Here is a 71,203-nt window from a genome sequence, read left to right as displayed (position 1 = left end):
GCTGAGACATGGTGGTTTGGTGCAGAGACCATGCATATCATGGGAATATTTCAGCATTTCTGCTCTGGTTTTCAGTGTATTACACCAAAACACCCACCTGATGAGATCATTTCAAGAGCAAAAGCAGCAATTTGCAGAATTCAGCTTCTTTGGGGAACTGAGCAATTGCTGAGCTGACAGCAAGTCCTGCTGGGTCCCTGTCACCTGCAGAGTGCCCGCATCCTCCCCAGGGTAGCGGGCATTGTAACAAAGGTTCTACGTCAGCTGGGTGTGGCAGCCGAGCGCCCGCTAGGGGAGGGGGAGCCTGTCAGCCCCGGGCCTGTCACTGCCTGCTGTCCCCCCTGTCACCAGCGAGGCCTCTGAAAAGTTTCCAAAACATGCCCAGACTTGGGTCCAAAGTGGCCAAAAGTCTCCAAGAGACAAGTCGGGAAGAAGGATATGGAAGAGAGGGAGAAAGCCAAGGGAGCAGGCCAAAGGGAGGCAAGAGAAAATAGTAGTGCCGGGCTGCAGGAATGAAATGGAGGAATTGAAAGACGAAAGCCAGGAAGCAGGAGAGTTTGAGAAAAGGAGAGAGGAAAGAAGAGACATGCAGCCAGACGAGGGCTTAGTGAGAGAGGCTGGGACAGAGAACAGGATGAGAAGGAAATAAGGCAAGGCAAGGCAAGGCAAGGCTAGGCCAAACGAGGTTTCCTTGATTTATATTTTCTACCACATTCATCTTGAGATGAGGAGGAAAGCCATCAGACCTTATGGATTAGGCCCAAACAAAAGCCCCGGCTACTTGAGACACTTAGACTAAGCCTAAACCAGAAAGATCTCTCCATAAAGATGGTTTTTATACTGTACTTCCACAATCAGCTGGCAGTACAAAAGAACAAGCGGCAGACATACTTAGGCTGAGTCATGGTGGTTTGGTGCAGAGACCATGCATATCATGGGAATAGTTCAGCATTTCTGCTCTGGTTTTCAGTGTATTACACCAAAAACCCACCTGATGACATCATTTCAAGAGCAAAGCAGCAATTTGCAAAATTCAACTTCTTTGGGGAACTGAGCAATTACTGAGCTGACAGCAAGTCCTGCTGGGTCCCTGTCACCTGCAGAGTGCCCGCATCCTCACCACGGTAGCGGTCATTGTGACAAAGGTTCTACGTCAGCTGGGTGTGGCAGCCGAGCGCCCGCTAGGGGAGGGGGAGCCTGTCAGCCCCGGGCCTGTCACTGCCTGCTGTCCCCCCTGTCACCAGCGAGGCCTCTGAAAAGTTTCCAAAACATCCCCAGACTTGGGTCCAAAGTGGCCAAAAGTCTCCAAGAGACAAGTCGGGAAGAAGGATATGGAAGAGAGGGAGAAAGCCAAGGGAGCAGGCCCAAGGGAGGCAAGAGAAAAAAGTTGTGCTGGGCTGCAGGACTGAAATGGAGGAATTGAAAGACGAAAGCCAGGAAGCAGGAGAGTTTGAGAAAAGGAGAGAGGAAAGAAGAGACATGCAGCCAGACGAGGGCTTAGTGAGAGAGGCTGGGACAGAGAACAGGATGAGAAGGAAATAAGGCAAGGCAAGGCTAGGCCAAAGGACGTTTCTTTGATTTATATTTTCTACCACATTCATCTTGAGATGAGAGGAAAGCCATCAGACCATATGGATTAGGCCCAAACAAAAGCCCCGGCTACTTGAGACACTTAGACTAAGCCTAAACCAGAAAGATCTCTCCATAAAGATGTTTTTTATACTGTACTTCCACAATCAGCTGGCAGTACAAAAGAACAAGCGGCAGACATACTTAGGCTGAGACATGGTGGTTTGGTGCAGAGACCATGCATATCATGGGAATATTTCAGCATTTCTGCTCTGGTTTTCAGTGTATTACACCAAAACACCCACCTGATGGCATCATTTCAAGAGCAAAAGCAGCAATTTGCAGAATTCAGCTTCTTTGGGGAACTGAGCAATTGCTGAGCTGACAGCAAGTCCTGCTGGGTCCCTGTCACCTGCAGAGTGCCCGCATCCTCCCCACGGTAGCGGGCATTGTGACAAAGGTTCTACGTCAGCTGGGTGTGGCAGCCGAGCGCCCGCTAGGGGAGGGGAAGCCTGTCAGCCCCGGGCCTGTCACTGCCTGCTGTCCCCCCTGTCACCAGCGAGGCCTCTGAAAAGTTTCCAAAACATGCCCAGACTTGGGTCCAAAGTGGCCAAAAGTCTCCAAGAGACAAGTCGGGAAGAAGGATATGGAAGAGAGGGAGAAAGCCAAGGGAGCAGGCCAAAGGGAGGCAAGAGGAAAAAGTAGTGCCGGGCTGCAGGACTGAAATGGAGGAATTGAAAGACGAAAGCCAGGAAGCAGGAGAGTTTGAGAAAAGGAGAGAGGAAAGAAGAGACATGCAGCCAGACGAGGGCTTAGTGAGAGAGGCTGGGACAGAGAACAGGATGAGAAGGAAATAAGGCAAGGCAAGGCAAGGCAAGGCTAGGCCAAAGGACGTTTCTTTGATTTATATTTTCTACCACATTCATCTTGAGATGAGAGGAAAGCCATCAGACCATATGGATTAGGCCCAAACAAAAGCCCCGGCTACTTGAGACACTTAGACTAAGCCTAAACCAGAAAGATCTCTCCATAACGATGGTTTTTATACTGTACTTCCACAATCAGCTGGCAGTACAAAAGAACAAGCGGCAGACATACTTAGGCTGAGACATGGTGGTTTGGTGCAGAGACCATGCATATCATGGGAATATTTCAGCATTTCTGCTCTGGTTTTCAGTGTATTACACCAAAACACCCACCTGATGACATCATTTCAAGAGCAAAAGCAGCAATTTGCAGAATTCAGCTTCTTTGGGGAACTGAGCAATTGCTGAGCTGACAGCAAGTCCTGCTGGGTCCCTGTCACCTGCAGAGTGCCCGCATCCTCACCACGGTAGCGGGCATTGTGACAAAGGTTCTACGTCAGCTGGGTGTGGCAGCCGAGCGCCCGCTAGGGGAGGGGGAGCCTGTCAGCCCCGGGCCTGTCACTGCCTGCTGTCCCCCGTGTCACCAGCGAGGCCTCTGAAAAGTTTCCAAAACATGCCCAGACTTGGGTCCAACGTGGCCAAAAGTCTCCAAGAGACAAGTCGGGAAGAAGGATATGGAAGAGAGGGAGAAAGCCAAGGGAGCAGGCCAAAGGGAGGCAAGAGAAAATAGTAGTGCCGGGCTGCAGGACTGAAATGGAGGAATTGAAAGATGAAAGCCAGGAAGCAAGAGAGTTTGAGAAAAGGAGAGAGGAAAGAAGAGACATGCAGCCAGACGAGGGCTTAGTGAGAGAGGCTGGGACAGAGAACAGGATGAGAAGGAAATAAGGCAAGGCAAGGCTAGGCCAAAGGACGTTTCTTTGATTTATATTTTCTACCACATTCATCTTGAGATGAGAGGAAAGCCATCAGACCATATGGATTAGGCCCAAACAAAAGCCCCGGCTACTTGAGACACTTAGACTAAGCCTAAACCAGAAAGATCTCTCCATAAAGATGGTTTTTATACTGTACTTCCACAATCTTCTGTCAGTACAAAAGAACAAGCGGCAGACATACTTAGGCTGAGACATGGTGGTTTGGTGCAGAGACCATGCATATCATGGGAATATTTCAGCATTTCTGCTCTGGTTTTCAGTGTATTACACCAAAACACCCACCTGATGACATCATTTCAAGAGCAAAAGCAGCAATTTGCAGAATTCAGCTTCTTTGGGGAACTGAGCAATTGCTGAGCTGACAGCAAGTCCTGCTGGGTCCCTGTCACCTGCAGAGTGCCCGCATCCTCCCCAGGGTAGCGGGCATTGTGACAAAGGTTCTACGTCAGCTGGGTGTGGCAGCCGAGCGCCCGCTAGGGGAGGGGAAGCCTGTCAGCCCCGGGCCTGTCACTGCCTGCTGTCCCCCCTGTCACCAGCGAGGCCTCTGAAAAGTTTCCAAAACATCCCCAGACTTGGGTCCAAAGTGGCCAAAAGTCTCCAAGAGACAAGTCGGGAAGAAGGATATGGAAGAGAGGGAGAAAGCCAAGGGAGCAGGCCCAAGGGAGGCAAGAGAAAAAAGTTGTGCTGGGCTGCAGGACTGAAATGGAGGAATTGAAAGACGAAAGCCAGGAAGCAGGAGAGTTTGAGAAAAGGAGAGAGGAAAGAAGAGACATGCAGCCAGACGAGGGCTTAGTGAGAGAGGCTGGGACAGAGAACAGGATGAGAAGGAAATAAGGCAAGGCAAGGCTAGGCCAAAGGACGTTTCTTTGATTTATATTTTCTACCACATTCATCTTGAGATGAGAGGAAAGCCATCAGACCATATGGATTAGGCCCAAACAAAAGCCCCGGCTACTTGAGACACTTAGACTAAGCCTAAACCAGAAAGATCTCTCCATAAAGATGTTTTTTATACTGTACTTCCACAATCAGCTGGCAGTACAAAAGAACAAGCGGCAGACATACTTAGGCTGAGACATGGTGGTTTGGTGCAGAGACCATGCATATCATGGGAATATTTCAGCATTTCTGCTCTGGTTTTCAGTGTATTACACCAAAACACCCACCTGATGACATCATTTCAAGAGCAAAAGCAGCAATTTGCAGAATTCAGCTTCTTTGGGGAACTGAGCAATTGCTGAGCTGACAGCAAGTCCTGCTGGGTCCCTGTCACCTGCAGAGTGCCCGCATCCTCCCCACGGTAGCGGGCATTGTGACAAAGGTTCTACGTCAGCTGGGTGTGGCAGCCGAGCGCCCGCTAGGGGAGGGGAAGCCTGTCAGCCCCGGGCCTGTCACTGCCTGCTGTCCCCCCTGTCACCAGCGAGGCCTCTGAAAAGTTTCCAAAACATGCCCAGACTTGGGTCCAAAGTGGCCAAAAGTCTCCAAGAGACAAGTCGGGAAGAAGGATATGGAAGAGAGGGAGAAAGCCAAGGGAGCAGGCCAAAGGGAGGCAAGAGGAAAAAGTAGTGCCGGGCTGCAGGACTGAAATGGAGGAATTGAAAGACGAAAGCCAGGAAGCAGGAGAGTTTGAGAAAAGGAGAGAGGAAAGAAGAGACATGCAGCCAGACGAGGGCTTAGTGAGAGAGGCTGGGACAGAGAACAGGATGAGAAGGAAATAAGGCAAGGCAAGGCAAGGCAAGGCTAGGCCAAAGGACGTTTCTTTGATTTATATTTTCTACCACATTCATCTTGAGATGAGAGGAAAGCCATCAGACCATATGGATTAGGCCCAAACAAAAGCCCCGGCTACTTGAGACACTTAGACTAAGCCTAAACCAGAAAGATCTCTCCATAAAGATGTTTTTTATACTGTACTTCCACAATCAGCTGGCAGTACAAAAGAACAAGCGGCAGACATACTTAGGCTGAGACATGGTGGTTTGGTGCAGAGACCATGCATATCATGGGAATATTTCAGCATTTCTGCTCTGGTTTTCAGTGTATTACACCAAAACACCCACCTGATGACATCATTTCAAGAGCAAAAGCAGCAATTTGCAGAATTCAGCTTCTTTGGGGAACTGAGCAATTGCTGAGCTGACAGCAAGTCCTGCTGGGTCCCTGTCACCTGCAGAGTGCCCGCATCCTCACCACGGTAGCGGGCATTGTGACAAAGGTTCTACGTCAGCTGGGTGTGGCAGCCGAGCGCCCGCTAGGGGAGGGGGAGCCTGTCAGCCCCGGGCCTGTCACTGCCTGCTGTCCCCCGTGTCACCAGCGAGGCCTCTGAAAAGTTTCCAAAACATGCCCAGACTTGGGTCCAACGTGGCCAAAAGTCTCCAAGAGACAAGTCGGGAAGAAGGATATGGAAGAGAGGGAGAAAGCCAAGGGAGCAGGCCAAAGGGAGGCAAGAGAAAATAGTAGTGCCGGGCTGCAGGACTGAAATGGAGGAATTGAAAGATGAAAGCCAGGAAGCAAGAGAGTTTGAGAAAAGGAGAGAGGAAAGAAGAGACATGCAGCCAGACGAGGGCTTAGTGAGAGAGGCTGGGACAGAGAACAGGATGAGAAGGAAATAAGGCAAGGCAAGGCTAGGCCAAAGGACGTTTCTTTGATTTATATTTTCTACCACATTCATCTTGAGATGAGAGGAAAGCCATCAGACCATATGGATTAGGCCCAAACAAAAGCCCCGGCTACTTGAGACACTTAGACTAAGCCTAAACCAGAAAGATCTCTCCATAAAGATGGTTTTTATACTGTACTTCCACAATCAGCTGGCAGTACAAAAGAACAAGCGGCAGACATACTTAGGCTGAGACATGGTGGTTTGGTGCAGAGACCATGCATATCATGGGAATATTTCAGCATTTCTGCTCTGGTTTTCAGTGTATTACACCAAAACACCCACCTGATGACATCATTTCAAGAGCAAAAGCAGCAATTTGCAGAATTCAGCTTCTTTGGGGAACTGAGCAATTGCTGAGCTGACAGCAAGTCCTGCTGGGTCCCTGTCACCTGCAGAGTGCCCGCATCCTCCCCAGGGTAGCGGGCATTGTGACAAAGGTTCTACGTCAGCTGGGTGTGGCAGCCGAGCGCCCGCTAGGGGAGGGGAAGCCTGTCAGCCCCGGGCCTGTCACTGCCTGCTGTCCCCCCTGTCACCAGCGAGGCCTCTGAAAAGTTTCCAAAACATGCCCAGACTTGGGTCCAAAGTGGCCAAAAGTCTCCAAGAGACAAGTCGGGAAGAAGGATATGGAAGAGAGGGAGAAAGCCAAGGGAGCAGGCCAAAGGGAGGCAAGAGGAAAAAGTAGTGCCGGGCTGCAGGACTGAAATGGAGGAATTGAAAGACGAAAGCCAGGAAGCAGGAGAGTTTGAGAAAAGGAGAGAGGAAAGAAGAGACATGCAGCCAGACGAGGGCTTAGTGAGAGAGGCTGGGACAGAGAACAGGATGAGAAGGAAATAAGGCAAGGCAAGGCAAGGCAAGGCTAGGCCAAACGAGGTTTCCTTGATTTATATTTTCTACCACATTCATCTTGAGATGAGGAGGAAAGCCATCAGACCTTATGGATTAGGCCCAAACAAAAGCCCCGGCTACTTGAGACACTTAGACTAAGCCTAAACCAGAAAGATCTCTCCATAAAGATGGTTTTTATACTGTACTTCCACAATCAGCTGGCAGTACAAAAGAACAAGCGGCAGACATACTTAGGCTGAGACATGGTGGTTTGGTGCAGAGACCATGCATATCATGGGAATATTTCAGCATTTCTGCTCTGGTTTTCAGTGTATTACACCAAAACACCCACCTGATGACATCATTTCAAGAGCAAAAGCAGCAATTTGCAGAATTCAGCTTCTTTGGGGAACTGAGCAATTGCTGAGCTGACAGCAAGTCCTGCTGGGTCCCTGTCACCTGCAGAGTGCCCGCATCCTCACCACGGTAGCGGGCATTGTGACAAAGGTTCTACGTCAGCTGGGTGTGGCAGCCGAGCGCCCGCTAAAGGAGGGGGAGCCTGTCAGCCCCGGGCCTGTCACTGCCTGCTGTCCCCCCTGTCACAAGCGAGGCCTCTGAAAAGTTTCAAAACATCCCCAGACTTGGCTCCAAAGTGGTCAAAAGTCTCCAAGAGACAAGTCGGGAAGAAGGATATGGAAGAGAGGGAGAAAGCCAAGGGAGCAGGCCAAAGGGAGGCAAGAGGAAAAAGTAGTGCCGGGCTGCAGGAATGAAATGGAGGAATTGAAAGACGAAAGCCAGGAAGCAGGAGAGTTTGAGAAAAGGAGAGAGGAAAGAAGAGACATGCAGCCAGACGAGGGCTTAGTGAGAGAGGCTGGGACAGAGAACAGGATGAGAAGGAAATAAGGCAAGGCAAGGCAAGGCAAGGCTAGGCCAAACGAGGTTTCCTTGATTTATATTTTCTACCACATTCATCTTGAGATGAGGAGGAAAGCCATCAGACCTTATGGATTAGGCCCAAACAAAAGCCCCGGCTACTTGAGACACTTAGACTAAGCCTAAACCAGAAAGATCTCTCCATAAAGATGGTTTTTATACTGTACTTCCACAATCAGCTGGCAGTACAAAAGAACAAGCGGCAGACATACTTAGGCTGAGTCATGGTGGTTTGGTGCAGAGACCATGCATATCATGGGAATATTTCAGCATTTCTGCTCTGGTTTTCAGTGTATTACACCAAAACACCCACCTGATGACATCATTTCAAGAGCAAAGCAGCAATTTGCAAAATTCAACTTCTTTGGGGAACTGAGCAATTGCTGAGCTGACAGCAAGTCCTGCTGGGTCCCTGTCACCTGCAGAGTGCCCGCATCCTCACCACGGTAGCGGTCATTGTGACAAAGGTTCTACGTCAGCTGGGTGTGGCAGCCGAGCGCCCGCTAGGGGAGGGGGAGCCTGTCAGCCCCGGGCCTGTCACTGCCTGCTGTCCCCCCTGTCACCAGCGAGGCCTCTGAAAAGTTTCCAAAACATCCCCAGACTTGGGTCCAAAGTGGCCAAAAGTCTCCAAGAGACAAGTCGGGAAGAAGGATATGGAAGAGAGGGAGAAAGCCAAGGGAGCAGGCCCAAGGGAAGCAAGAGAAAAAAGTAGTGCTGGGCTGCAGGACTGAAATGGAGGAATTGAAAGACGAAAGCCAGGAAGCAGGAGAGTTTGAGAAAAGGAGAGAGGAAAGAAGAGACATGCAGCCAGACGAGGGCTTAGTGAGAGAGGCTGGGACAGAGAACAGGATGAGAAGGAAATAAGGCAAGGCAAGGCTAGGCCAAAGGACGTTTCTTTGATTTATATTTTCTACCACATTCATCTTGAGATGAGAGGAAAGCCATCAGACCATATGGATTAGGCCCAAACAAAAGCCCCGGCTACTTGAGACACTTAGACTAAGCCTAAACCAGAAAGATCTCTCCATAAAGATGTTTTTTATACTGTACTTCCACAATCAGCTGGCAGTACAAAAGAACAAGCGGCAGACATACTTAGGCTGAGACATGGTGGTTTGGTGCAGAGACCATGCATATCATGGGAATATTTCAGCATTTCTGCTCTGGTTTTCAGTGTATTACACCAAAACACCCACCTGATGACATCATTTCAAGAGCAAAAGCAGCAATTTGCAGAATTCAGCTTCTTTGGGGAACTGAGCAATTGCTGAGCTGACAGCAAGTCCTGCTGGGTCCCTGTCACCTGCAGAGTGCCCGCATCCTCACCACGGTAGCGGGCATTGTGACAAAGGTTCTACGTCAGCTGGGTGTGGCAGCCGAGCGCCCGCTAGGGGAGGGGGAGCCTGTCAGCCTTGGGCCTGTCACTGCCTGCTGTCCCCCCTGTCACCAGCGAGGCCTCTGAAAAGTTTCAAAACATCCCCAGACTTGGCTCCAAAGTGGTCAAAAGTCTCCAAGAGACAAGTCGGGAAGAAGGATATGGAAGAGAGGGAGAAAGCCAAGGGAGCAGGCCAAAGGGAGGCAAGAGGAAAAAGTAGTGCCGGGCTGCAGGACTGAAATGGAGGAATTGAAAGACGAAAGCCAGGAAGCAGGAGAGTTTGAGAAAAGGAGAGAGGAAAGAAGAGACATGCAGCCAGACGAGGGCTTAGTGAGAGAGGCTGGGACAGAGAACAGGATGAGAAGGAAATAAGGCAAGGCAAGGCAAGGCAAGGCTAGGCCAAAGGAGGTTTCCTTGATTTATATTTTCTACCACATTCATCTTGAGATGAGGAGGAAAGCCATCAGACCATATGGATTAGGCCCAAACAAAAGCCCCGGCTACTTGAGACACTTAGACTAAGCCTAAACCAGAAAGATCTCTCCATAAAGATGGTTTTTATACTGTACTTCCACAATCAGCTGGCAGTACAAAAGAACAAGCGGCAGACATACTGAGGCTGAGACATGGTGGTTTGGTGCAGAGACCATGCATATCATGGGAATATTTCAGCATTTCTGCTCTGGTTTTCAGTGTATTACACCAAAACACCCACCTGATGACATCATTTCAAGAGCAAAAGCAGCAATTTGCAGAATTCAGCTTCTTTGGGGAACTGAGCAATTGCTGAGCTGACAGCAAGTCCTGCTGGGTCCCTGTCACCTGCAGAGTGCCCGCATCCTCACCACAGTAGCGGGCATTGTGACAAAGGTTCTACGTCAGCTGGGTGTGGCAGCCGAGCGCCCGCTAGGGGAGGGGGAGCCTGTCAGCCCCGGGCCTGTCACTGCCTGCTGTCCCCCCTGTCACCAGCGAGGCCTCTGAAAAGTTTCCAAAACATCCCCAGACTTGGGTCCAAAGTGGCCAAAAGTCTCCAAGAGACAAGTCGGGAAGAAGGATATGGAAGAGAGGGAGAAAGCCAAGGGAGCAGGCCAAAGGGAGGCAAGAGAAAAAAGTAGTGCCGGGCTGCAGGACTGAAATGGAGGAATTGAAAGACGAAAGCCAGGAAGCAGGAGAGTTTGAGAAAAGGAGAGAGGAAAGAAGAGACATGCAGCCAGACGAGGGCTTAGTGAGAGAGGCTGGGACAGAGAACAGGATGAGAAGGAAATAAGGCAAGGCAAGGCAAGGCAAGGCTAGGCCAAAGGACGTTTCTTTGATTTATATTTTCTACCACATTCATCTTGAGATGATAGGCAAGCCATCAGACCATATGGATTAGGCCCAAACAAAAGCCCCGGCTACTTGAGACACTTAGACTAAGCCTAAACCAGAAAGATCTCTCCATAAAGATGTTTTTTATACTGTACTTCCACAATCAGCTGGCAGTACAAAAGAACAAGCGGCAGACATACTTAGGCTGAGACATGGTGGTTTGGTGCAGAGACCATGCATATCATGGGAATATTTCAGCATTTCTGCTCTGGTTTTCAGTGTATTACACCAAAACACCCACCTGATGACATCATTTCAAGAGCAAAAGCAGCAATTTGCAGAATTCAGCTTCTTTGGGGAACTGAGCAATTGCTGAGCTGACAGCAAGTCCTGCTGGGTCCCTGTCACCTGCAGAGTGCCCGCATCCTCCCCACGGTAGCTGGCATTGTGACAAAGGTTCTACGTCAGCTGGGTGTGGCAGCCGAGCGCCCGCTAGGGGAGGGGAAGCCTGTCAGCCCCGGGCCTGTCACTGCCTGCTGTCCCCCCTGTCACCAGCGAGGCCTCTGAAAAGTTTCCAAAACATGCCCAGACTTGGGTCCAAAGTGGCCAAAAGTCTCCAAGAGACAAGTCGGGAAGAAGGATATGGAAGAGAGGGAGAAAGCCAAGGGAGCAGGCCAAAGGGAGGCAAGAGGAAAAAGTAGTGCCGGGCTGCAGGACTGAAATGGAGGAATTGAAAGACGAAAGCCAGGAAGCAGGAGAGTTTGAGAAAAGGAGAGAGGAAAGAAGAGACATGCAGCCAGACGAGGGCTTAGTGAGAGAGGCTGGGACAGAGAACAGGATGAGAAGGAAATAAGGCAAGGCAAGGCAAGGCAAGGCTAGGCCAAAGGACGTTTCTTTGATTTATATTTTCTACCACATTCATCTTGAGATGAGAGGAAAGCCATCAGACCATATGGATTAGGCCCAAACAAAAGCCCCGGCTACTTGAGACACTTAGACTAAGCCTAAACCAGAAAGATCTCTCCATAAAGATGGTTTTTATACTGTACTTCCACAATCAGCTGGCAGTACAAAAGAACAAGCGGCAGACATACTTAGGCTGAGACATGGTGGTTTGGTGCAGAGACCATGCATATCATGGGAATATTTCAGCATTTCTGCTCTGGTTTTCAGTGTATTACACCAAAACACCCACCTGATGAGATCATTTCAAGAGCAAAAGCAGCAATTTGCAGAATTCAGCTTCTTTGGGGAACTGAGCAATTGCTGAGCTGACAGCAAGTCCTGCTGGGTCCCTGTCACCTGCAGAGTGCCCGCATCCTCACCACGGTAGCGGGCATTGTGACAAAGGTTCTACGTCAGCTGGGTGTGGCAGCCGAGCGCCCGCTAGGGGAGGGGGAGCCTGTCAGCCCCGGGCCTGTCACTGCCTGCTGTCCCCCGTGTCACCAGCGAGGCCTCTGAAAAGTTTCCAAAACATTTCCAGACTTGGGTCCAAAGTGGCCAAAAGTCTCCAAGAGACAAGTCGGGAAGAAGGATATGGAAGAGAGGGAGAAAGCCAAGGGAGCAGGCCAAAGGGAGGCAAGAGAAAAAAGTAGTGCCGGGCTGCAGGACTGAAATGGAGGAATTGAAAGACGAAAGCCAGGAAGCAGGAGAGTTTGAGAAAAGGAGAGAGGAAAGAAGAGACATGCAGCCAGACGAGGGCTTAGTGAGAGAGGCTGGGACAGAGAACAGGATGAGAAGGAAATAAGGCAAGGCAAGGCTAGGCCAAAGGACGTTTCTTTGATTTATATTTTCTACCACATTCATCTTGAGATGATAGGCAAGCCATCAGACCATATGGATTAGGCCCAAACAAAAGCCCCGGCTACTTGAGACACTTAGACTAAGCCTAAACCAGAAAGATCTCTCCATAAAGATGGTTTTTATACTGTACTTCCACAATCAGCTGGCAGTACAAAAGAACAAGCGGCAGACATACTGAGGCTGAGACATGGTGGTTTGGTGCAGAGACCATGCATATCATGGGAATATTTCAGCATTTCTGCTCTGGTTTTCAGTGTATTACACCAAAACACCCACCTGATGACATCATTTCAAGAGCAAAAGCAGCAATTTGCAGAATTCAGCTTCTTTGGGGAACTGAGCAATTGCTGAGCTGACAGCAAGTCCTGCTGGGTCCCTGTCACCTGCAGAGTGCCCGCATCCTCCCCACGGTAGCTGGCATTGTGACAAAGGTTCTACGTCAGCTGGGTGTGGCAGCCGAGCGCCCGCTAGGGGAGGGGAAGCCTGTCAGCCCCGGGCCTGTCACTGCCTGCTGTCCCCCCTGTCACCAGCGAGGCCTCTGAAAAGTTTCCAAAACATGCCCAGACTTGGGTCCAAAGTGGCCAAAAGTCTCCAAGAGACAAGTCGGGAAGAAGGATATGGAAGAGAGGGAGAAAGCCAAGGGAGCAGGCCAAAGGGAGGCAAGAGGAAAAAGTAGTGCCGGGCTGCAGGACTGAAATGGAGGAATTGAAAGACGAAAGCCAGGAAGCAGGAGAGTTTGAGAAAAGGAGAGAGGAAAGAAGAGACATGCAGCCAGACGAGGGCTTAGTGAGAGAGGCTGGGACAGAGAACAGGATGAGAAGGAAATAAGGCAAGGCAAGGCTAGGCCAAAGGACGTTTCTTTGATTTATATTTTCTACCACATTCATCTTGAGATGATAGGCAAGCCATCAGACCATATGGATTAGGCCCAAACAAAAGCCCCGGCTACTTGAGACACTTAGACTAAGCCTAAACCAGAAAGATCTCTCCATAAAGATGGTTTTTATACTGTACTTCCACAATCAGCTGGCAGTACAAAAGAACAAGCGGCAGACATACTTAGGCTGAGACATGGTGGTTTGGTGCAGAGACCATGCATATCATGGGAATATTTCAGCATTTCTGCTCTGGTTTTCAGTGTATTACACCAAAACACCCACCTGATGACATCATTTCAAGAGCAAAAGCAGCAATTTGCAGAATTCAGCTTCTTTGGGGAACTGAGCAATTGCTGAGCTGACAGCAAGTCCTGCTAGGTCCCTGTCACCTGCAGAGTGCCCGCATCCTCACCACGGTAGCGGGCATTGTGACAAAGGTTCTACGTCAGCTGGGTGTGGCAGCCGAGCGCCCGCTAGGGGAGGGGGAGCCTGTCAGCCCCGGGCCTGTCACTGCCTGCTGTCCCCCCTGTCACCAGCGAGGCCTCTGAAAAGTTTCCAAAACATGCCCAGACTTGGGTCCAAAGTGGCCAAAAGTCTCCAAGAGACAAGTCGGGAAGAAGGATATGGAAGAGAGGGAGAAAGCCAAGGGAGCAGGCCAAAGGGAGGCAAGAGAAAAAAGTAGTGCCGGGCTGCAGGACTGAAATGGAGGAATTGAAAGAGGAAAGCCAGGAAGCAGGAGAGTTTGAGAAAAGGAGAGAGGAAAGAAGAGACATGCAGCCAGACGAGGGCTTAGTGAGAGAGGGTGGGACAGAGAACAGGATGAGAAGGAAATAAGGCAAGGCAAGGCTAGGCCAAAGGACGTTTCTTTGATTTATATTTTCTACCACATTCATCTTGAGATGAGAGGAAAGCCATCAGACCATATGGATTAGGCCCAAACAAAAGCCCCGGCTACTTGAGACACTTAGACTAAGCCTTAACCAGAAAGATCTCTCCATAAAGATGGTTTTTATACTGTACTTCCACAATCAGCTGGCAGTACAAAAGAACAAGCGGCAGACATACTTAGGCTGAGACATGGTGGTTTGGTGCAGAGACCATGCATATCATGGGAATATTTCAGCATTTCTGCTCTGGTTTTCAGTGTATTACACCAAAACACCCACCTGATGACATCATTTCAAGAGCAAAAGCAGCAATTTGCAGAATTCAGCTTCTTTGGGGAACTGAGCAATTGCTGAGCTGACAGCAAGTCCTGCTGGGTCCCTGTCACCTGCAGAGTGCCTGCATCCTCCCCACGGTAGCGGGCATTGTGACAAAGGTTCTACGTCAGCTGTGAGTGGCAGCCGAGCGCCCGCTAGGGGAGGGGAAGCCTGTCAGCCCCGGGCCTGTCACTGCCTGCTGTCCCCCCTGTCACCAGCGAGGCCTCTGAAAAGTTTCCAAAACATGCCCAGACTTGGGTCCAAAGTGGCCAAAAGTCTTCAAGAGACAAGTCGGGAAGAAGGATATGGAAGAGAGGGAGAAAGCCAAGGGAGCAGGCCAAAGGGAGGCAAGAGGAAAAAGTAGTGCCGGGCTGCAGGATTGAAATGGAGGAATTGAAAGACGAAAGCCAGGAAGCAGGAGAGTTTGAGAAAAGGAGAGAGGAAAGAAGAGACATGCAGCCAGACGAGGGCTTAGTGAGAGAGGCTGGGACAGAGAACAGGATGAGAAGGAAATAAGGCAAGGCAAGGCAAGGCAAGGCTAGGCCAAAGGACGTTTCTTTGATTTATATTTTCTACCACATTCATCTTGAGATGAGAGGAAAGCCATCAGACCATATGGATTAGGCCCAAACAAAAGCCCCGGCTACTTGAGACACTTAGACTAAGCCTAAACCAGAAAGATCTCTCCATAAAGATGTTTTTTATACTGTACTTCCACAATCAGCTGGCAGTACAAAAGAACAAGCGGCAGACAAACTTAGGCTGAGACATGGTGGTTTGGTGCAGAGACCATGCATATCATGGGAATATTTCAGCATTTCTGCTCTGGTTTTCAGTGTATTACACCAAAACACCCACCTGATGACATCATTTCAAGAGCAAAAGCAGCAATTTGCAGAATTCAGCTTCTTTGGGGAACTGAGCAATTGCTGAGCTGACAGCAAGTCCTGCTGGGTCCCTGTCACCTGCAGAGTGCCCGCATCCTCCCCACGGTAGCGGGCATTGTGACAAAGGTTCTACGTCAGCTGGTTGTGGCAGCCGAGCGCCCGCTAGGGGAGGGGGAGCCTGTCAGCCCCGGGCCTGTCACTGCCTGCTGTCCCCCCTGTCACCAGCGAGGCCTCTGAAAAGTTTCCAAAACATGCCCAGACTTGGGTCCAAAGTGGCCAAAAGTCTCCAAGAGACAAGTCGGGAAGAAGGATATGGAAGAGAGGGAGAAAGCCAAGGGAGCAGGCCCAAGGGAGGCAAGAGAAAAAAGTAGTGCCGGGCTGCAGGACTGAAATGGAGGAATTGAAAGACGAAAGCCAGGAAGCAGGAGAGTTTGAGAAAAGGAGAGAGGAAAGAAGAGACATGCAGCCAGACGAGGGCTTAGTGAGAGAGGCTGGAACAGAGAACAGGATGAGAAGGAAATAAGGCAAGGCAAGGCAAGGATAGGCCAAAGGACGTTTCTTTGATTTATATTTTCTACCACATTCATCTTGAGATGATAGGCAAGCCATCAGACCATATGGATTAGGCCCAAACAAAAGCCCCGGCTACTTGAGACACTTAGACTAAGCCTAAACCAGAAAGATCTCTCCATAAAGATGGTTTTTATACTGTACTTCCACAATCAGCTGGCAGTACAAAAGAACAAGCGGCAGACATACTTAAGCTGAGACATGGTGGTTTGGTGCAGAGACCATGCATATCATGGGAATATTTCAGCATTTCTGCTCTGGTTTTCAGTGTATTACACCAAAACACCCACCTGATGACATCATTTCAAGAGTAAAAGCAGCAATTTGCAGAATTCAGCTTCTTTGGGGAACTGAGCAATTGCTGAGCTGACAGCAAGTCCTGCTGGGTCCCTGTCACCTGCAGAGTGCCCGCATCCTCACCACGGTAGCGGGCATTGTGACAAAGGTTCTACGTCAGCTGGGTGTGGCAGCCGAGCGCCCGCTAGGGGAGGGGGAGCCTGTCAGCCCCGGGCCTGTCACTGCCTGCTGTCCCCCCTGTCACCAGCGAGGCCTCTGAAAAGTTTCCAAAACATCCCCAGACTTGGGTCCAAAGTGGCCAAAAGTCTCCAAGAGACAAGTCGGGAAGAAGGATATGGAAGAGAGGGAGAAAGCCAAGGGAGCAGGCCAAAGGGAGGCAAGAGAAAAAAGTAGTGCCGGGCTGCAGGACTGAAATGGAGGAATTGAAAGACGAAAGCCAGGAAGCAGGAGAGTTTGAGAAAAGGAGAGAGGAAAGAAGAGACATGCAGCCAGACGAGGGCTTAGTGAGAGAGGCTGGGACAGAGAACAGGATGAGAAGGAAATAAGGCAAGGCAAGGCAAGGCAAGGCTAGGCCAAAGGACGTTTCTTTGATTTATATTTTCTACCACATTCATCTTGAGATGAGAGGAAAGCCATCAGACCATATGGATTAGGCCCAAACAAAAGCCCCGGCTACTTGAGACACTTAGACTAAGCCTAAACCAGAAAGATCTCTCCATAAAGATGTTTTTTATACTGTACTTCCACAATCAGCTGGCAGTACAAAAGAACAAGCGGCAGACAAACTTAGGCTGAGACATGGTGGTTTGGTGCAGAGACCATGCATATCATGGGAATATTTCAGCATTTCTGCTCTGGTTTTCAGTGTATTACACCAAAACACCCACCTGATGACATCATTTCAAGAGCAAAAGCAGCAATTTGCAGAATTCAGCTTCTTTGGGGAACTGAGCAATTGCTGAGCTGACAGCAAGTCCTGCTGGGTCCCTGTCACCTGCAGAGTGCCCGCATCCTCCCCACGGTAGCGGGCATTGTGACAAAGGTTCTACGTCAGCTGGTTGTGGCAGCCGAGCGCCCGCTAGGGGAGGGGGAGCCTGTCAGCCCCGGGCCTGTCACTGCCTGCTGTCCCCCCTGTCACCAGCGAGGCCTCTGAAAAGTTTCCAAAACATGCCCAGACTTGGGTGCAAAGTGGCCAAAAGTCTCCAAGAGACAAGTCGGGAAGAAGGATATGGAAGAGAGGGAGAAAGCCAAGGGAGCAGGCCCAAGGGAGGCAAGAGAAAAAAGTAGTGCCGGGCTGCAGGACTGAAATGGAGGAATTGAAAGACGAAAGCCAGGAAGCAGGAGAGTTTGAGAAAAGGAGAGAGGAAAGAAGAGACATGCAGCCAGACGAGGGCTTAGTGAGAGAGGCTGGGACAGAGAACAGGATGAGAAGGAAATAAGGCAAGGCAAGGCAAGGCTAGGCCAAAGGACGTTTCTTTGATTTATATTTTCTACCACATTCATCTTGAGATGAGAGGAAAGCCATCAGACCATATGGATTAGGCCCAAACAAAAGCCCCGGCTACTTGAGACACTTAGACTAAGCCTAAACCAGAAAGATCTCTCCATAAAGATGGTTTTTATACTGTACTTCCACAATCAGCTGGCAGTACAAAAGAACAAGCGGCAGACATACTTAGGCTGAGACATGGTGGTTTGGTGCAGAGACCATGCATATCATGGGAATATTTCAGCATTTCTGCTCTGGTTTTCAGTGTATTACACCAAAACACCCACCTGATGAGATCATTTCAAGAGCAAAAGCAGCAATTTGCAGAATTCAGCTTCTTTGGGGAACTGAGCAATTGCTGAGCTGACAGCAAGTCCTGCTGGGTCCCTGTCACCTGCAGAGTGCCCGCATCCTCACCACGGTAGCGGGCATTGTGACAAAGGTTCTACGTCAGCTGGGTGTGGCAGCCGAGCGCCCGCTAGGGGAGGGGGAGCCTGTCAGCCCCGGGCCTGTCACTGCCTGCTGTCCCCCCTGTCACCAGCGAGGCCTCTGAAAAGTTTCCAAAACATCCCCAGACTTGGGTCCAAAGTGGCCAAAAGTCTCCAAGAGACAAGTCGGGAAGAAGGATATGGAAGAGAGGGAGAAAGCCAAGGGAGCAGGCCCAAGGGAGGCAAGAGAAAAAAGTAGTGCCGGGCTGCAGGACTGAAATGGAGGAATTGAAAGACGAAAGCCAGGAAGCAGGAGAGTTTGAGAAAAGGAGAGAGGAAAGAAGAGACATGTAGCCAGACGAGGGCTTAGTGAGAGAGGCTGGGACAGAGAACAGGATGAGAAGGAAATAAGGCAAGGCAAGGCTAGGCCAAAGGACGTTTCTTTGATTTATATTTTCTACCACATTCATCTTGAGATGAGAGGAAAGCCATCAGACCATATGGATTAGGCCCAAACAAAAGCCCCGGCTACTTGAGACACTTAGACTAAGCCTAAACCAGAAAGATCTCTCCATAAAGATGGTTTTTATACTGTACTTCCACAATCAGCTGGCAGTACAAAAGAACAAGCGGCAGACATACTTAGGCTGAGACATGGTGGTTTGGTGCAGAGTCCATGCATATCATGGGAATATTTCAGCATTTCTGCTCTGGTTTTCAGTGTATTACACCAAAACACCCACCTGATGACATCATTTCAAGAGCAAAAGCAGCAATTTGCAGAATTCAGCTTCTTTGGGGAACTGAGCAATTGCTGAGCTGACAGCAAGTCCTGCTGGGTCCCTGTCACCTGCAGAGTGCCCGCATCCTCACCACGGTAGCGGGCATTGTGACAAAGGTTCTACGTCAGCTGGGTGTGGCAGCCGAGCGCCCGCTAGGGGAGGGGGAGCCTGTCAGCCCCGGGCCTGTCACTGCCTGCTGTCCCCCCTGTCACCAGCGAGGCCTCTGAAAAGTTTCCAAAACATGCCCAGACTTGGGTCCAAAGTGGCCAAAAGTCTCCAAGAGACAAGTCGGGAAGAAGGATATGGAAGAGAGGGAGAAAGCCAAGGGAGCAGGCCCAAGGGAGGCAAGAGAAAAAAGTAGTGCCGGGCTGCAGGACTGAAATGGAGGAATTGAAAGACGAAAGCCAGGAAGCAGGAGAGTTTGAGAAAAGGAGAGAGGAAAGAAGAGACATGCAGCCAGACGAGGGCTTAGTGAGAGAGGCTGGGACAGAGAACAGGATGAGAAGGAAATAAGGCAAGGCAAGGCTAGGCCAAAGGACGTTTCTTTGATTTATATTTTCTACCACATTCATCTTGAGATGAGAGGAAAGCCATCAGACCATATGGATTAGGCCCAAACAAAAGCCCCGGCTACTTGAGACACTTAGACTAAGCCTAAACCAGAAAGATCTCTCCATAAAGATGGTTTTTATACTGTACTTCCACAATCAGCTGGCAGTACAAAAGAGCAAGCGGCAGACATACTTAGGCTGAGACATGGTGGTTTGGTGCAGAGACCATGCATATCATGGGAATATTTCAGCATTTCTGCTCTGGTTTTCAGTGTATTACACCAAAACACCCACCTGATGACATCATTTCAAGAGCAAAAGCAGCAATTTGCAGAATTCAGCTTCTTTGGAGAACTGAGCAATTGCTGAGCTGACAGCAAGTCCTGCTGGGTCCCTGTCACCTGCAGAGTGCCCGCATCCTCACCACGGTAGCGGGCATTGTGACAAAGGTTCTACGTCAGCTGGGTGTGGCAGCCGAGCGCCCGCTAGGGGAGGGGGAGCCTGTCAGCCCCGGGCCTGTCACTGCCTGCTGTCCCCCCTGTCACCAGCGAGGCCTCTGAAAAGTTTCCAAAACATGCCCAGACTTGGGTCCAAAGTGGCCAAAAGTCTCCAAGAGACAAGTCGGGAAGAAGGATATGGAAGAGAGGGAGAAAGCCAAGGGAGCAGGCCAAAGGGAGGCAAGAAGAAAAAGTAGTTCCGGGCTGCAGGACTGAAATGGAGGAATTGAAAGACGAAAGCCAGGAAGCAGGAGAGTTTGAGAAAAGGAGAGAGGAAAGAAGAGACATGCAGCCAGACGAGGGGTTAGTGAGAGAGGCTGGGACAGAGAACAGGATGAGAAGGAAATAAGGCAAGGCAAGGCTAGGCCAAAGGACGTTTCTTTGATTTATATTTTCTACCACATTCATCTTGAGATGAGAGGAAAGCCATCAGACCATATGGATTAGGCCCAAACAAAAGCCCCGGCTACTTGAGACACTTAGACTAAGCCTAAACCAGAAAGATCTCTCCATAAAGATGGTTTTTATACTGTACTTCCACAATCAGCTGGCAGTACAAAAGAACAAGCAGCAGACATACTTAGGCTGAGACATGGTGGTCTGGTGCAGAGTCCATGCATATCATGGGAATATTTCAGCATTTCTGCTCTGGTTTTCAGTGTATTACACCAAAACACCCACCTGATGAGATCATTTCAAGAGCAAAAGCAGCAATTTGCAGAATTCAGCTTCTTTGGGGAACTGAGCAATTGCTGAGCTGACAGCAAGTCCTGCTGGGACCCTGTCACCTGCAGAGTGCCCGCATCCTCACCACGGTAGCGGGCATTGTGACAAAGGTTCTACGTCAGCTGGGTGTGGCAGCCGAGCGCCCGCTAGGGGAGGGGGAGCCTGTCAGCCCCGGGCCTGTCACTGCCTGCTGTCCCCCCTGTCACCAGCGAGGCCTCTGAAAAGTTTCCAAAACATCCCCAGACTTGGGTCCAAAGTGGCCAAAAGTCTCCAAGAGACAAGTCGGGAAGAAGCATATGGAAGAGAGGGAGAAAGCCAAGGGAGCAGGCCAAAGGGAGGCAAGAGAAAAAAGTAGTGCCGGGCTGCAGGACTGAAATGGAAGAATTGAAAGACGAAAGCCAGGAAGCAAGAGAGTTTGAGAAAAGGAGAGAGGAAAGAAGAGACATGCAGCCAGACGAGGGCTTAGTGAGAGAGGCTGGGACAGAGAACAGGATGAGAAGGAAATAAGGCAAGGCAAGGCTAGGCCAAAGGACGTTTCTTTGATTTATATTTTCTACCACATTCATCTTGAGATGAGAGGAAAGCCATCAGACCATATGGATTAGGCCCAAACAAAAGCCCCGGCTACTTGAGACACTTAGACTAAGCCTAAACCAGAAAGATCTCTCCATAAAGATGGTTTTTATACTGTACTTCCACAATCAGCTGGCAGTACAAAAGAACAAGCGGCAGACATACTTAGGCTGAGACATGGTGGTTTGGTGCAGAGACCATGCATATCATGGGAATATTTCAGCATTTCTGCTCTGGTTTTCAGTGTATTACACCAAAACACCCACCTGATGACATCATTTCAAGAGTAAAAGCAGCAATTTGCAGAATTCAGCTTCTTTGGGGAACTGAGCAATTGCTGAGCTGACAGCAAGTCCTGCTGGGTCCCTGTCACCTGCAGAGTGCCCGCATCCTCACCACGGTAGCGGGCATTGTGACAAAGGTTCTACGTCAGCTGGGTGTGGCAGCCGAGCGCCCGCTAGGGGAGGGGGAGCCTGTCAGCCCCGGGCCTGTCACTGCCTGCTGTCCCCCCTGTCACCAGCGAGGCCTCTGAAAAGTTTCCAAAACATCCCCAGACTTGGGTCCAAAGTGGCCAAAAGTCTCCAAGAGACAAGTCGGGAAGAAGGATATGGAAGAGAGGGAGAAAGCCAAGGGAGCAGGCCCAAGGGAGGCAAGAGAAAAAAGTAGTGCCGGGCTGCAGGACTGAAATGGAGGAATTGAAAGACGAAAGCCAGGAAGCAGGAGAGTTTGAGAAAAGGAGAGAGGAAAGAAGAGACATGCAGCCAGACGAGGGCTTAGTGAGAGAGGGTGGGACAGAGAACAGGATGAGAAGGAAATAAGGCAAGGCAAGGCTAGGCCAAAGGACGTTTCTTTGATTTATATTTTCTACCACATTCATCTTGAGATGAGAGGAAAGCCATCAGACCATATGGATTAGGCCCAAACAAAAGCCCCGGCTACTTGAGACACTTAGACTAAGCCTAAACCAGAAAGATCTCTCCATAAAGATGGTTTTTATACTGTACTTCCACAATCAGCTGGCAGTACAAAAGAACAAGCGGCAGACATACTTAGGCTGAGACATGGTGGTTTGGTGCAGAGACCATGCATATCATGGGAATATTTCAGCATTTCTGCTCTGGTTTTCAGTGTATTACACCAAAACACCCACCTGATGACATCATTTCAAGAGCAAAAGCAGCAATTTGCAGAATTCAGCTTCTTTGGGGAACTGAGCAATTGCTGAGCTGACAGCAAGTCCTGCTGGGTCCCTGTCACCTGCAGAGTGCCCGCATCCTCCCCACGGTAGCGGGCATTGTGACAAAGGTTCTACGTCAGCTGGGTGTGGCAGCCGAGCGCCCGCTAGGGGAGGGGAAGCCTGTCAGCCCCGGGCCTGTCACTGCCTGCTGTCCCCCCTGTCACCAGCGAGGCCTCTGAAAAGTTTCCAAAACATGCCCAGACTTGGGTCCAAAGTGGCCAAAAGTCTTCAAGAGACAAGTCGGGAAGAAGGATATGGAAGAGAGGGAGAAAGCCAAGGGAGCAGGCCAAAGGGAGGCAAGAGGAAAAAGTAGTGCCGGGCTGCAGGACTGAAATGGAGGAATTGAAAGACGAAAGCCAGGAAGCAGGAGAGTTTGAGAAAAGGAGAGAGGAAAGAAGAGACATGCAGCCAGACGAGGGCTTAGTGAGAGAGGCTGGGACAGAGAACAGGATGAGAAGGAAATAAGGCAAGGCAAGGCAAGGCAAGGCTAGGCCAAAGGACGTTTCTTTGATTTATATTTTCTACCACATTCATCTTGAGATGAGAGGAAAGCCATCAGACCATATGGATTAGGCCCAAACAAAAGCCCCGGCTACTTGAGACACTTAGACTAAGCCTAAACCAGAAAGATCTCTCCATAAAGATGTTTTTTATACTGTACTTCCACAATCAGCTGGCAGTACAAAAGAACAAGCGGCAGACAAACTTAGGCTGAGACATGGTGGTTTGGTGCAGAGACCATGCATATCATGGGAATATTTCAGCATTTCTGCTCTGGTTTTCAGTGTATTACACCAAAACACCCACCTGATGAGATCATTTCAAGAGCAAAAGCAGCAATTTGCAGAATTCAGCTTCTTTGGGGAACTGAGCAATTGCTGAGCTGACAGCAAGTCCTGCTGGGTCCCTGTCACCTGCAGAGTGCCCGCATCCTCACCACGGTAGCGGGCATTGTGACAAAGGTTCTACGTCAGCTGGTTGTGGCAGCCGAGCGCCCGCTAGGGGAGGGGGAGCCTGTCAGCCCCGGGCCTGTCACTGCCTGCTGTCCCCCCTGTCACCAGCGAGGCCTCTGAAAAGTTTCCAAAACATGCCCAGACTTGGGTCCAAAGTGGCCAAAAGTCTCCAAGAGACAAGTCGGGAAGAAGGATATGGAAGAGAGGGAGAAAGCCAAGGGAGCAGGCCAAAGGGAGGCAAGAGGAAAAAGTAGTGCCGGGCTGCAGGACTGAAATGGAGGAATTGAAAGACGAAAGCCAGGAAGCAGGAGAGTTTGAGAAAAGGAGAGAGGAAAGAAGAGACATGCAGCCAGACGAGGGCTTAGTGAGAGAGGCTGGGACAGAGAACAGGATGAGAAGGAAATAAGGCAAGGCAAGGCAAGGCTAGGCCAAAGGACGTTTCTTTGATTTATATTTTCTACCACATTCATCTTGAGATGAGAGGAAAGCCATCAGACCATATGGATTAGGCCCAAACAAAAGCCCCGGCTACTTGAGACACTTAGACTAAGCCTAAACCAGAAAGATCTCTCCATAAAGATGGTTTTTATACTGTACTTCCACAATCAGCTGGCAGTACAAAAGAACAAGCGGCAGACATACTTAGGCTGAGACATGGTGGTTTGGTGCAGAGACCATGCATATCATGGGAATATTTCAGCATTTCTGCTCTGGTTTTCAGTGTATTACACCAAAACACCCACCTGATGACATCATTTCAAGAGCAAAAGCAGCAATTTGCAGAATTCAGCTTCTTTGGGGAACTGAGCAATTGCTGAGCTGACAGCAAGTCCTGCTGGGTCCCTGTCACCTGCAGAGTGCCCGCATCCTCCCCACGGTAGCGGGCATTGTGACAAAGGTTCTACGTCAGCTGGGTGTGGCAGCCGAGCGCCCGCTAGGGGAGGGGAAGCCTGTCAGCCCCGGGCCTGTCACTGCCTGCTGTCCCCCCTGTCACCAGCGAGGCCTCTGAAAAGTTTCCAAAACATGCCCAGACTTGGGTCCAAAGTGGCCAAAAGTCTTCAAGAGACAAGTCGGGAAGAAGGATATGGAAGAGAGGGAGAAAGCCAAGGGAGCAGGCCAAAGGGAGGCAAGAGGAAAAAGTAGTGCCGGGCTGCAGGACTGAAATGGAGGAATTGAAAGACGAAAGCCAGGAAGCAGGAGAGTTTGAGAAAAGGAGAGAGGAAAGAAGAGACATGCAGCCAGACGAGGGCTTAGTGAGAGAGGCTGGGACAGAGAACAGGATGAGAAGGAAATAAGGCAAGGCAAGGCAAGGCAAGGCTAGGCCAAAGGACGTTTCTTTGATTTATATTTTCTACCACATTCATCTTGAGATGAGAGGAAAGCCATCAGACCATATGGATTAGGCCCAAACAAAAGCCCCGGCTACTTGAGACACTTAGACTAAGCCTAAACCAGAAAGATCTCTCCATAAAGATGTTTTTTATACTGTACTTCCACAATCAGCTGGCAGTACAAAAGAACAAGCGGCAGACAAACTTAGGCTGAGACATGGTGGTTTGGTGCAGAGACCATGCATATCATGGGAATATTTCAGCATTTCTGCTCTGGTTTTCAGTGTATTACACCAAAACACCCACCTGATGAGATCATTTCAAGAGCAAAAGCAGCAATTTGCAGAATTCAGCTTCTTTGGGGAACTGAGCAATTGCTGAGCTGACAGCAAGTCCTGCTGGGTCCCTGTCACCTGCAGAGTGCCCGCATCCTCACCACGGTAGCGGGCATTGTGACAAAGGTTCTACGTCAGCTGGTTGTGGCAGCCGAGCGCCCGCTAGGGGAGGGGGAGCCTGTCAGCCCCGGGCCTGTCACTGCCTGCTGTCCCCCCTGTCACCAGCGAGGCCTCTGAAAAGTTTCCAAAACATGCCCAGACTTGGGTCCAAAGTGGCCAAAAGTCTCCAAGAGACAAGTCGGGAAGAAGGATATGGAAGAGAGGGAGAAAGCCAAGGGAGCAGGCCAAAGGGAGGCAAGAGGAAAAAGTAGTGCCGGGCTGCAGGACTGAAATGGAGGAATTGAAAGACGAAAGCCAGGAAGCAGGAGAGTTTGAGAAAAGGAGAGAGGAAAGAAGAGACATGCAGCCAGACGAGGGCTTAGTGAGAGAGGCTGGGACAGAGAACAGGATGAGAAGGAAATAAGGCAAGGCAAGGCAAGGCTAGGCCAAAGGACGTTTCTTTGATTTATATTTTCTACCACATTCATCTTGAGATGAGAGGAAAGCCATCAGACCATATGGATTAGGCCCAAACAAAAGCCCCGGCTACTTGAGACACTTAGACTAAGCCTAAACCAGAAAGATCTCTCCATAAAGATGGTTTTTATACTGTACTTCCACAATCAGCTGGCAGTACAAAAGAACAAGCGGCAGACATACTTAGGCTGAGACATGGTGGTTTGGTGCAGAGACCATGCATATCATGGGAATATTTCAGCATTTCTGCTCTGGTTTTCAGTGTATTACACCAAAACACCCACCTGATGACATCATTTCAAGAGCAAAAGCAGCAATTTGCAGAATTCAGCTTCTTTGGGGAACTGAGCAATTGCTGAGCTGACAGCAAGTCCTGCTGGGTCCCTGTCACCTGCAGAGTGCCCGCATCCTCACCACGGTAGCGGGCATTGTGACAAAGGTTCTACGTCAGCTGGGTGTGGCAGCCGAGCGCCCGCTAGGGGAGGGGGAGCCTGTCAGCCCCGGGCCTGTCACTGCCTGCTGTCCCCCCTGTCACCAGCGAGGCCTCTGAAAAGTTTCCAAAACATCCCCAGACTTGGGTCCAAAGTGGCCAAAAGTCTCCAAGAGACAAGTCGGGAAGAAGGATATGGAAGAGAGGGAGAAAGCCAAGGGAGCAGGCCCAAGGGAGGCAAGAGAAAAAAGTAGTGCCGGGCTGCAGGACTGAAATGGAGGAATTGAAAGACGAAAGCCAGGAAGCAGGAGAGTTTGAGAAAAGGAGAGAGGAAAGAAGAGACATGCAGCCAGACGAGGGCTTAGTGAGAGAGGCTGGGACAGAGAACAGGATGAGAAGGAAATAAGGCAAGGCAAGGCTAGGCCAAAGGACGTTTCTTTGATTTATATTTTCTACCACATTCATCTTGAGATGAGAGGAAAGCCATCAGACCATATGGATTAGGCCCAAACAAAAGCCCCGGCTACTTGAGACACTTAGACTAAGCCTAAACCAGAAAGATCTCTCCATAAAGATGGTTTTTATACTGTACTTCCACAATCTTCTGTCAGTACAAAAGAACAAGCGGCAGACATACTTAGGCTGAGACATGGTGGTTTGGTGCAGAGTCCATGCATATCATGGGAATATTTCAGCATTTCTGCTCTGGTTTTCAGTGTATTACACCAAAACACCCACCTGATGACATCATTTCAAGAGCAAAAGCAGCAATTTGCAGAATTCAGCTTCTTTGGGGAACTGAGCAATTGCTGAGCTGACAGCAAGTCCTGCTGGGTCCCTGTCACCTGCAGAGTGCCCGCATCCTCACCACGGTAGCGGGCATTGTGACAAAGGTTCTACGTCAGCTGGGTGTGGCAGCCGAGCGCCCGCTAGGGGAGGGGGAGCCTGTCAGCCCCGGGCCTGTCACTGCCTGCTGTCCCCCCTGTCACCAGCGAGGCCTCTGAAAAGTTTCCAAAACATGCCCAGACTTGGGTCCAAAGTGGCCAAAAGTCTCCAAGAGACAAGTCGGGAAGAAGGATATGGAAGAGAGGGAGAAAGCCAAGGGAGCAGGCCCAAGGGAGGCAAGAGAAAAAAGTAGTGCCGGGCTGCAGGACTGAAATGGAGGAATTGAAAGACGAAAGCCAGGAAGCAGGAGAGTTTGAGAAAAGGAGAGAGGAAAGAAGAGACATGCAGCCAGACGAGGGCTTAGTGAGAGAGGCTGGGACAGAGAACAGGATGAGAAGGAAATAAGGCAAGGCAAGGCTAGGCCAAAGGACGTTTCTTTGATTTATATTTTCTACCACATTCATCTTGAGATGAGAGGAAAGCCATCAGACCATATGGATTAGGCCCAAACAAAAGCCCCGGCTACTTGAGACACTTAGACTAAGCCTAAACCAGAAAGATCTCTCCATAAAGATGGTTTTTATACTGTACTTCCACAATCAGCTGGCAGTACAAAAGAGCAAGCGGCAGACATACTTAGGCTGAGACATGGTGGTTTGGTGCAGAGACCATGCATATCATGGGAATATTTCAGCATTTCTGCTCTGGTTTTCAGTGTATTACACCAAAACACCCACCTGATGACATCATTTCAAGAGCAAAAGCAGCAATTTGCAGAATTCAGCTTCTTTGGAGAACTGAGCAATTGCTGAGCTGACAGCAAGTCCTGCTGGGTCCCTGTCACCTGCAGAGTGCCCGCATCCTCCCCACGGTAGCGGGCATTGTGACAAAGGTTCTACGTCAGCTGGGTGTGGCAGCCGAGCGCCCGCTAGGGGAGGGGGAGCCTGTCAGCCCCGGGCCTGTCACTGCCTGCTGTCCCCCCTGTCACCAGCGAGGCCTCTGAAAAGTTTCCAAAACATCCCCAGACTTGGGTCCAAAGTGGCCAAAAGTCTCCAAGAGACAAGTCGGGAAGAAGGATATGGAAGAGAGGGAGAAAGCCAAGGGAGCAGGCCAAAGGGAGGCAAGAAGAAAAAGTCGTTCCGGGCTGCAGGACTGAAATGGAGGAATTGAAAGACGAAAGCCAGGAAGCAGGAGAGTTTGAGAAAAGGAGAGAGGAAAGAAGAGACATGCAGCCAGACGAGGGGTTAGTGAGAGAGGCTGGGACAGAGAACAGGATGAGAAGGAAATAAGGCAAGGCAAGGCTAGGCCAAAGGACGTTTCTTTGATTTATATTTTCTACCACATTCATCTTGAGATGAGAGGAAAGCCATCAGACCATATGGATTAGGCCCAAACAAAAGCCCCGGCTACTTGAGACACTTAGACTAAGCCTAAACCAGAAAGATCTCTCCATAAAGATGGTTTTTATACTGTACTTCCACAATCAGCTGGCAGTACAAAAGAACAAGCAGCAGACATACTTAGGCTGAGACATGGTGGTCTGGTGCAGAGTCCATGCATATCATGGGAATATTTCAGCATTTCTGCTCTGGTTTTCAGTGTATTACACCAAAACACCCACCTGATGACATCATTTCAAGAGCAAAAGCAGCAATTTGCAGAATTCAGCTTCTTTGGGGAACTGAGCAATTGCTGAGCTGACAGCAAGTCCTGCTGGGACCCTGTCACCTGCAGAGTGCCCGCATCCTCACCACGGTAGCGGGCATTGTGACAAAGGTTCTACGTCAGCTGGGTGTGGCAGCCGAGCGCCCGCTAGGGGAGGGGGAGCCTGTCAGCCCCGGGCCTGTCACTGCCTGCTGTCCCCCCTGTCACCAGCGAGGCCTCTGAAAAGTTTCCAAAACATCCCCAGACTTGGGTCCAAAGTGGCCAAAAGTCTCCAAGAGACAAGTCGGGAAGAAGCATATGGAAGAGAGGGAGAAAGCCAAGGGAGCAGGCCAAAGGGAGGCAAGAGAAAAAAGTAGTGCCGGGCTGCAGGACTGAAATGGAAGAATTGAAAGACGAAAGCCAGGAAGCAAGAGAGTTTGAGAAAAGGAGAGAGGAAAGAAGAGACATGCAGCCAGACGAGGGCTTAGTGAGAGAGGCTGGGACAGAGAACAGGATGAGAAGGAAATAAGGCAAGGCAAGGCTAGGCCAAAGGACGTTTCTTTGATTTATATTTTCTACCACATTCATCTTGAGATGAGAGGAAAGCCATCAGACCATATGGATTAGGCCCAAACAAAAGCCCCGGCTACTTGAGACACTTAGACTAAGCCTAAACCAGAAAGATCTCTCCATAAAGATGGTTTTTATACTGTACTTCCACAATCAGCTGGCAGTACAAAAGAGCAAGCGGCAGACATACTTAGGCTGAGACATGGTGGTTTGGTGCAGAGTCCATGCATATCATGGGAATATTTCAGCATTTCTGCTCTGGTTTTCAGTGTATTACACCAAAACACCCACCTGATGACATCATTTCAAGAGCAAAAGCAGCAATTTGCAGAATTCAGCTTCTTTGGGGAACTGAGCAATTGCTGAGCTGACAGCAAGTCCTGCTGGGTCCCTGTCACCTGCAGAGTGCCCGCATCCTCACCACGGTAGCGGGCATTGTGACAAAGGTTCTACGTCAGCTGGGTGTGGCAGCCGAGCGCCCGCTAGGGGAGGGGGAGCCTGTCAGCCCCGGGCCTGTCACTGCCTGCTGTCCCCCCTGTCACCAGCGAGGCCTCTGAAAAGTTTCCAAAACATGCCCAGACTTGGGTCCAAAGTGGCCAAAAGTCTCCAAGAGACAAGTCGGGAAGAAGCATATGGAAGAGAGGGAGAAAGCCAAGGGAGCAGGCCCAAGGGAGGCAAGAGAAAAAAGTAGTGCCGGGCTGCAGGACTGAAATGGAGGAATTGAAAGACGAAAGCCAGGAAGCAGGAGAGTTTGAGAAAAGGAGAGAGGAAAGAGGAGACATGCAGCCAGACGAGGGCTTAGTGAGAGAGGCTGGGACAGAGAACAGGATGAGAAGGAAATAAGGCAAGGCAAGGCTAGGCCAAAGGACGTTTCTTTGATTTATATTTTCTACCACATTCATCTTGAGATGATAGGCAAGCCATCAGACCTTATGGATTAGGCCCAAACAAAAGCCCCGGCTACTTGAGACACTTAGACTAAGCCTAAACCAGAAAGATCTCTCCATAAAGATGGTTTTTATACTGTACTTCCACAATCTTCTGTCAGTACAAAAGAACAAGCGGCAGACATACTTAGGCTGAGACATGGTGGTTTGGTGCAGAGTCCATGCATATCATGGGAATATTTCAGCATTTCTGCTCTGGTTTTCAGTGTATTACACCAAAACACCCACCTGATGACATCATTTCAAGAGCAAAAGCAGCAATTTGCAGAATTCAGCTTCTTTGGGGAACTGAGCAATTGCTGAGCTGACAGCAAGTCCTGCTGGGTCCCTGTCACCTGCAGAGTGCCCGCATCCTCACCACGGTAGCGGGCATTGTGACAAAGGTTCTACGTCAGCTGGGTGTGGCAGCCGAGCGCCCGCTAGGGGAGGGGGAGCCTGTCAGCCCCGGGCCTGTCACTGCCTGCTGTCCCCCCTGTCACCAGCGAGGCCTCTGAAAAGTTTCCAAAACATGCCCAGACTTGGGTCCAAAGTGGCCAAAAGTCTCCAAGAGACAAGTCGGGAAGAAGCATATGGAAGAGAGGGAGAAAGCCAAGGGAGCAGGCCCAAGGGAGGCAAGAGAAAAAAGTAGTGCTGGGCTGCAAGACTGAAATGGAAGAATTGAAAGACGAAAGCCAGGAAGCAGGAGAGTTTGAGAAAAGGAGAGAGGAAAGAAGAGACATGCAGCCAGACGAGGGCTTAGTGAGAGAGGCTGGGACAGAGAACAGGATGAGAAGGAAATAAGGCAAGGCAAGGCAAGGCTAGGCCAAAGTACGTTTCTTTGATTTATATTTTCTACCACATTCATCTTGAGATGAGAGGAAAGCCATCAGACCATATGGATTAGGCCCAAACAAAAGCCCTGGCTACTTGAGACACTCAGACTAAGCCTAAACCAGAAAGATCTCTCCATAAAGATGGTTTTTATACTGTACTTCCACAATCAGCTGGCAGTACAAAAGAGCAAGCGGCAGACATACTTAGGCTGAGACATGGTGGTTTGGTGCAGAGACCATGCATATCATGGGAATATTTCAGCATTTCTGCTCTGGTTTTCAGTGTATTACACCAAAACACCCACCTGATGACATCATTTCAAGAGCAAAAGCAGCAATTTGCAGAATTCAGCTTCTTTGGGGAACTGAGCAATTGCTGAGCTGACAGCAAGTCCTGCTGGGTCCCTGTCACCTGCAGAGTGCCCGCATCCTCACCACGGTAGCGGGCATTGTGACAAAGGTTCTACGTCAGCTGGGTGTGGCAGCCGAGCGCCCGCTAGGGGAGGGGGAGCCTGTCAGCCCCGGGCCTGTCACTGCCTGCTGTCCCCCGTGTCACCAGCGAGGCCTCTGAAAAGTTTCCAAAACATGCCCAGACTTGGGTCCAAAGTGGCCAAAAGTCTCCAAGAGACAAGTCGGGAAGAAGGATATGGAAGAGAGGGAGAAAGCCAAGGGAGCAGGCCCAAGGGAGGCAAGAGAAAAAAGTAGTGCCGGGCTGCAGGACTGAAATGGAGGAATTGAAAGACGAAAGCCAGGAAGCAGGAGAGTTTGAGAAAAGGAGAGAGGAAAGAAGAGACATGCAGCCAGACGAGGGCTTAGTGAGAGAGGCTGGGACAGAGAACAGGATGAGAAGGAAATAAGGCAAGGCAAGGCTAGGCCAAAGGACGTTTCTTTGATTTATATTTTCTACCACATTCATCTTGAGATGAGAGGAAAGCCATCAGACCATATGGATTAGGCCCAAACAAAAGCCCCGGCTACTTGAGACACTTAGACTAAGCCTAAACCAGAAAGATCTCTCCATAAAGATGTTTTTTATACTGTACTTCCACAATCAGCTGGCAGTACTAAAGAACAAGCAGAAGATGTACTTAGGCTGAGACATGGTGGTTTGGTGCAGAGACCATGCATATCATGGGAATATTTCAGCATTTCTGCTCTGGTTTTCAGTGTATTACACCAAAACACCCACCTGATGACATCATTTCAAGAGCAAAAGCAGCAATTTGCAGAATTCAGCTTCTTTGGGGAACTGAGCAATTGCTGAGCTGACAGCAAGTCCTGCTGGGTCCCTGTCACCTGCAGAGTGCCCGCATCCTCACCACGGTAGCGGGCATTGTGACAAAGGTTCTACGTCAGCTGGGTGTGGCAGCCGAGCGCCCGCTAGGGGAGGGGGAGCCTGTCAGCCCCGGGCCTGTCACTGCCTGCTGTCCCCCCTGTCACCAGCGAGGCCTCTGAAAAGTTTCCAAAACATGCCCAGACTTGGGTCCAAAGTGGCCAAAAGTCTCCAAGAGACAAGTGTGGAAGAAGGATATGGAAGAGAGGGAGAAAGCCAAGGGAGCAGGCCCAAGGGAGGCAAGAGAAAAAAGTAGTGCCGGGCTGCAGGACTGAAATGGAGGAATTGAAAGACGAAAGCCAGGAAGCAGGGGAGTTTGAGAAAAGGAGAGAGGAAAGAGGAGACATGCAGCCAGATGAGGGCTTAGTGAGAGAGGCTGGGACAGAGAACAGGATGAGAAGGAAATAAGGCAAGGCAAGGCTAGGCCAAAGGACGTTTCTTTGATTTATATTTTCTACCACATTCATCTTGAGATGAGAGGAAAGCCATCAGACCATATGGATTAGGCCCAAACAAAAGCCCCGGCTACTTGAGACACTTAGACTAAGCCTAAACCAGAAAGATCTCTCCATAAAGATGGTTTTTATACTGTACTTCCACAATCTTCTGTCAGTACAAAAGAACAAGCGGCAGACATACTTAGGCTGAGACATGGTGGTTTGGTGCAGAGTCCATGCATATCATGTGAATATTTCAGCATTTCTGCTCTGGTTTTCAGTGTATTACACCAAAACACCCACCTGATGACATCATTTCAAGAGCAAAAGCAGCAATTTGCAGAATTCAGCTTCTTTGGGGAACTGAGCAATTGCTGAGCTGACAGCAAGTCCTGCTGGGTCCCTGTCACCTGCAGAGTGCCCGCATCCTCACCACGGTAGCGGGCATTGTGACAAAGGTTCTACGTCAGCTGGGTGTGGCAGCCGAGCGCCCGCTAGGGGAGGGGGAGCCTGTCAGCCCCGGGCCTGTCACTGCCTGCTGTCCCCCCTGTCACCAGCGAGGCCTCTGAAAAGTTTCCAAAACATGCCCAGACTTGGGTCCAAAGTGGCCAAAAGTCTCCAAGAGACAAGTCGGGAAGAAGGATATGGAAGAGAGGGAGAAAGCCAAGGGAGCAGGCCCAAGGGAGGCAACAGAAAAAAGTAGTGCCGGGCTGCAGGACTGAAATGGAGGAATTGAAAGACGAAAGCCAGGAAGCAGGAGAGTTTGAGAAAAGGAGAGAGGAAAGAAGAGACATGCAGCCAGACGAGGGCTTAGTGAGAGAGGCTGGGACAGAGAACAGGATGAGAAGGAAATAAGGCAAGGCAAGGCAAGGCTAGGCCAAAGGACGTTTCTTTGATTTATATTTTCTACCACATTCATCTTGAGATGAGAGGAAAGCCATCAGACCATATGGATTAGGCCCAAACAAAAGCCCCGGCTACTTGAGACACTTAGACTAAGCCTAAACCAGAAAGATCTCTCCATAAAGATGGTTTTTATACTGTACTTCCACAATCAGCTGGCAGTACAAAAGAGCAAGCGGCAGACATACTTAGGCTGAGACATGGTGGTTTGGTGCAGAGACCATGCATATCATGGGAATATTTCAGCATTTCTGCTCTGGTTTTCAGTGTATTACACCAAAACACCCACCTGATGACATCATTTCAAGAGCAAAAGCAGCAATTTGCAGAATTCAGCTTCTTTGGGGAACTGAGCAATTGCTGAGCTGACAGCAAGTCCTGCTGGGTCCCTGTCACCTGCAGAGTGCCCGCATCCTCACCACGGTAGCGGGCATTGTGACAAAGGTTCTACGTCAGCTGGGTGTGGCAGCCGAGCGCCCGCTAGGGGAGGGGGAGCCTGTCAGCCCCGGGCCTGTCACTGCCTGCTGTCGCCCCTGTCACCAGCGAGGCCTCTGAAAAGTTTCCAAAACATGCCCAGACTTGGGTCCAAAGTGGCCAAAAGTCTCCAAGAGACAAGTCGGGAAGAAGCATATGGAAGAGAGGGAGAAAGCCAAGGGAGCAGGCCAAAGGGAGGCAAGAGAAAAAAGTAGTGCCGGGCTGCAGGACTGAAATGGAGGAATTGAAAGACGAAAGCCAGGAAGCAGGGGAGTTTGAGAAAAGGAGAGAGGAAAGAGGAGACATGCAGCCAGACGAGGGCTTAGTGAGAGAGGCTGGGACAGAGAACAGGATGAGAAGGAAATAAGGCAAGGCAAGGCTAGGCCAAAGGACGTTTCTTTGATTTATATTTTCTACCACATTCATCTTGAGATGAGAGGAAAGCCATCAGACCATATGGATTAGGCCCAAACAAAAGCCCCGGCTACTTGAGACACTTAGACTAAGCCTAAACCAGAAAGATCTCTCCATAAAGATGGTTTTTATACTGTACTTCCACAATCTTCTGTCAGTACAAAAGAACAAGCGGCAGACATACTTAGGCTGAGACATGGTGGTTTGGTGCAGAGTCCATGCATATCATGTGAATATTTCAGCATTTCTGCTCTGGTTTTCAGTGTATTACACCAAAACACCCACCTGATGACATCATTTCAAGAGCAAAAGCAGCAATTTGCAGAATTCAGCTTCTTTGGGGAACTGAGCAATTGCTGAGCTGACAGCAAGTCCTGCTGGGTCCCTGTCACCTGCAGAGTGCCCGCATCCTCACCACGGTAGCGGGCATTGTGACAAAGGTTCTACGTCAGCTGGGTGTGGCAGCCGAGCGCCCGCTAGGGGAGGGGGAGCCTGTCAGCCCCGGGCCTGTCACTGCCTGCTGTCCCCCCTGTCACCAGCGAGGCCTCTGAAAAGTTTCCAAAACATGCCCAGACTTGGGTCCAAAGTGGCCAAAAGTCTCCAAGAGACAAGTCGGGAAGAAGGATATGGAAGAGAGGGAGAAAGCCAAGGGAGCAGGCCCAAGGGAGGCAACAGAAAAAAGTAGTGCCGGGCTGCAGGACTGAAATGGAGGAATTGAAAGACGAAAGCCAGGAAGCAGGAGAGTTTGAGAAAAGGAGAGAGGAAAGAAGAGACATGCAGCCAGACGAGGGCTTAGTGAGAGAGGCTGGGACAGAGAACAGGATGAGAAGGAAATAAGGCAAGGCAAGGCAAGGCTAGGCCAAAGGACGTTTCTTTGATTTATATTTTCTACCACATTCATCTTGAGATGAGAGGAAAGCCATCAGACCATATGGATTAGGCCCAAACAAAAGCCCCGGCTACTTGAGACACTTAGACTAAGCCTAAACCAGAAAGATCTCTCCATAAAGATGGTTTTTATACTGTACTTCCACAATCAGCTGGCAGTACAAAAGAGCAAGCGGCAGACATACTTAGGCTGAGACATGGTGGTTTGGTGCAGAGACCATGCATATCATGGGAATATTTCAGCATTTCTGCTCTGGTTTTCAGTGTATTACACCAAAACACCCACCTGATGACATCATTTCAAGAGCAAAAGCAGCAATTTGCAGAATTCAGCTTCTTTGGGGAACTGAGCAATTGCTGAGCTGACAGCAAGTCCTGCTGGGTCCCTGTCACCTGCAGAGTGCCCGCATCCTCACCACGGTAGCGGGCATTGTGACAAAGGTTCTACGTCAGCTGGGTGTGGCAGCCGAGCGCCCGCTAGGGGAGGGGGAGCCTGTCAGCCCCGGGCCTGTCACTGCCTGCTGTCGCCCCTGTCACCAGCGAGGCCTCTGAAAAGTTTCCAAAACATGCCCAGACTTGGGTCCAAAGTGGCCAAAAGTCTCCAAGAGACAAGTCGGGAAGAAGCATATGGAAGAGAGGGAGAAAGCCAAGGGAGCAGGCCAAAGGGAGGCAAGAGAAAAAAGTAGTGCCGGGCTGCAGGACTGAAATGGAAGAATTGAAAGACGAAAGCCAGGAAGCAGGAGAGTTTGAGAAAAGGAGAGAGGAAAGAAGAGACATGCAGCCAGACGAGGGCTTAGTGAGAGAGGCTGGGACAGAGAACAGGATGAGAAGGAAATAAGGCAAGGCAAGGCAAGGCTAGGCCAAAGGACGTTTCTTTGATTTATATTTTCTACCACATTCATCTTGAGATGAGAGGAAAGCCATCAGACCATATGGATTAGGCCCAAACAAAAGCCCCGGCTACTTGAGACACTTAGACTAAGCCTAAACCAGAAAGATCTCTCCATAAAGATGGTTTTTATACTGTACTTCCACAATCAGCTGGCAGTACAAAAGAACAAGCGGCAGACATACTTAGGCTGAGACATGGTGGTTTGGTGCAGAGACCATGCATATCATGGGAATATTTCAGCATTTCTGCTCTGGTTTTCAGTGTATTACACCAAAACACCCACCTGATGAGATCATTTCAAGAGCAAAAGCAGCAATTTGCAGAATTCAGCTTCTTTGGAGAACTGAGCAATTGCTGAGCTGACAGCAAGTCCTGCTGGGTCCCTGTCACCTGCAGAGTGCCCGCATCCTCACCACGGTAGCGGGCATTGTGACAAAGGTTCTACGTCAGCTGGGTGTGGCAGCCGAGCGCCCGCTAGGGGAGGGGGAGCCTGTCAGCCCCGGGCCTGTCACTGCCTGCTGTCGCCCCTGTCACCAGCGAGGCCTCTGAAAAGTTTCCAAAACATGCCCAGACTTGGGTCCAAAGTGGCCAAAAGTCTCCAAGAGACAAGTCGGGAAGAAGCATATGGAAGAGAGGGAGAAAGCCAAGGGAGCAGGCCCAAGGGAGGCAAGAGAAAAAAGTAGTGCTGGGCTGCAAGACTGAAATGGAAGAATTGAAAGACGAAAGCCAGGAAGCAGGAGAGTTTGAGAAAAGGAGAGAGGAAAGAAGAGACATGCAGCCAGACGAGGGCTTAGTGAGAGAGGCTGGGACAGAGAACAGGATGAGAAGGAAATAAGGCAAGGCAAGGCAAGGCTAGGCCAAAGTACGTTTCTTTGATTTATATTTTCTACCACATTCATCTTGAGATGAGAGGAAAGCCATCAGACCATATGGATTAGGCCCAAACAAAAGCCCCGGCTACTTGAGACACTTAGACTAAGCCTAAACCAGAAAGATCTCTCCATAAAGATGGTTTTTATACTGTACTTCCACAATCAGCTGGCAGTACAAAAGAGCAAGCGGCAGACATACTTAGGCTGAGACATGGTGGTTTGGTGCAGAGACCATGCATATCATGGGAATATTTCAGCATTTCTGCTCTGGTTTTCAGTGTATTACACCAAAACACCCACCTGATGACATCATTTCAAGAGCAAAAGCAGCAATTTGCAGAATTCAGCTTCTTTGGGGAACTGAGCAATTGCTGAGCTGACAGCAAGTCCTGCTGGGTCCCTGTCACCTGCAGAGTGCCCGCATCCTCACCACGGTAGCGGGCATTGTGACAAAGGTTCTACGTCAGCTGGGTGTGGCAGCCGAGCGCCCGCTAGGGGAGGGGGAGCCTGTCAGCCCCGGGCCTGTCACTGCCTGCTGTCCCCCGTGTCACCAGCGAGGCCTCTGAAAAGTTTCCAAAACATGCCCAGACTTGGGTCCAAAGTGGCCAAAAGTCTCCAAGAGACAAGTCGGGAAGAAGGATATGGAAGAGAGGGAGAAAGCCAAGGGAGCAGGCCCAAGGGAGGCAAGAGAAAAAAGTAGTGCCGGGCTGCAGGACTGAAATGGAGGAATTGAAAGACGAAAGCCAGGAAGCAGGAGAGTTTGAGAAAAGGAGAGAGGAAAGAAGAGACATGCAGCCAGACGAGGGCTTAGTGAGAGAGGCTGGGACAGAGAACAGGATGAGAAGGAAATAAGGCAAGGCAAGGCTAGGCCAAAGGACGTTTCTTTGATTTATATTTTCTACCACATTCATCTTGAGATGAGAGGAAAGCCATCAGACCATATGGATTAGGCCCAAACAAAAGCCCCGGCTACTTGAGACACTTAGACTAAGCCTAAACCAGAAAGATCTCTCCATAAAGATGTTTTTTATACTGTACTTCCACAATCAGCTGGCAGTACTAAAGAACAAGCAGAAGATGTACTTAGGCTGAGACATGGTGGTTTGGTGCAGAGACCATGCATATCATGGGAATATTTCAGCATTTCTGCTCTGGTTTTCAGTGTATTACACCAAAACACCCACCTGATGACATCATTTCAAGAGCAAAAGCAGCAATTTGCAGAATTCAGCTTCTTTGGGGAACTGAGCAATTGCTGAGCTGACAGCAAGTCCTGCTGGGTCCCTGTCACCTGCAGAGTGCCCGCATCCTCACCACGGTAGCGGGCATTGTGACAAAGGTTCTACGTCAGCTGGGTGTGGCAGCCGAGCGCCCGCTAGGGGAGGGGGAGCCTGTCAGCCCCGGGCCTGTCACTGCCTGCTGTCCCCCCTGTCACCAGCGAGGCCTCTGAAAAGTTTCCAAAACATGCCCAGACTTGGGTCCAAAGTGGCCAAAAGTCTCCAAGAGACAAGTGTGGAAGAAGGATATGGAAGAGAGGGAGAAAGCCAAGGGAGCAGGCCCAAGGGAGGCAAGAGAAAAAAGTAGTGCCGGGCTGCAGGACTGAAATGGAGGAATTGAAAGACGAAAGCCAGGAAGCAGGGGAGTTTGAGAAAAGGAGAGAGGAAAGAGGAGACATGCAGCCAGACGAGGGCTTAGTGAGAGAGGCTGGGACAGAGAACAGGATGAGAAGGAAATAAGGCAAGGCAAGGCTAGGCCAAAGGACGTTTCTTTGATTTATATTTTCTACCACATTCATCTTGAGATGAGAGGAAAGCCATCAGACCATATGGATTAGGCCCAAACAAAAGCCCCGGCTACTTGAGACACTTAGACTAAGCCTAAACCAGAAAGATCTCTCCATAAAGATGGTTTTTATACTGTACTTCCACAATCTTCTGTCAGTACAAAAGAACAAGCGGCAGACATACTTAGGCTGAGACATGGTGGTTTGGTGCAGAGTCCATGCATATCATGTGAATATTTCAGCATTTCTGCTCTGGTTTTCAGTGTATTACACCAAAACACCCACCTGATGACATCATTTCAAGAGCAAAAGCAGCAATTTGCAGAATTCAGCTTCTTTGGGGAACTGAGCAATTGCTGAGCTGACAGCAAGTCCTGCTGGGTCCCTGTCACCTGCAGAGTGCCCGCATCCTCACCACGGTAGCGGGCATTGTGACAAAGGTTCTACGTCAGCTGGGTGTGGCAGCCGAGCGCCCGCTAGGGGAGGGGGAGCCTGTCAGCCCCGGGCCTGTCACTGCCTGCTGTCCCCCCTGTCACCAGCGAGGCCTCTGAAAAGTTTCCAAAACATGCCCAGACTTGGGTCCAAAGTGGCCAAAAGTCTCCAAGAGACAAGTCGGGAAGAAGGATATGGAAGAGAGGGAGAAAGCCAAGGGAGCAGGCCCAAGGGAGGCAACAGAAAAAAGTAGTGCCGGGCTGCAGGACTGAAATGGAGGAATTGAAAGACGAAAGCCAGGAAGCAGGAGAGTTTGAGAAAAGGAGAGAGGAAAGAAGAGACATGCAGCCAGACGAGGGCTTAGTGAGAGAGGCTGGGACAGAGAACAGGATGAGAAGGAAATAAGGCAAGGCAAGGCAAGGCTAGGCCAAAGGACGTTTCTTTGATTTATATTTTCTACCACATTCATCTTGAGATGAGAGGAAAGCCATCAGACCATATGGATTAGGCCCAAACAAAAGCCCCGGCTACTTGAGACACTTAGACTAAGCCTAAACCAGAAAGATCTCTCCATAAAGATGGTTTTTATACTGTACTTCCACAATCAGCTGGCAGTACAAAAGAGCAAGCGGCAGACATACTTAGGCTGAGACATGGTGGTTTGGTGCAGAGACCATGCATATCATGGGAATATTTCAGCATTTCTGCTCTGGTTTTCAGTGTATTACACCAAAACACCCACCTGATGACATCATTTCAAGAGCAAAAGCAGCAATTTGCAGAATTCAGCTTCTTTGGGGAACTGAGCAATTGCTGAGCTGACAGCAAGTCCTGCTGGGTCCCTGTCACCTGCAGAGTGCCCGCATCCTCACCACGGTAGCGGGCATTGTGACAAAGGTTCTACGTCAGCTGGGTGTGGCAGCCGAGCGCCCGCTAGGGGAGGGGGAGCCTGTCAGCCCCGGGCCTGTCACTGCCTGCTGTCGCCCCTGTCACCAGCGAGGCCTCTGAAAAGTTTCCAAAACATGCCCAGACTTGGGTCCAAAGTGGCCAAAAGTCTCCAAGAGACAAGTCGGGAAGAAGCATATGGAAGAGAGGGAGAAAGCCAAGGGAGCAGGCCAAAGGGAGGCAAGAGAAAAAAGTAGTGCCGGGCTGCAGGACTGAAATGGAAGAATTGAAAGACGAAAGCCAGGAAGCAGGAGAGTTTGAGAAAAGGAGAGAGGAAAGAAGAGACATGCAGCCAGACGAGGGCTTAGTGAGAGAGGCTGGGACAGAGAACAGGATGAGAAGGAAATAAGGCAAGGCAAGGCAAGGCTAGGCCAAAGGACGTTTCTTTGATTTATATTTTCTACCACATTCATCTTGAGATGAGAGGAAAGCCATCAGACCATATGGATTAGGCCCAAACAAAAGCCCCGGCTACTTGAGACACTTAGACTAAGCCTAAACCAGAAAGATCTCTCCATAAAGATGGTTTTTATACTGTACTTCCACAATCAGCTGGCAGTACAAAAGAACAAGCGGCAGACATACTTAGGCTGAGACATGGTGGTTTGGTGCAGAGACCATGCATATCATGGGAATATTTCAGCATTTCTGCTCTGGTTTTCAGTGTATTACACCAAAACACCCACCTGATGAGATCATTTCAAGAGCAAAAGCAGCAATTTGCAGAATTCAGCTTCTTTGGAGAACTGAGCAATTGCTGAGCTGACAGCAAGTCCTGCTGGGTCCCTGTCACCTGCAGAGTGCCCGCATCCTCACCACGGTAGCGGGCATTGTGACAAAGGTTCTATGTCAGCTGGGTGTGGCAGCCGAGCGCCCGCTAGGGGAGGGGGAGCCTGTCAGCCCCGGGCCTGTCACTGCCTGCTGTCCCCCCTGTCACCAGCGAGGCCTCTGAAAAGTTTCCAAAACATCCCCAGACTTGGGTCCAAAGTGGCCAAAAGTCTCCAAGAGACAAGTCGGGAAGAAGGATATGGAAGAGAGGGAGAAAGCCAAGGGAGCAGGCCCAAGGGAGGCAAGAGAAAAAAGTAGTGCCGGGCTGCAGGACTGAAATGGAGGAATTGAAAGACGAAAGCCAGGAAGCAGGAGAGTTTGAGAAAAGGAGAGAGGAAAGAAGAGACATGCAGCCAGACGAGGGCTTAGTGAGAGAGGCTGGGACAGAGAACAGGATGAGAAGGAAATAAGGCAAGGCAAGGCTAGGCCAAAGGACGTTTCTTTGATTTATATTTTCTACCACATTCATCTTGAGATGAGAGGAAAGCCATCAGACCATATGGGTTAGGCCCAAACAAAAGCCCCGGCTACTTGAGACACTTAGACTAAGCCTAAACCAGAAAGATCTCTCCATAAAGATGGTTTTTATACTGTACTTCCACAATCAGCTGGCAGTACAAAAGAACAAGCGGCAGACATACTTAGGCTGAGACATGGTGGTTTGGTGCAGAGACCATGCATATCATGGGAATATTTCAGCATTTCTGCTCTGGTTTTCAGTGTATTACACCAAAACACCCACCTGATGACATCATTTCAAGAGCAAAAGCAGCAATTTGCAGAATTCAGCTTCTTTGGGGAACTGAGCAATTGCTGAGCTGACAGCAAGTCCTGCTGGGTCCCTGTCACCTGCAGAGTGCCCGCATCCTCACCACGGTAGCGGGCATTGTGACAAAGGTTCTACGTCAGCTGGGTGTGGCAGCCGAGCGCCCGCTAGGGGAGGGGGAGCCTGTCAGCCCCGGGCCTGTCACTGCCTGCTGTCCCCCGTGTCGCCAGCGAGGCCTCTGAAAAGTTTCCAAAACATGCCCAGACTTGGGTCCAAAGTGGCCAAAAGTCTCCAAGAGACAAGTCGGGAAGAAGGATATGGAAGAGAGGGAGAAAGCCAAGGGAGCAGGCCAAAGGGAGGCAAGAGAAAAAAGTAGTGCCGGGCTGCAGGACTGAAATGGAGGAATTGAAAGAGGAAAGCCAGGAAGCAGGAGAGTTTGAGAAAAGGAGAGAGGAAAGAAGAGACATGCAGCCAGACGAGGGGTTAGTGAGAGAGGCTGGGACAGAGAACAGGATGAGAAGGAAATAAGGCAAGGCAAGGCTAGGCCAAAGGACGTTTCTTTGATTTATATTTTCTACCACATTCATCTTGAGATGAGAGGAAAGCCATCAGACCATATGGATTAGGCCCAAACAAAAGCCCCGGCTACTTGAGACACTTAGACTAAGCCTAAACCAGAAAGATCTCTCCATAAAGATGGTTTTTATACTGTACTTCCACAATCAGCTGGCAGTACAAAAGAGCAAGCGGCAGACATACTTAGGCTGAGACATGGTGGTTTGGTGCAGAGACCATGCATATCATGGGAATATGTCAGCATTTCTGCTCTGGTTTTCAGTGTATTACACCAAAACACCCACCTGATGACATCATTTCAAGAGCAAAAGCAGCAATTTGCAGAATTCAGCTTCTATGGGGAACTGAGCAATTGCTGAGCTGACAGCAAGTCCTGCTGGGTCCCTGTCACCTGCAGAGTGCCCGCATCCTCACCACGGTAGCGGGCATTGTGACAAAGGTTCTACGTCAGCTGGGTGTGGCAGCCGAGCGCCCGCTAGGGGAGGGGGAGCCTGTCAGCCCCGGGCCTGTCACTGCCTGCTGTCCCCCGTGTCACCAGCGAGGCCTCTGAAAAGTTTCCAAAACATGCCCAGACTTGGGTCCAAAGTGGCCAAAAGTCTCCAAGAGACAAGTCGGGAAGAAGGATATGGAAGAGAGGGAGAAAGCCAAGGGAGCAGGCCAAAGGGAGGCAAGAGAAAAAAGTAGTGCCGGGCTGCAGGACTGAAATGGAGGAATTGAAAGACGAAAGCCAGGAATCAGGAGAGTTTGAGAAAAGGAGAGAGGAAAGAAGAGACATGCAGCCAGACGAGGGCTTAGTGAGAGAGGCTGGGACAGAGAACAGGATGAGAAGGAAATAAGGCAAGGCAAGGCTAGGCCAAAGGACGTTTCTTTGATTTATATTTTCTACCACATTCATCTTGAGATGAGAGGAAAGCCATCAGACCATATGGATTAGGCCCAAACAAAAGCCCCGGCTACTTGAGACACTTAGACTAAGCCTAAACCAGAAAGATCTCTCCATAAAGATGGTTTTTATACTGTACTTCCACAATCAGCTGGCAGTACAAAAGAACAAGCGGCAGACATACTTAGGCTGAGACATGGTGGTTTGGTGCAGAGACCATGCATATCATGGGAATATTTCAGCATTTCTGCTCTGGTTTTCAGTGTATTACACCAAAACACCCACCTGATGACATCATTTCAAGAGCAAAAGCAGCAATTTGCAGAATTCAGCTTCTTTGGAGAACTGAGCAATTGCTGAGCTGACAGCAAGTCCTGCTGGGTCCCTGTCACCTGCAGAGTGCCCGCATCCTCACCACGGTAGCGGGCATTGTGACAAAGGTTCTACGTCAGCTGGGTGTGGCAGCCGAGCGCCCGCTAGGGGAGGGGGAGCCTGTCAGCCCCGGGCCTGTCACTGCCTGCTGTCCCCCGTGTCACCAGCGAGGCCTCTGAAAAGTTTCCAAAACATGCCCAGACTTGGCTCCAAAGTGGCCAAAAGTCTCCAAGAGACAAGTCGGGAAGAAGGATATGGAAGAGAGGGAGAAAGCCAAGGGAGCAGGCCCAAGGGAGGCAAGAGAAAAAAGTAGTGCCGGGCTGCAGGACTGAAATGGAGGAATTGAAAGACGAAAGCCAGGAAGCAGGAGAGTTTGAGAAAAGGAGAGAGGAAAGAAGAGACATTCAGCCAGACGAGGGCTTAGTGAGAGAGGCTGGGACAGAGAACAGGATGAGAAGGAAATAAGGCAAGGCAAGGCTAGGCCAAAGGACGTTTCTTTGATTTATATTTTCTACCACATTCATCTTGAGATGAGAGGAAAGCCATCAGACGTTATTGATTAGGCCCAAACAAAAGCCCCGGCTACTTGAGACACTTAGACTAAGCCTAAACCAGAAAGATCTCTCCATAAAGATGTTTTTTATACTGTACTTCCACAATCAGCTGGCAGTACAAAAGAACAAGCGGCAGACATACTTAGGCTGAGACATGGTGGTTTGGTGCAGAGACCATGCATATCATGGGAATATTTCAGCATTTCTGCTCTGGTTTTCAGTGTATTACACCAAAACACCCACCTGATGAGATCATTTCAAGAGCAAAAGCAGCAATTTGCAGAATTCAGCTTCTTTGGGGATCTGAGCAATTGCTGAGCTGACAGCAAGTCCTGCTGGGTCCCTGTCACCTGCAGAGTGCCCGCATCCTCATCACGGTAGCGGGCATTGTGACAAAGGTTCTACGTCAGCTGGGTGTGGCAGCCGAGCGCCCGCTAGGGGAGGGGGAGCCTGTCAGCCCCGGGCCTGTCACTGCCTGCTGTCCCCCCTGTCACCAGCGAGGCCTCTGAAAAGTTTCCAAAACATGCCCAGACTTGGGTCCAAAGTGGCCAAAAGTCTCCAAGAGACAAGTCGGGAAGAAGCATATGGAAGAGAGGGAGAAAGCCAAGGGAGCAGGCCAAAGGGAGGCAAGAGAAAAAAGTAGTGCCGGGCTGCAGGACTGAAATGGAAGAATTGAAAGACGAAAGCCAGGAAGCAGGAGAGTTTGAGAAAAGGAGAGAGGAAAGAAGAGACATGCAGCCAGACGAGGGCTTAGTGAGAGAGGCTGGGACAGAGAACAGGATGAGAAGGAAATAAGGCAAGGCAAGGCAAGGCTAGGCCAAAGGACGTTTCTTTGATTTATATTTTCTACCACATTCATCTTGAGATGAGAGGAAAGCCATCAGACCATATGGATTAGGCCCAAACAAAAGCCCCGGCTACTTGAGACACTTAGACTAAGCCTAAACCAGAAAGATCTCTCCATAAAGATGGTTTTTATACTGTACTTCCACAATCAGCTGGCAGTACAAAAGAACAAGCGGCAGACATACTTAGGCTGAGACATGGTGGTTTGGTGCAGAGACCATGCATATCATGGGAATATTTCAGCATTTCTGCTCTGGTTTTCAGTGTATTACACCAAAACACCCACCTGATGACATCATTTCAAGAGCAAAAGCAGCAATTTGCAGAATTCAGCTTCTTTGGAGAACTGAGCAATTGCTGAGCTGACAGCAAGTCCTGCTGGGTCCCTGTCACCTGCAGAGTGCCCGCATCCTCACCACGGTAGCGGGCATTGTGACAAAGGTTCTACGTCAGCTGGGTGTGGCAGCCGAGCGCCCGCTAGGGGAGGGGGAGCCTGTCAGCCCCGGGCCTGTCACTGCCTGCTGTCCCCCCTGTCACCAGCGAGGCCTCTGAAAAGTTTCCAAAACAACCCCAGACTTGGGTCCAAAGTGGCCAAAAGTCTCCAAGAGACAAGTCGGGAAGAAGCATATGGAAGAGAGGGAGAAAGCCAAGGGAGCAGGCCAAAGGGAGGCAAGAGAAAAAAGTAGTGCCGGGCTGCAGGACTGAAATGGAAGAATTGAAAGACGAAAGCCAGGAAGCAGGAGAGTTTGAGAAAAGGAGAGAGGAAAGAAGAGACATGCAGCCAGACGAGGGCTTAGTGAGAGAGGCTGGGACAGAGAACAGGATGAGAAGGAAATAAGGCAAGGCAAGGCAAGGCTAGGCCAAAGGACGTTTCTTTGATTTATATTTTCTACCACATTCATCTTGAGATGAGAGGAAAGCCATCAGACCATATGGATTAGGCCCAAACAAAAGCCCCGGCTACTTGAGACACTTAGACTAAGCCTAAACCAGAAAGATCTCTCCATAAAGATGGTTTTTATACTGTACTTCCACAATCAGCTGGCAGTACAAAAGAACAAGCGGCAGACATACTTAGGCTGAGACATGGTGGTTTGGTGCAGAGACCATGCATATCATGGGAATATTTCAGCATTTCTGCTCTGGTTTTCAGTGTATTACACCAAAACACCCACCTGATGACATCATTTCAAGAGCAAAAGCAGCAATTTGCAGAATTCAGCTTCTTTGGAGAACTGAGCAATTGCTGAGCTGACAGCAAGTCCTGCTGGGTCCCTGTCACCTGCAGAGTGCCCGCATCCTCACCACGGTAGCGGGCATTGTGACAAAGGTTCTACGTCAGCTGGGTGTGGCAGCCGAGCGCCCGCTAGGGGAGGGGGAGCCTGTCAGCCCCGGGCCTGTCACTGCCTGCTGTCCCCCGTGTCACCAGCGAGGCCTCTGAAAAGTTTCCAAAACAACCCCAGACTTGGGTCCAAAGTGGCCAAAAGTCTCCAAGAGACAAGTCGGGAAGAAGGATATGGAAGAGAGGGAGAAAGCCAAGGGAGCAGGCCCAAGGGAGGCAAGAGAAAAAAGTAGTGCCGGGCTGCAGGACTGAAATGGAGGAATTGAAAGACGAAAGCCAGGAAGCAGGAGAGTTTGAGAAAAGGAGAGAGGAAAGAAGAGACATGCAGCCAGACGAGGGCTTAGTGAGAGAGGCTGGGACAGAGAACAGGATGAGAAGGAAATAAGGCAAGGCAAGGCTAGGCCAAAGGACGTTTCTTTGATTTATATTTTCTACCACATTCATCTTGAGATGAGAGGAAAGCCATCAGACCATATGGGTTAGGCCCAAACAAAAGCCCCGGCTACTTGAGACACTTAGACTAAGCCTAAACCAGAAAGATCTCTCCATAAAGATGGTTTTTATACTGTACTTCCACAATCAGCTGGCAGTACAAAAGAACAAGCGGCAGACATACTTAGGCTGAGACATGGTGGTTTGGTGCAGAGACCATGCATATCATGGGAATATTTCAGCATTTCTGCTCTGGTTTTCAGTGTATTACACCAAAACACCCACCTGATGACATCATTTCAAGAGCAAAAGCAGCAATTTGCAGAATTCAGCTTCTTTGGGGAACTGAGCAATTGCTGAGCTGACAGCAAGTCCTGCTGGGTCCCTGTCACCTGCAGAGTGCCCGCATCCTCACCACGGTAGCGGGCATTGTGACAAAGGTTCTACGTCAGCTGGGTGTGGCAGCCGAGCGCCCGCTAGGGGAGGGGGAGCCTGTCAGCCCCGGGCCTGTCACTGCCTGCTGTCCCCCGTGTCACCAGCGAGGCCTCTGAAAAGTTTCCAAAACATCCCCAGACTTGGGTCCAAAGTGGCCAAAAGTCTCCAAGAGACAAGTCGGGAAGAAGGATATGGAAGAGAGGGAGAAAGCCAAGGGAGCAGGCCAAAGGGAGGCAAGAGAAAAAAGTAGTGCCGGGCTGCAGGACTGAAATGGAGGAATTGAAAGAGGAAAGCCAGGAAGCAGGAGAGTTTGAGAAAAGGAGAGAGGAAAGAAGAGACATGCAGCCAGACGAGGGCTTAGTGAGAGAGGCTGGGACAGAGAACAGGATGAGAAGGAAATAAGGCAAGGCAAGGCTAGGCCAAAGGACGTTTCTTTGATTTATATTTTCTACCACATTCATCTTGAGATGAGAGGAAAGCCATCAGACCATATGGATTAGGCCCAAACAAAAGCCCCGGCTACTTGAGACACTTAGACTAAGCCTAAACCAGAAAGATCTCTCCATAAAGATGGTTTTTATACTGTACTTCCACAATCAGCTGGCAGTACAAAAGAGCAAGCGGCAGACATACTTAGGCTGAGACATGGTGGTTTGGTGCAGAGACCATGCACATCATGGGAATATGTCAGCATTTCTGCTCTGGTTTTCAGTGTATTACACCAAAACACCCACCTGATGACATCATTTCAAGAGCAAAAGCAGCAATTTGCAGAATTCAGCTTCTTTGGGGAACTGAGCAATTGCTGAGCTGACAGCAAGTCCTGCTGGGTCCCTGTAACCTGCAGAGTGCCCGCATCCTCACCACGGTAGCGGGCATTGTGACAAAGGTTCTACGTCAGCTGGGTGTGGCAGCCGAGCGCCCGCTAGGGGAGGGGGAGCCTGTCAGCCCCGGGCCTGTCACTGCCTGCTGTCCCCCGTGTCACCAGCGAGGCCTCTGAAAAGTTTCCAAAACATGCCCAGACTTGGGTCCAAAGTGGCCAAAAGTCTCCAAGAGACAAGTCGGGAAGAAGGATATGGAAGAGAGGGAGAAAGCCAAGGGAGCAGGCCCAAGGGAGGCAAGAGAAAAAAGTAGTGCCGGGCTGCAGGACTGAAATGGAGGAATTGAACGACGAAAGCCAGGAAGCAGGGGAGTTTGAGAAAAGGAGAGAGGAAAGAGGAGACATGCAGCCAGACGAGGGCTTAGTGAGAGAGGCTGGGACAGAGAACAGGATGAGAAGGAAATAAGGCAAGGCAAGGCTAGGCCAAAGGACGTTTCTTTGATTTATATTTTCTACCACATTCATCTTGAGATGAGAGGAAAGCCATCAGACCATATGGATTAGGCCCAAACAAAAGCCCCGGCTACTTGAGACACTTAGACTAAGCCTAAACCAGAAAGATCTCTCCATAAAGATGGTTTTTATACTGTACTTCCACAATCTTCTGTCAGTACAAAAGAACAAGCGGCAGACATACTTAGGCTGAGACATGGTGGTTTGGTGCAGAGTCCATGCATATCATGGGAATATTTCAGCATTTCTGCTCTGGTTTTCAGTGTATTACACCAAAACACCCACCTGATGAGATCATTTCAAGAGCAAAAGCAGCAATTTGCAGAATTCAGCTTCTTTGGGGAACTGAGCAATTGCTGAGCTGACAGCAAGTCCTGCTGGGTCCCTGTCACCTGCAGAGTGCCCGCATCCTCACCACGGTAGCGGGCATTGTGACAAAGGTTCTACGTCAGCTGGGTGTGGCAGCCGAGCGCCCGCTAGGGGAGGGAGAGCTGTCAGCCCCGGGCCTGTCACTGCCTGCTGTCCCCCCTGTCACCAGCGAGGCCTCTGAAAAGTTTCCAAAACATGCCCAGACTTGGGTCCAAAGTGGCCAAAAGTCTCCAAGAGACAAGTCGGGAAGAAGGATATGGAAGAGAGGGAGAAAGCCAAGGGAGCAGGCCCAAGGGAGGCAAGAGAAAAAAGTAGTGCCGGGCTGCAGGACTGAAATGGAGGAATTGAACGACGAAAGCCAGGAAGCAGGGGAGTTTGAGAAAAGGAGAGAGGAAAGAGGAGACATGCAGCCAGACGAGGGCTTAGTGAGAGAGGCTGGGACAGAGAACAGGATGAGAAGGAAATAAGGCAAGGCAAGGCTAGGCCAAAGGACGTTTCTTTGATTTATATTTTCTACCACATTCATCTTGAGATGAGAGGAAAGCCATCAGACCATATGGATTAGGCCCAAACAAAAGCCCCGGCTACTTGAGACACTTAGACTAAGCCTAAACCAGAAAGATCTCTCCATAAAGATGGTTTTTATACTGTACTTCCACAATCTTCTGTCAGTACAAAAGAACAAGCGGCAGACATACTTAGGCTGAGACATGGTGGTTTGGTGCAGAGTCCATGCATATCATGGGAATATTTCAGCATTTCTGCTCTGGTTTTCAGTGTATTACACCAAAACACCCACCTGATGAGATCATTTCAAGAGCAAAAGCAGCAATTTGCAGAATTCAGCTTCTTTGGGGAACTGAGCAATTGCTGAGCTGACAGCAAGTCCTGCTGGGTCCCTGTCACCTGCAGAGTGCCCGCATCCTCACCACGGTAGCGGGCATTGTGACAAAGGTTCTACGTCAGCTGGGTGTGGCAGCCGAGCGCCCGCTAGGGGAGGGAGAGCTGTCAGCCCCGGGCCTGTCACTGCCTGCTGTCCCCCCTGTCACCAGCGAGGCCTCTGAAAAGTTTCCAAAACATGCCCAGACTTGGGTCCAAAGTGGCCAAAAGTCTCCAAGAGACAAGTCGGGAAGAAGCATATGGAAGAGAGGGAGAAAGCCAAGGGAGCAGGCCAAAAGGAGGCAAGAGAAAAAAGTAGTGCCGGGCTGCAGGACTGAAATGGAAGAATTGAAAGACGAAAGCCAGGAAGCAAGAGAGTTTGAGAAAAGGAGAGAGGAAAGAAGAGACATGCAGCCAGACGAGGGCTTAGTGAGAGAGGCTGGGACAGAGAACAGGATGAGAAGGAAATAAGGCAAGGCAAGGCAAGGCTAGGCCAAAGGACGTTTCTTTGATTTATATTTTCTACCACATTCATCTTGAGATGAGAGGAAAGCCATCAGACCATATGGATTAGGCCCAAACAAAAGCCCCGGCTACTTGAGACACTTAGACTAAGCCTAAACCAGAAAGATCTCTCCATAAAGATGGTTTTTATACTGTACTTCCACAATCAGCTGGCAGTACAAAAGAACAAGCGGCAGACATACTTAGGCTGAGACATGGTGGTTTGGTGCAGAGACCATGCATATCATGGGAATATTTCAGCATTTCTGCTCTGGTTTTCAGTGTATTACACCAAAACACCCACCTGATGACATCATTTCAAGAGCAAAAGCAGCAATTTGCAGAATTCAGCTTCTTTGGGGAACTGAGCAATTGCTGAGCTGACAGCAAGTCCTGCTGGGTCCCTGTCACCTGCAGAGTGCCCGCATCCTCACCACGGTAGCGGGCATTGTGACAAAGGTTCTACGTCAGCTGGGTGTGGCAGCCGAGCGCCCGCTAGGGGAGGGGGAGCCTGTCAGCCCCGGGCCTGTCACTGCCTGCTGTCCCCCCTGTCACCAGCGAGGCCTCTGAAAAGTTTCCAAAACATCCCCAGACTTGGGTCCAAAGTGGCCAAAAGTCTCCAAGAGACAAGTCGGGAAGAAGGATATGGAACAGAGGGAGAAAGCCAAGGGAGCAGGCCAAAGGGAGGCAAGAGAAAAAAGTAGTGCCGGGCTGCAGGACTGAAATGGAGGAATTGAAAGACGAAAGCCAGGAATCAGGAGAGTTTGAGAAAAGGAGAGAGGAAAGAAGAGACATGCAGCCAGACGAGGGCTTAGTGAGAGAGGCTGGGACAGAGAACAGGATGAGAAGGAAATAAGGCAAGGCAAGGCTAGGCCAAAGGACGTTTCTTTGATTTATATTTTCTACCACATTCATCTTGAGATGAGAGGAAAGCCATCAGACCATATGGATTAGGCCCAAACAAAAGCCCCGGCTACTTGAGACACTTAGACTAAGCCTAAACCAGAAAGATCTCTCCATAAAGATGGTTTTTATACTGTACTTCCACAATCTTCTGTCAGTACAAAAGAACAAGCGGCAGACATACTTAGGCTGAGACATGGTGGTTTGGTGCAGAGTCCATGCATATCATGGGAATATTTCAGCATTTCTGCTCTGGTTTCCAGTGTATTACACCAAAACACCCACCTGATGACATCATTTCAAGAGCAAAAGCAGCAATTTGCAGAATTCAGCTTCTTTGGGGAACTGAGCAATTGCTGAGCTGACAGCAAGTCCTGCTGGGTCCCTGTCACCTGCAGAGTACCCGCATCCTCACCACGGTAGCGGGCATTGTGACAAAGGTTCTACGTCAGCTGGGTGTGGCAGCCGAGCGCCCGCTAGGGGAGGGGGAGCCTGTCAGCCCCGGGCCTGTCACTGCCTGCTGTCCCCCGTGTCACCAGCGAGGCCTCTGAAAAGTTTCCAAAACATCCGCAGACTTGGCTCCAAAGTGGCCAAAAGTCTCCAAGAGACAAGTCGGGAAGAAGGATATGGAAGAAAGGGAGAAAACCAAGGGAGCAGGCCAAAGGGAGGCAAGAGAAAAAAGTAGTGCCGGGCTGCAGGACTGAAATGGAAGAATTGAAAGACGAAAGCCAGGAAGCAGGAGAGTTTGAGAAAAGGAGAGAGGAAAGAAGAGACATGCAGCCAGACGAGGGCTTAGTGAGAGAGGCTGGGACAGAGAACAGGATGAGAAGGAAATAAGGCAAGGCAAGGCTAGGCCAAAGGACGTTTCTTTGATTTATATTTTCTACCACATTCATCTTGAGATGAGAGGAAAGCCATCAGACCATATGGATTAGGCCCAAACAAAAGCCCCGGCTACTTGAGACACTTAGACTAAGCCTAAACCAGAAAGATCTCTCCATAAAGATGGTTTTTATACTGTACTTCCACAATCAGCTGGCAGTACAAAAGAGCAAGCGGCAGACATACTTAGGCTGAGACATGGTGGTTTGGTGCAGAGACCATGCATATCATGGGAATATTTCAGCATTTCTGCTCTGGTTTTCAGTGTATTACACCAAAACACCCACCTGATGACATCATTTCAAGAGCAAAAGCAGCAATTTGCAGAATTCAGCTTCTTTGGGGAACTGAGCAATTGCTGAGCTGACAGCAAGTCCTGCTGGGTCCCTGTCACCTGCAGAGTGCCCGCATCCTCACCACGGTAGCGGGCATTGTGACAAAGGTTCTACGTCAGCTGGGTGTGGCAGCCGAGCGCCCGCTAGGGGAGGGGGAGCCTGTCAGCCCCGGGCCTGTCACTGCCTGCTGTCCCCCGTGTCACCAGCGAGGCCTCTGAAAAGTTTCCAAAACATGCCCAGACTTGGGTCCAAAGTGGCCAAAAGTCTCCAAGAGACAAGTCGGGAAGAAGGATATGGAAGAGAGGGAGAAAGCCAAGGGAGCAGGCCCAAGGGAGGCAAGAGAAAAAAGTAGTGCCGGGCTGCAGGACTGAAATGGAGGAATTGAAAGACGAAAGCCAGGAAGCAGGGGAGTTTGAGAAAAGGAGAGAGGAAAGAGGAGACATGCAGCCAGACGAGGGCTTAGTGAGAGAGGCTGGGACAGAGAACAGGATGAGAAGGAAATAAGGCAAGGCAAGGCTAGGCCAAAGGACGTTTCTTTGATTTATATTTTCTAACACATTCATCTTGAGATGAGAGGAAAGCCATCAGACCATATGGATTAGGCCCAAACAAAAGCCCCGGCTACTTGAGACACTTAGACTAAGCCTAAACCAGAAAGATCTCTCCATAAAGATGGTTTTTATACTGTACTTCCACAATCAGCTGGCAGTACAAAAGAGCAAGCGGCAGACATACTTAGGCTGAGACATGGTGGTTTGGTGCAGAGACCATGCATATCATGGGAATATTTCAGCATTTCTGCTCTGGTTTTCAGTGTATTACACCAAAACACCCACCTGATGACATCATTTCAAGAGCAAAAGCAGCAATTTGCAGAATTCAGCTTCTTTGGGGAACTGAGCAATTGCTGAGCTGACAGCAAGTCCTGCTGGGTCCCTGTCACCTGCAGAGTGCCCGCATCCTCACCACGGTAGCGGGCATTGTGACAAAGGTTCTACGTCAGCTGGGTGTGGCAGCCGAGCGCCCGCTAGGGGAGGGGGAGCCTGTCAGCCCCGGGCCTGTCACTGCCTGCTGTCCCCCGTGTCACCAGCGAGGCCTCTGAAAAGTTTCCAAAACATGCCCAGACTTGGGTCCAAAGTGGCCAAAAGTCTCCAAGAGACAAGTCGGGAAGAAGGATATGGAAGAGAGGGAGAAAGCCAAGGGAGCAGGCCAAAGGGAGGCAAGAGAAAAAAGTAGTGCCGGGCTGCAGGACTGAAATGGAAGAATTGAAAGACGAAAGCCAGGAAGCAGGAGAGTTTGAGAAAAGGAGAGAGGAAAGAAGAGACATGCAGCCAGACGAGGGCTTAGTGAGAGAGGCTGGGACAGAGAACAGGATGAGAAGGAAATAAGGCAAGGCAAGGCTAGGCCAAAGGACGTTTCTTTGATTTATATTTTCTACCACATTCATCTTGAGATGAGAGGAAAGCCATCAGACGTTATTGATTAGGCCCAAACAAAAGCCCCGGCTACTTGAGACACTTAGACTAAGCCTAAACCAGAAAGATCTCTCCATAAAGATGGTTTTTATACTGTACTTCCACAATCAGCTGGCAGTACAAAAGAACAAGCGGCAGACATACTTAGGCTGAGACATGGTGGTTTGGTGCAGAGACCATGCATATCATGGGAATATTTCAGCATTTCTGCTCTGGTTTTCAGTGTATTACACCAAAACACCCACCTGATGACATCATTTCAAGAGCAAAAGCAGCAATTTGCAGAATTCAGCTTCTTTGGGGAACTGAGCAATTGCTGAGCTGACAGCAAGTCCTGCTGGGTCCCTGTCACCTGCAGAGTGCCCGCATCCTCACCACGGTAGCGGGCATTGTGACAAAGGTTCTACGTCAGCTGGGTGTGGCAGCCGAGCGCCCGCTAGGGGAGGGGGAGCCTGTCAGCCCCGGGCCTGTCACTGCCTGCTGTCCCCCGTGTCACCAGCGAGGCCTCTGAAAAGTTTCCAAAACATGCCCAGACTTGGGTCCAAAGTGGCCAAAAGTCTCCAAGAGACAAGTCGGGAAGAAGGATATGGAAGAGAGGGAGAAAGCCAAGGGAGCAGGCCAAAGGGAGGCAAGAGAAAAAAGTAGTGCCGGGCTGCAGGACTGAAATGGAAGAATTGAAAGACGAAAGCCAGGAAGCAGGAGAGTTTGAGAAAAGGAGAGAGGAAAGAAGAGACATGCAGCCAGACGAGGGCTTAGTGAGAGAGGCTGGGACAGAGAACAGGATGAGAAGGAAATAAGGCAAGGCAAGGCTAGGCCAAAGGACGTTTCTTTGATTTATATTTTCTACCACATTCATCTTGAGATGAGAGGAAAGCCATCAGACGTTATTGATTAGGCCCAAACAAAAGCCCCGGCTACTTGAGACACTTAGACTAAGCCTAAACCAGAAAGATCTCTCCATAAAGATGGTTTTTATACTGTACTTCCACAATCAGCTGGCAGTACAAAAGAACAAGCGGCAGACATACTTAGGCTGAGACATGGTGGTTTGGTGCAGAGACCATGCATATCATGGGAATATTTCAGCATTTCTGCTCTGGTTTTCAGTGTATTACACCAAAACACCCACCTGATGAGATCATTTCAAGAGCAAAAGCAGCAATTTGCAGAATTCAGCTTCTTTGGGGAACTGAGCAATTGCTGAGCTGACAGCAAGTCCTGCTGGGTCCCTGTCACCTGCAGAGTGCCCGCATCCTCACCACGGTAGCGGGCATTGTGACAAAGGTTCTACGTCAGCTGGGTGTGGCAGCCGAGCGCCCGCTAGGGGAGGGGGAGCTGTCAGCCCCGGGCCTGTCACTGCCTGCTGTCCCCCCTGTCACCAGCGAGGCCTCTGAAAAGTTTCAAAAACATGCCCAGACTTGGGTCCAAAGTGGCCAAAAGTCTCCAAGAGACAAGTCGGGAAGAAGCATATGGAAGAGAGGGAGAAAGCCAAGGGAGCAGGCCAAAGGGAGGCAAGAGAAAAAAGTAGTGCCGGGCTGCAGGACTGAAATGGAAGAATTGAAAGACGAAAGCCAGGAAGCAAGAGAGTTTGAGAAAAGGAGACAGGAAAGAAGAGACATGCAGCCAGACGAGGGCTTAGTGAGAGAGGCTGGGACAGAGAACAGGATGAGAAGGAAATAAGGCAAGGCAAGGCAAGGCTAGGCCAAAGGACGTTTCTTTGATTTATATTTTCTACCACATTCATCTTGAGATGAGAGGAAAGCCATCAGACCATATGGATTAGGCCCAAACAAAAGCCCCGGCTACTTGAGACACTTAGACTAAGCCTAAACCAGAAAGATCTCTCCATAAAGATGGTTTTTATACTGTACTTCCACAATCAGCTGGCAGTACAAAAGAACAAGCGGCAGACATACTTAGGCTGAGACATGGTGGTTTGGTGCAGAGACCATGCATATCATGGGAATATTTCAGCATTTCTGCTCTGGTTTTCAGTGTATTACACCAAAACACCCACCTGATGACATCATTTCAAGAGCAAAAGCAGCAATTTGCAGAATTCAGCTTCTTTGGGGAACTGAGCAATTGCTGAGCTGACAGCAAGTCCTGCTGGGTCCCTGTCACCTGCAGAGTGCCCGCATCCTCACCACGGTAGCGGGCATTGTGACAAAGGTTCTACGTCAGCTGGGTGTGGCAGCCGAGCGCCCGCTAGGGGAGGGGGAGCCTGTCAGCCCCGGGCCTGTCACTGCCTGCTGTCCCCCCTGTCACCAGCGAGGCCTCTGAAAAGTTTCCAAAACATTCCCAGACTTGGGTCCAAAGTGGCCAAAAGTCTCCAAGAGACAAGTCGGGAAGAAGGATATGGAACAGAGGGAGAAAGCCAAGGGAGCAGGCCAAAGGGAGGCAAGAGAAAAAAGTAGTGCCGGGCTGCAGGACTGAAATGGAGGAATTGAAAGACGAAAGCCAGGAATCAGGAGAGTTTGAGAAAAGGAGAGAGGAAAGAAGAGACATGCAGCCAGACGAGGGCTTAGTGAGAGAGGCTGGGACAGAGAACAGGATGAGAAGGAAATAAGGCAAGGCAAGGCTAGGCCAAAGGACGTTTCTTTGATTTATATTTTCTACCACATTCATCTTGAGATGAGAGGAAAGCCATCAGACCATATGGATTAGGCCCAAACAAAAGCCCCGGCTACTTGAGACACTTAGTCTAAGTCTAAACCACAAAGATCTTACCATAAAGATGGTTTTTATACTGTACTTTCACAATCAGCTGGCAGTACAAAAGAACAAGCGGCAGATGTACTTAGACTGAGTCATGGTGGTTTGGTGCAGAGACCATGCATATCATGGGAATATTTCAGCATTTCTGCTCTGGTTTTCAGTGTATTACACCAAAACACCCACCTGATGACATCATTTCAAGAGCAAAAGTAGCAATTTGCAAAATTCAACTTCTTTGGGGAACTGAGCAATTGCTGAGCTGACAGCAAGTCCTGCTGGGTCCCTGTCACCTGCAGAGTGCCCGCACCCTCACCACGGTAGCGGGCATTGTGACAAAGGTTCTATGTCAGCTGGGTGTGGCAGCCGAGCGCCCGCTAGGGGAGGGGGAGCCTGTCAGCCCCGGGCCTGTCACTGCCTGCTGTCCCCCCTATCACCAGCGAGGCCTCTGAAAAGTTTCCAAAACATGCCCAGACTTGGGTCCAAAGTGGCCAAAAGTCTCCAAGAGACAAGTCGGGAAGAAGAATATGGAAGAGAGGGAGAAAGCCAAGGGAGCAGGCCAAAGGGAGGCAAGAGAAAAAAGTAGTGCCGGGCTGCAGGACTGAAATGGAGGAATTGAAAGACGAAAGCCAGGAAGCAGGAGAGTTTGAGAAAAGGAGAGAGGAAAGAAGAGACATGCAGCCAGACGAGGGCTTAGTGAGAGAGGCTGGGACAGAGAACAGGATGAGAAGGAAATAAGGCAAGGCAAGGCAAGGCTAGGCCAAAGGACGTTTCTTTGATTTATATTTTCTACCACATTCATCTTGAGATGAGGAGGAAAGCCATCAGACCTTATGGATTAGGCCCAAACAAAAGCCCCGGCTACTTGAGACACTTAGACTAAGCCTAAACTAGAAAGATCTCTCCATAAAGATGGTTTTTATACTGTACTTCCACAATCACCTGGCAGTACAAAAGAACAAGCGGCAGATGTACTTAGGCTGAGACATGGTGGTTTGGTGCAGAGACCATGCATATCATGGGAATATTTCAGCATTTCTCCTCTGGTTTTCAGTGTATTACACCAAAACACCCACCTGATGACATCATTTCAAGAGCAAAAGCAGCAATTTGCAGAATTCAGCTTCTTTGGGGAACTGAGCAATTGCTGAGCTGACAGCAAGTCCTGCTGGGTCCCTGTCACCTGCAGAGTGCCCGCACCCTCACCACGGTAGCGGGCATTGTGACAAAGGTTCTATGTCAGCTGGGTGTGGCAGCCGAGCGCCCGCTAGGGGAGGGGGAGCCTGTCAGCCCCGGGCCTGTCACTGCCTGCTGTCCCCCCTGTCACCAGCGAGGCCTCTGAAAAGTTTCCAAAACATGCCCAGACTTGGGTCCAAAGTGGCCAAAAGTCTCCAAGAGACAAGTCGGGAAGAAGGATATGGAAGAGAGGGAGAAAGCCAAGGGAGCAGGCCCAAGGGAGGCAAGAGAAAAAAGTAGTGCCGGGCTGCAGGACTGAAATGGAGGAATTGAAAGACGAAAGCCAGGAAGCAGGAGAGTTTGAGAAAAGGAGAGAGGAAAGAAGAGACATGCAGCCAGACGAGGGCTTAGTGAGAGAGGCTGGGACAGAGAACAGGATGAGAAGGAAATAAGGCAAGGCAAGGCAAGGCTAGGCCAAAGGACGTTTCTTTGATTTATATTTTCTACCACATTCATCTTGAGATGAGGAGGAAAGCCATCAGACCTTATGGATTAGGCCCAAACAAAAGCCCCGGCTACTTGAGACACTTAGACTAAGCCTAAACCAGAAAGATCTCTCCATAAAGATGGCTTTTATACTGTACTTCCACAATCACCTGGCAGTACAAAAGAACAAGCGGCAGATGTACTTAGGCTGAGACATGGTGGTTTGGTGCAGAGACCTTGCATATCATGGGAATATTTCAGCATTTCTGCTCTGGTTTTCAGTGTATTACACCAAAACACCCACCTGATGACATCATTTCAAGAGCAAAAGTAGCAATTTGCAAAATTCAGCTTCTTTGGGGAACTGAGCAATTGCTGAGCTGACAGCAAGTCCTGCTGGGTCCCTGTCACCTGCAGAGTGCCCGCACCCTCACCACGGTAGCGGGCATTGTGACAAAGGTTCTATGTCAGCTGGGTGTGGCAGCCGAGCGCCCGCTAGGGGAGGGGGAGCCTGTCAGCCCCGGGCCTGTCACTGCCTGCTGTCCCCCCTGTCACCAGTAAGGCCTCTGAAAAGTTTCCAAAACATGCCCAGACTTGGCTCCAAAGTGGCCAAAAGTCTCCAAGAGACAAGTCGGGAAGAAGAATATGGAAGAGAGGGAGAAAGCCAAGGGAGCAGGCCCAAGGGAGGCAAGAGAAAAAAGTAGTGCCGGGCTGCAGGACTGAAATGGAGGAATTGAAAGACGAAAGCCAGGAAGCAGGAGAGTTTGAGAAAAGGAGAGAGGAAAGAAGAGACATGCAGCCAGACGAGGGCTTAGTGAGAGAGGCTGGGACAGAGAACAGGATGAGAAGGAAATAAGGCAAGGCAAGGCAAGGCTAGGCCAAAGGACGTTTCTTTGATTTATATTTTCTACCACATTCATCTTGAGATGAGGAGGAAAGCCATCAGACCATATGGATTAGGCCCAAACAAAAGCCCCGGCTACTTGAGACACTTAGACTAAGCCTAAACCAGAAAGATCTCTCCATAAAGATGGTTTTTATACTGTACTTTCACAATCAGCTGGCAGTACAAAAGAACAAGCGGCAGATGTACTTAGGCTGAGTCATGGTGGTTTGGTGCAGAGACCATGCATATCATGGGAATATTTCAGCATTTCTGCTCTGGTTTTCAGTGTATTACACCAAAACACCCACCTGATGACATCATTTCAAGAGCAAAAGCAGCAATTTGCAGAATTCAGCTTCTTTGGCGAACTGAGCAATTGCTGAGCTGACAGTAAGTCCTGCTGGGTCCCTGTCACCTGCAGAGTGCCCGCATCCTCACCACGGTAGCGGGCATTGTGACAAAGGTTCTATGTCAGCTGGGTGTGGCAGCCGAGCGCCCACTAGGGGAGGGGGAGCCTGTCAGCCCCGGGCCTGTCACTGCCTGCTGTCCCCCCTGTCACCAGCGAGGCCTCTGAAAAGTTTCCAAAACATCCCCAGAATAGGCTCCAAAGTGGCCAAAAGTCTCCAAGAGACAAGTCGGGAAGAAGAATATGGAAGAGAGGGAGAAAGCCAAGGGAGCAGGCCAAAGGGAGGCAAGAGGAAAAAGTAGTGCCGGGCTGCAGGAATGAAATGGAGGAATTGAAAGACGAAAGCCAGGAAGCAGGAGAGTTTGAGAAAAGGAGAGAGGAAAGAAGAGACATGCAGCCAGACGAGGGCTTAGTGAGAGAGGCTGGGACAGAGAACAGGATGAGAAGGAAATAAGGCAAGGCAAGGCAAGGCTAGGCCAAAGGACGTTTCTTTGATTTATATTTTCTACCACATTCATCTTGAGATGAGGAGGAAAGCCATCAGACCATATGGATTAGGCCCAAACAAAAGCCCCGGCTACTTGAGACACTTAGACTAAGCCTAAACAAGAAAGATCTCTCCATAAAGATGGTTTTTATACTGTACTTTCACAATCAGCTGGCAGTACAAAAGAACAAGCGGCAGATGTACTTAGGCTGAGTCATGGTGGTTTGGTGCAGAGACCATGCATATCATGGGAATATTTCAGCATTTCTGCTCTGGTTTTCAGTGTATTACACCAAAACACCCACCTGATGACATCATTTCAAGAGCAAAAGCAGCAATTTGCAGAATTCAGCTTCTTTGGCGAACTGAGCAATTGCTGAGCTGACAGCAAGTCCTGCTGGGTCCCTGTCACCTGCAGAGTGCCCGCATCCTCACCACGGTAGCGGGCATTGTGACAAAGGTTCTATGTCAGCTGGGTGTGGCAGCCGAGCGCCCACTAGGGGAGGGGGAGCCTGTCAGCCCCGGGCCGGTCACTGCCTGCTGTCCCCCCTGTCACCAGCGAGGCCTCTGAAAAGTTTCCAAAACATCCCCAGAATAGGCTCCAAAGTGGCCAAAAGTCTCCAAGAGACAAGTCGGGAAGAAGAATATGGAAGAGAGGGAGAGAGCCAAGGGAGCAGGCCAAAGGGAGGCAAGAGAAAAAAGTAGTGCCGGGCTGCAGGAATGAAATGGAGGAATTGAAAGACGAAAGCCAGGAAGCAGGAGAGTTTGAGAAAAGGAGAGAGGAAAGAAGAGACATGCAGCCAGACGAGGGCTTAGTGAGAGAGGCTGGGACAGAGAACAGGATGAGAAGGAAATAAGGCAAGGCAAGGCAAGGCTAGGCCAAAGGATGTTTCTTTGATTTATATTTTCTACCACATTCATCTTGAGATGAGAGGAAAGCCATCAGACCATATGGATTAGGCCCAAACAAAAGCCCCGGCTACTTGAGACACTTAGACTAAGCCTAAACCAGAAAGATCTCTCCATAAAGATGGTTTTTATACTGTACTTCCACAATCACCTGGCAGTACAAAAGAACAAGCGGCAGATGTACTTAGGCTGAGACATGGTGGTTTGGTGCAGAGACCTTGCATATCATGGGAATATTTCAGCATTTCTGCTCTGGTTTTCAGTGTATTACACCAAAACACCCACCTGATGACATCATTTCAAGAGCAAAAGCAGCAATTTGCAGAATTCAGCTTCTTTGGGGAACTGAGCAATTGCTGAGCTGACAGCAAGTCCTGCTGGGTCCCTGTCACCTGCAGAGTGCCCGCACCCTCACCACGGTAGCGGGCATTGTGACAAAGGTTCTATGTCAGCTGGGTGTGGCAGCCGAGCGCCCGCTAGGGGAGGGGGAGCCTGTCAGCCCCGGGCCTGTCACTGCCTGCTGTCCCCCCTGTCACCAGCAAGGCCTCTGAAAAGTTTCCAAAACATGCCCAGACTTGGGTCCAAAGTGGCCAAAAGTCTCCAAGAGACAAGTCGGGAAGAAGGATATGGAAGAGAGGGAGAAAGCCAAGGGAGCAGGCCCAAAAGAGGCAAGAGAAAAAAGTAGTGCCGGGCTGCAGGACTGAAATGGAGGAATTGAAAGACGAAAGCCAGGAAGCAGGAGAGTTTGAGAAAAGGAGAGAGGAAAGAAGAGACATGCAGCCAAGAGGGCTTAGTGAGAGAGGCTGGGACAGAGAACAGGATGAGAAGGAAATAAGGCAAGGCAAGGCAAGGCTAGGCCAAAGGACGTTTCTTTGATTTATATTTTCTACCACATTCATCTTGAGATGAGAGGAAAGCCATCAGACGTTATGGATTAGGCCCAAACAAAAGCCCCGGCTACTTGAGACACTTAGACTAAGCCTAAACCACAAAGATCTCTCCATAAAGATGGTTTTTATACTGTACTTTCACAATCAGCTGGCAGTACAAAAGAACAAGCGGCAGATGTACTTAGGCTGAGTCATGGTGGTTTGGTGCAGAGACCATGCATATCATGGGAATATTTCAGCATTTCTGCTCTGGTTTTCAGTGTATTACACCAAAACACCCACCTGATGACATCATTTCAAGAGCAAAAGCAGCAATTTGCAGAATTCAGCTTCTTTGGGGAACTGAGCAATTGCTGAGCTGACAGCAAGTCCTGCTGGGTCCCTGTCACCTGCAGAGTGCCCGCATCCTCACCACGGTAGCGGGCATTGTGACAAAGGTTCTATGTCAGCTGGGTGTGGCAGCCAAGCGCCCGCTAGGGGAGGGGGAGCCTGTCAGCCCCGGGCCTGTCACTGCCTGCTGTCCCCCCTGTCACCAGCGAGGCCTCTGAAAAGTTTCCAAAACATGCCCAGACTTGGGTCCAAAGTGGCCAAAAGTCTCCAAGAGACAAGTCGGGAAGAAGCATATGGAAGAGAGGGAGAAAGCCAAGGGAGCAGGCCAAAGGGAGGCAAGAGGAAAAAGTAGTGCCGGGCTGCAGGACTGAAATGGAGGAATTGAAAGACGAAAGCCAGGAAGCAGGAGAGTTTGAGAAAAGGAGAGAGGAAAGAAGAGACATGCAGCCAGACGAGGGCTTAGTGAGAGAGGCTGGGACAGAGAACAGGATGAGAAAGAAATAAGGGAAGGCAAGGCAAGGCTAGGCCAAAGGACGTTTCTTTGATTTATATTTTCTACCACATTCATCTTGAGATGAGAGGAAAGCCATCAGACGTTATGGATTAGGCCCAAACAAAAGCCCCGGCTACTTGAGACACTTAGTCTAAGTCTAAACCACAAAGATCTTACCATAAAGATGGTTTTTATACTGTACTTTCACAATCAGCTGGCAGTACAAAAGAACAAGCGGCAGATGTACTTAGGCTGAGACATGGTGGTTTGGTGCAGAGACCATGCATATCATGGGAATATTTCAGCATTTCTGCTCTGGTTTTCAGTGTATTACACCAAAACACCCACCTGATGACATGATTTCAAGAGCAAAATCAGCAATTTGCAAAATTCAACTTCTTTGGGGAACTGAGCAATTGCTGAGCTGACAGCAAGTCCTGCTGGGTCCCTGTCACCTGCAGAGTGCCCGCATCCTCACCACGGTAGCGGGCATTGTGACAAAGGTTCTATGTCAGCTGGGTGTGGCAGCCGAGCGCCCGCTAGGGGAGGGGGAGCCTGTCAGCCCCGGGCCTGTCACTGCCTGCTGTCCCCCCTGTCACCAGCGAGGCCTCTGAAAAGTTTCCAAAACATCCCCAGACTTGGCTCCAAAGTGGCCAAAAGTCTCCAAGAGACAAGTCGGGAAGAAGGATATGGAAGAGAGGGAGAAAGCCAAGGGAGCAGGCCAAAGGGAGGCAAGAGAAAAAAGTAGTGCCGGGCTGCAGGACTGAAATGGAGGAATTGAAAGACGAAAGCCAGGAAGCAGGAGAGTTTGAGAAAAGGAGAGAGGAAAGAAGAGATATGCAGCCAGACGAGGGCTTAGTGAGAGAGGCTGGGACAGAGAACAGGATGAGAAGGAAATAAGGCAAGGCAAGGCAAGGCTAGGCCAAAGGACGTTTCTTTGATTTATATTTTCTACCACATTCATCTTGAGATGAGGAGGAAAGCCATCAGACCTTATGGATTAGGCCCAAACAAAAGCCCCGGCTACTTGAGACACTTAGACTAAGCCTAAACCAGAAAGATCTCTCCATAAAGATGGTTTTTATACTGTACTTCCACAATCAGCTGGCAGTACAAAAGAACAAGCGGCAGACATACTTAGGCTGAGACATGGTGGTTTGGTGCAGAGACCATGCATATCATGGGAATATTTCAGCATTTCTGCTCTGGTTTTCAGTGTATTACACCAAAACACCCACCTGATGACATCATTTCAAGAGCAAAATCAGCAATTTGCAAAATTCAACTTCTTTGGGGAACTGAGCAATTGCTGAGCTGACAGCAAGTCCTGCTGGGTCCCTGTCACCTGCAGAGTGCCCGCACCCTCACCACGGTAGCGGGCATTGTGACAAAGGTTCTATGTCAGCTGGGAGTGGCAGCCGAGCGCCCGCTAGGGGAGAGGGAGTCTGTCAGCCCCGGGCCTGTCACTGCCTGCTGTCCCCCCTGTCACCAGCAAGGCCTCTGAAAAGTTTCCAAAACATGCCCAGACTTGGCTCCAAAGTGGCCAAAAGTCTCCAAGAGACAAGTCGGGAAGAAGGATATGGAAGAGAGGGAGAAAGCCAAGGGAGCAGGCCCAAGGGAGGCAAGAGAAAAAAGTAGTGCCGGGCTGCAGGACTGAAATGGAGGAATTGAAAGACGAAAGCCAGGAAGCAGGAGAGTTTGAGAAAAGGAGAGAGGAAAGAAGAGACATGCAGCCAGACGAGGGCTTAGTGAGAGAGGCTGGGACAGAGAACAGGATGAGAAGGAAATAAGGCAAGGCAAGGCAAGGCTAGGCCAAAGGACGTTTCTTTGATTTATATTTTCTACCACATTCATCTTGAGATGAGAGGAAAGCCATCAGACGTTATGGATTAGGCCCAAACAAAAGCCCCGGCTACTTGAGACACTTAGTCTAAGTCTAAACCACAAAGATCTTACCATAAAGATGGTTTTTATACTGTACTTTCACAATCAGCTGGCAGTACAAAAGAACAAGCGGCAGATGTACTTAGGCTGAGTCATGGTGGTTTGGTGCAGAGACCATGCATATCATGGGAATATTTCAGCATTTCTGCTCTGGTTTTCAGTGTATTACACCAAAACACCCACCTGATGACATCATTTCAAGAGCAAAAGTAGCAATTTGCAAAATTCAACTTCTTTGGGGAACTGAGCAATTGCTGAGCTGACAGCAAGTCCTGCTGGGTCCCTGTCACCTGCAGAGTGCCCGCATCCTCACCACGGTAGCGGGCATTGTGACAAAGGTTCTATGTCAGCTGGGTGTGGCAGCCGAGCGCCCGCTAGGGGAGGGGGAGCCTGTCAGCCCCGGGCCTGTCACTGCCTGCTGTCCCCCCTATCACCAGTGAGGCCTCTGAAAAGTTTCCAAAACAAGCCCAGACTTGGGTCCAAAGTGGCCAAAAGTCTCCAAGAGACAAGTCGGGAAGAAGAATATGGAAGAGAGGGAGAAAGCCAAGGGAGCAGGCCAAAGGGAGGCAAGAGAAAAAAGTAGTGCTGGGCTGCAGGACTGAAATGGAGGAATTGAAAGACGAAAGCCAGGAAGCAGGAGAGTTTGAGAAAAGGAGAGAGGAAAGAAGAGACATGCAGCCAGACGAGGGCTTAGTGAGAGAGGCTGGGACAGAGAACAGGATGAGAAGGAAATAAGGCAAGGCAAGGCAAGGCTAGGCCAAAGGACGTTTCTTTGATTTATATTTTCTACCACATTCATCTTGAGATGAGAGGAAAGCCATCAGACGTTATGGATTAGGCCCAAACAAAAGCCCCGGCTACTTGAGACACTTAGTCTAAGTCTAAACCACAAAGATCTTACCATAAAGATGGTTTTTATACTGTACTTTCACAATCAGCTGGCAGTACAAAAGAACAAGCGGCAGATGTACTTAGGCTGAGACATGGTGGTTTGGTGCAGAGACCATGCATATCATGGGAATATTTCAGCATTTCTGCTCTGGTTTTCAGTGTATTACACCAAAACACCCACCTGATGACATCATTTCAAGAGCAAAAGTAGCAATTTGCAAAATTCAACTTCTTTGGGGAACTGAGCAATTGCTGAGCTGACAGCAAGTCCTGCTGGGTCCCTGTCACCTGCAGAGTGCCCGCATCCTCACCACGGTAGCGGGCATTGTGACAAAGGTTCTATGTCAGCTGGGTGTGGCAGCCGAGCGCCCGCTAGGGGAGGGGGAGCCTGTCAGCCCCGGGCCTGTCACTGCCTGCTGTCCCCCGTGTCACCAGCGAGGCCTCTGAAAAGCTTCCAAAACATGCCCAGACTTGGGTCCAAAGTGGCCAAAAGTCTCCAAGAGACAAGTCGGGAAGAAGGATATGGAAGAGAGGGAGAAAGCCAAGGGAGCAGGCCAAAGGGAGGCAAGAGAAAAAAGTAGTGCCGGGCTGCAGGACTGAAATGGAGGAATTGAAAGACGAAAGCCAGGAAGCAGGAGAGTTTGAGAAAAGGAGAGAGGAAAGAAGAGATATGCAGCCAGACGAGGGCTTAGTGAGAGAGGCTGGGACAGAGAACAGGATGAGAAGGAAATAAGGCAAGGCAAGGCTAGGCCAAAGGACGTTTCTTTGATTTATATTTTCTACCACATTCATCTTGAGATGAGAGGAAAGCCATCAGACCTTATGGATTAGGCCCAAACAAAAGCCCCGGCTACTTGAGACACTTAGACTAAGCCTAAACCAGAAAGATCTCTCCATAAAGATGGTTTTTATACTGTACTTCCACAATCAGCTGGCAGTACAAAAGAACAAGGGGCAGACATACTTAGGCTGAGACATGGTGGTTTGGTGCAGAGACCATGCATATCATGGGAATATTTCAGCATTTCTGCTCTGGTTTTCAGTGTATTACACCAAAACACCCACCTGATGACATCATTTCAAGAGCAAAATCAGCAATTTGCAAAATTCAACTTCTTTGGGGAACTGAGCAATTGCTGAGCTGACAGCAAGTCCTGCTGGGTCCCTGTCACCTGCAGAGTGCCCGCACCCTCACCACGGTAGCGGGCATTGTGACAAAGGTTCTATGTCAGCTGGGAGTGGCAGCCGAGCGCCCGCTAGGGGAGAGGGAGTCTGTCAGCCCCGGGCCTGTCACTGTTTGCTGTCCCCCCTGTCACCAGCAAGGCCTCTGAAAAGTTTTCAAAACATGCCCAGACTTGGGTCCAAAGTGGCCAAAAGTCTCCAAGAGACAAGTCGGGAAGAAGGATATGGAAGAGAGGGAGAAAGCCAAGGGAGCAGGCCCAAAAGAGGCAAGAGAAAAAAGTAGTGCCGGGCTGCAGGACTGAAATGGAGGAATTGAAAGACGAAAGCCAGGAAGCAGGAGAGTTTGAGAAAAGGAGAGAGGAAAGAAGAGACATGCAGCCAGACGAGGGCTTAGTGAGAGAGGCTGGGACAGAGAACAGGATGAGAAGGAAATAAGGCAAGGCAAGGCAAGGCTAGGCCAAAGGACGTTTCTTTGATTTATATTTTCTACCACATTCATCTTGAGATGAGAGGAAAGCCATCAGACGTTATGGATTAGGCCCAAACAAAAGCCCCGGCTACTTGAGACACTTAGTCTAAGTCTAAACCACAAAGATCTTACCATAAAGATGGTTTTTATACTGTACTTTCACAATCAGCTGGCAGTACAAAAGAACAAGCGGCAGATGTACTTAGGCTGAGTCATGGTGGTTTGGTGCAGAGACCATGCATATCATGGGAATATTTCAGCATTTCTGCTCTGGTTTTCAGTGTATTACACCAAAACACCACCTGATGACATCATTTCAAGAGCAAAAGTAGCAATTTGCAAAATTCAATTTCTTTGGGGAACTGAGCAATTGCTGAGCTGACAGCAAGTCCTGCTGGGTCCCTGTCACCTGCAGAGTGCCCGCATCCTCACCACGGTAGCGGGCATTGTGACAAAGGTTCTATGTCAGCTGGGTGTGGCAGCCGAGCGCCCGCTAGGGGAGGGGGAGCCTGTCAGCCCCGGGCCTGTCACTGCCTGCTGTCCCCCCTATCACCAGTGAGGCCTCTGAAAAGTTTCTAAAACAAGCCCAGACTTGGGTCCAAAGTGGCCAAAAGTCTCCAAGAGACAAGTCGGGAAGAAGAATATGGAAGAGAGGGAGAAAGCCAAGGGAGCAGGCCAAAGGGAGGCAAGAGAAAAAAGTAGTGCCGGGCTGCAGGACTGAAATGGAGGAATTGAAAGACGAAAGCCAGGAAGCAGGAGAGTTTGAGAAAAGGAGAGAGGAAAGAAGAGACATGCAGCCAGACGAGGGCTTAGTGAGAGAGGCTGGGACAGAGAACAGGATGAGAAGGAAATAAGGCAAGGCAAGGCAAGGCTAGGCCAAAGGACGTTTCTTTGATTTATATTTTCTACCACATTCATCTTGAGATGAGGAGGAAAGCCATCAGACCTTATGGATTAGGCCCAAATAAAAGCCCCGGCTACTTGAGACACTTAGACTAAGCCTAAACCAGAAAGATCTCTCCATAAAGATGGCTTTTATACTGTACTTCCACAATCACCTGGCAGTACAAAAGAACAAGCGGCAGATGTACTTAGGCTGAGACATGGTGGTTTGGTGCAGAGACCTTGCATATCATGGGAATATTTCAGCATTTCTGCTCTGGTTTTCAGTGTATTACACCAAAACACCCACCTGATGACATCATTTCAAGAGCAAAAGCAGCAATTTGCAGAATTCAGCTTCTTTGGGGAACTGAGCAATTGCTGAGCTGACAGCAAGTCCTGCTGGGTCCCTGTCACCTGCAGAGTGCCCGCACCCTCACCACAGTAGCGGGCATTGTGACAAAGGTTCTATGTCAGCTGGGTGTGGCAGCCGAGCGCCCGCTAGGGGAGGGGGAGCCTGTCAGCCCCGGGCCTGTCACTGCCTGCTGTCCCCCCTGTCACCAGCAAGGCCTCTGAAAAGTTTCCAAAACATGCCCAGACTTGGGTCAAAAGTGGCCAAAAGTCTCCAAGAGACAAGTCGGGAAGAAGGATATGGAAGAGAGGGAGAAAGCCAAGGGAGCAGGCCCAAAAGAGGCAAGAGAAAAAAGTAGTGCCGGGCTGCAGGACTGAAATGGAGGAATTGAAAGACGAAAGCCAGGAAGCAGGAGAGTTTGAGAAAAGGAGAGAGGAAAGAAGAGACATGCAGCCAGACGAGGGCTTAGTGAGAGAGGCTGGGACAGAGAACAGGATGAGAAGGAAATAAGGCAAGGCAAGGCAAGGCTAGGCCAAAGGACGTTTCTTTGATTTATATTTTCTACCACATTCATCTTGAGATGAGAGGAAAGCCATCAGACGTTATGGATTAGGCCCAAACAAAAGCCCCGGCTACTTGAGACACTTAGTCTAAGTCTAAACCACAAAGATCTTACCATAAAGATGGTTTTTATACTGTACTTTCACAATCAGCTGGCAGTACAAAAGAACAAGCGGCAGATGTACTTAGGCTGAGACATGGTGGTTTGGTGCAGAGACCATGCATATCATGGGAATATTTCAGCATTTCTGCTCTGGTTTTCAGTGTATTACACCAAAACACCCACCTGATGACATCATTTCAAGAGCAAAATCAGCAATTTGCAAAATTCAACTTCTTTGGGGAACTGAGCAATTGCTGAGCTGACAGCAAGTCCTGCTGGGTCCCTGTCACCTGCAGAGTGCCCGCATCCTCACCACGGTAGCGGGCATTGTGACAAAGGTTCTATGTCAGCTGGGTGTGGCAGCCGAGCGCCCGCTAGGGGAGGGGGAGCCTGTCAGCCCCGGGCCTGTCACTGCCTGCTGTCCCCCGTGTCACCAGCGAGGCCTCAGAAAAGCTTCCAAAACATGCCCAGACTTGGGTCCAAAGTGGCCAAAAGTCTCCAAGAGACAAGTCGGGAAGAAGGATATGGAAGAGAGGGAGAAAGCCAAGGGAGCAGGCCAAAGGGAGGCAAGAGAAAAAAGTAGTGCCGGGCTGCAGGACTGAAATGGAGGAATTGAAAGACGAAAGCCAGGAAGCAGGAGAGTTTGAGAAAAGGAGAGAGGAAAGAAGAGATATGTAGCCAGACGAGGGCTTAGTGAGAGAGGCTGGGACAGAGAACAGGATGAGAAGGAAATAAGGCAAGGCAAGGCAAGGCTAGGCCAAAGGACGTTTCTTTGATTTATATTTTCTACCACATTCATCTTGAGATGAGGAGGAAAGCCATCAGACCTTATGGATTAGGCCCAAACAAAAGCCCCGGCTACTTGAGACACTTAGACTAAGCCTAAACCAGAAAGATCTCTCCATAAAGATGGTTTTTATACTGTACTTCCACAATCAGCTGGCAGTACTAAAGAACAAGCGGAAGATGTACTTAGGCTGAGACATGGTGGTTTGGTGCAGAGACCATGCATATCATGGGAATATTTCAGCATTTCTGCTCTGGTTTTCAGTGTATTACACCAAAACACCCACCTGATGAGATCATTTCAAGAGCAAAAGCAGCAATTTGCAGAATTCAGCTTCTTTGGGGAACTGAGCAATTGCTGAGCTGACAGCAAGTCCTGCTGGGTCCCTGTCACCTGCAGAGTGCCCGCATCCTCACCACGGTAGCGGGCATTGTGACAAAGGTTCTATGTCAGCTGGGTGTGGCAGCCGAGCGCCCGCTAGGGGAGGGGGAGCCTGTCAGCCCCGGGCCTGTCACTGCCTGCTGTCCCCCGTGTCACCAGCGAGGCCTCTGAAAAGTTTCCAAAACATGCCCAGACTTGGGTCCAAAGTGGCCAAAAGTCTCCAAGAGACAAGTCGGGAAGAAGGATATGGAAGAGAGGGAGAAAGCCAAGGGAGCAGGCCAAAGGGAGGCAAGAGAAAAAAGTAGTGCCGGGCTGCAGGACTGAAATGGAGGAATTGAAAGACGAAAGCCAGGAAGCAGGAGAGTTTGAGAAAAGGAGAGAGGAAAGAAGAGACATGCAGCCAGACGAGGGCTTAGTGAGAGAGGCTGGGACAGAGAACAGGATGAGAAGGAAATAAGGCAAGGCAAGGCAAGGCTAGGCCAAAGGACGTTTCTTTGATTTATATTTTCTACCACATTCATCTTGAGATGAGGAGGAAAGCCATCAGACCTTATGGATTAGGCCCAAACAAAAGCCCCGGCTACTTGAGACACTTAGACTAAGCCTAAACCAGAAAGATCTCTCCATAAAGATGGTTTTTATACTGTACTTCCACAATCAGCTGGCAGTACAAAAGAACAAGCGGCAGATGTACTTAGGCTGAGTCATGGTGGTTTGGTGCAGAGACCATGCATATCATGGGAATATTTCAGCATTTCTGCTCTGGTTTTCAGTGTATTACACCAAAACACCCACCTGATGACATCATTTCAAGAGCAAAAGTAGCAATTTGCAAAATTCAACTTCTTTGGGGAACTGAGCAATTGCTGAGCTGACAGCAAGTCCTGCTGGGTCCCTGTCACCTGCAGAG

The sequence above is a fragment of the Patagioenas fasciata genome, chromosome 6 (genome assembly GCF_037038585.1).
Source record: "Patagioenas fasciata isolate bPatFas1 chromosome 6, bPatFas1.hap1, whole genome shotgun sequence".
Taxonomy (NCBI): Eukaryota; Metazoa; Chordata; class Aves; order Columbiformes; family Columbidae; genus Patagioenas; species Patagioenas fasciata.
The sequence above is the reverse complement of the archived record's forward strand: the minus strand, read 5'-3'. Positions refer to the sequence as shown.